The sequence below is a fragment of the Nicotiana tabacum genome, chromosome 12, assembly GCF_000715075.1.
Source record: "Nicotiana tabacum cultivar K326 chromosome 12, ASM71507v2, whole genome shotgun sequence".
In the NCBI taxonomy this organism is placed as follows: domain Eukaryota; kingdom Viridiplantae; phylum Streptophyta; class Magnoliopsida; order Solanales; family Solanaceae; genus Nicotiana; species Nicotiana tabacum.
The window spans coordinates 112,013,804-112,085,892 of record NC_134091.1 but is presented as its reverse complement, the minus strand read 5'-3'; the positions used below and the strand labels follow the sequence as shown (position 1 = coordinate 112,085,892).

At 39.5% G+C, this 72,089-nt stretch overlaps 2 protein-coding genes across 2 annotated transcripts; both read right to left on the bottom strand.

Moving 5' to 3' along the window:
• Positions 1-22,714: 22,714 nt before the first annotated feature.
• Positions 22,715-24,169, bottom strand: LOC142166935 (kirola-like). Its single transcript, XM_075226830.1, has 2 exons — positions 23,925-24,169; positions 22,715-23,201 (listed from the first exon to the last, which is right to left on the bottom strand). The coding sequence occupies exons 1-2, from the start codon at positions 24,109-24,111 to the stop codon at positions 22,948-22,950; spliced, it is 441 nt and encodes a 146-aa protein (XP_075082931.1). The 5' UTR covers positions 24,112-24,169; the 3' UTR covers positions 22,715-22,947.
• Positions 24,170-48,641: 24,472 nt separating this feature from the next.
• LOC142166934 (kirola-like) lies at positions 48,642-50,096 on the bottom strand. Its single transcript, XM_075226829.1, has 2 exons — positions 49,852-50,096; positions 48,642-49,128 (listed from the first exon to the last, which is right to left on the bottom strand). The coding sequence occupies exons 1-2, from the start codon at positions 50,036-50,038 to the stop codon at positions 48,875-48,877; spliced, it is 441 nt and encodes a 146-aa protein (XP_075082930.1). The 5' UTR covers positions 50,039-50,096; the 3' UTR covers positions 48,642-48,874.
• Positions 50,097-72,089: the final 21,993 nt, after the last annotated feature.

Sequence of the window (72,089 nt, the reverse complement as noted above, 5' to 3'; positions counted from 1 at the left end):
CTTGAACTGTATATAAACTGTTACGAAATCCTTCTTCTCTCTGAGTCTTCTAAATCTTCTAGGAAGTGCACGCTGGCATGATTTCTTTTCTATTAGTGTCATACCCTAATTTAGAACGAGGATCGGATCAGTTACAAGGCCGGATGGCCTTTTGGTTACCGGTATGTTGCACCCCCTCGGCTCGAGTTGTCCGCTCGGGTAAGCCAAGTCTAGAACAATACACCCAGGTTTTTAAAACATAGAATTACATAACCTCATGCCGGATCCCTAATAGGAACGTTTGCTTGCATCATGTGCATTTGACTTTGGGGACTCAACACAGGGGTTGGGTCCGTCTAGGACAGGTGTACCCAAATTAAAAGACCATCCTGATGCATCTTACGTGCTACGTGTGTATTTGTTTGTTCAGTTTGCATGTTGACCGGCTTCTAGAGTAGGGAAAGAAAATCAAGAAAAAACCAAGATGAAGATAGGAGAGAGAATTTACTCGAATCCTGAAAATCCCGGTATTTGAAAAATAAAGAAAAGAGAGAACGATCTCGAAACTCTGTCGAATTTTTAGAAGTTTGTCACAAATGAGTCTTAATTTTCAAAAAATGACATTTTTCCCCGGTCCTGAAAAACTGGACGAACTAAGCGGGTCTGATTCTCACCGGATGTGAGATACATAGGCAAACCTCATCGGTCCCGGCCCACAATTTTTAAAAAATCCAAAAATATTTTTCTTTTCTTCTTTCTTTAGAAAGGTCTTTCTTTGAGACCCATTTTTTCTTTAAAAACAAAATCCAAAAATATTTTTTTTTAATTTCTTCTAAAAATCCAAAAATATTGTTTTTAGAAGTCTTTCTTTCATAAATTTAAAATGAAAGTTCAAAAATCCAAAAATATTTCCTTTCTTCTTTAGAAGTTTTTCTTTTGCAATTCCAAAAAAAAAAACGAAATTCAAAAAAAATATTTTCTTTCTTCTTAGAAGTCTTTTTTTTCGAAATTCTCAAAAAGAAAAAAATCGAAATCCAAAAATATTTATTTTTCATTGTAAGTCTTTCATTCGAGTGAGTTTATTTACTTTATTCATGATCTTGCCGAACTACGCATACATGATTCTCGTCTTTCGAGGCGGGATATGTAGGCAGCTCACATAGGGTCCGGTCTTTCTAGTGAGTCTTAAGTTCTTGGCTTCGAGGGTCGTAGCCAAAATCTTTCATGTCTAGCCACGTTTGGCCACATCGGTCATTTTTGCAAATAGGGATATTTTCGCTAAAGTGGCTTGTTAACCCATGTCTTAGAGTCCTAACTCCACAACAAGATGTTCTCTCGGTTTAAGGTCCATTCTTGTTGAATTTGCATGATTAGCTATTTTTCGGCCACATAGGCCATTTTCGCAAAGTGGGATCTTTTTTTGCAAAGCAATTTTAGGGACCGCGATTCCTGAGAGTTTATGAGCCTTCGTGAGATGGTTTGGATCCACTTACCAGAGGTTGAGCATGACAGACACCCTAAGACCATCCCATTCAGGATTGTTGCCTTCAAAAGCTGTTTGAGGAGACTTTTTATATTTTTGAGTCTGTTTTCATGTTTTCTTTTACTTTCTTGTCTTGTCCAGTAGTATTGATTCTTGTAGGTGGTGTTAGATTCTGTCGTAGTCTAGCTGAGTTTGTCAAGTTTTTTTTTGTCATCGTACTTCCTATTTTGTATTTGAAAACCAAAAAAAAAAGTTATAAATGAAAAACTCCAAAAAGATTTTTTTTTTAGTTTATTTTGTCTGTTGCTTTTACAGAACTACGCTTGATCTAATTCTTATCGGATGTGAGATACGTAGGCAACCTTCATCGAGTTCGATCTCCTTAGTTAAAGAAAAGAAAAAAAAAGGGTTTTTCAAAATAAAGGTTGACTTGTGACAAGTTTGGATAATTCAAGTACTTTTAAGACTACACCCGTCTTCTTTCAACCCATCTTCAAATCAAAAGATAACATAGACGATGTTCCAGTTGATGCCAACAATCACTTCCGTTCATGCCCTGATCCTTTGAATACTTTAATGTTTTGATTAATTAAAAGGTCCAAAAAGCTGATTCAAAATGGAGGATACCAATGCCCTTTGGTCTCAATTGCCAACAATAACCTATGACCTTGTCCAAGGGATTCAAGAATAGTGCAGATCTCAATCCTTTCTCGTGCCAAAGGGATTTTTTTGTGGTTTTAATTTGGTCATTCTTTCAGATAGACCGGTTCAACAAGGGGTTTGGATCGTGTTTTGCTTGTCTTGTTCAACCCCTGTGTCCTTTTCACCTTTCTCTCTTAAATGAAATCTTTTACCCCTTCCCCATCGTTGTTGCATTTTCTCATTCTCATTCACTACAATTCACCATTTTCTACCCTAATTAATGTGACATGCGTCTTGACCAGTTGCAAGGTTTGGACATCAACACAAGCTTTCAGACAATGAGTCATAAGATAATGAAGTTCCAAGGGAAAAGATGACAATGAATTGCACATTCAGGAATAGACAAGTTTTTGATCTAATGATAAGCACCTCAGGGACTCAGTAGAAAAGAGAAAATTTGCAGTGGAATCTAAAGTAGTTTTAGCTCTATCCTTCGGATGTACGATAATCCTTCAGGATAATCTAGGTGAAATCATTTTAAAACATGTCTCGAGTTGGCATTTTTAGAGTTGAAATGACGAAAGGCTATTTTTCTGCTATCTAAACACTAATACCACTTGTTAGCCCTTTGAGCCTTAATATGTTTCTCTTTCAGTGGCAACCCTCTTTTGGAATCAAGTGCCTGTCAAGGTTTAGAATCGTTCCCGTTTGAATGTTAATATCCAAGAAAACAAAGAAGAAAAGGTAGAACGAAAAAGAAAAAGAAAAAAGAAGAAAAGAAAAAAAAAGAAGGAAAAAGAAAAAGAAAAAGAGAGAGAGATCCTCATACCATGTAGTTCTTTGAACTATGTTCGACCTGATTCTTGTCACCACAAGATACGTAGGCAGCCTTATGGTTCGGTCGCACCAAATAAAATATTTCATAATCCCATGAAGTCAAGAGTGGGGCAATCGTTTTTATAAATTTCATCTCAAAAAGAAAACAAAATTTTGAGCCTCTATGCGGTCCTTTCTTTTTCACCCTGTCCAAAAGCCTTCATTATGGTCCAAATAAAAGTCTTGGTCAGATAAATTCCTGAAAATGCCAAGTCAAGAATGTTGTGAGCTTATCAAGAGTTTTGTGGAAAATTAATACGACTGAAGGGGTGGTCAATTAGCCAAGCTAAGAATTGGAAGCGGCATTGAATGAGAGCAAAGAGAAAAATGAGAGAGACTTGTTGGTGAAAACCTTTTGAGGCACTACAAGTCAAAATGGTGAGATATGTATGCAACAAAATGTCTTTGATTAAAACATGCAATGTATGCGGCACATTTGGAGGAGCAAAGTAGACCAACTCTTCAATATCAGGTAAGGATTTGACGAGTCAACAAGTTTGTAAAGATGGACAAATCAAGTTATTGGTCTAAATGCATGTCACATTCCTTTGCCTTATTCATCAATTTAGATAAGCTCTCCTTCTTCTTAGTGGAATCTCATCATACACCACTTTCTTTGATTTTTACTTGTGCATTTATTCTTCTTCTTTTGCTCAAGACAAGCAAGAAAGCATTTTCAAATTTACCACAAATAGGTCCCAAATTAGGAAGGGAGGTGATCAGTTTGACAATCAATGTCAAAGAGACGCTCAATCCAGCAAACCAAGTGAAAGGAAAATAAGTTGTTTGGCAATATAACTGAAGAGAATGAATTAATTTTGGGAATCTGAGTGAAGTGACGGGAATATATTTGGTCGAATCCCATGGGCAAATCAGTTTGGATCTTCTTTGAAACCAATGCAAATCAACCCCGGCAAGCTAAGTCAAATAGCAATGCTTAAAAGTCAGCTTGCAAGTTTGTCACGAGTTAACCAATTGTTTTTAATTTAAAAAAAAAGGAAAAAAGAGAAAAAAAAATCATGTATTTGTTTTAATTGAAGCATAGGCTGTTTGAGAATCTCATTACCCCTAGACATTGTTCCTAGTTGAGAAGAACCATACCTCCTAGGCATTCCCCTAGTTGAGAAGAATCTTTAGCTTTCTTTAAGTTCAGTGGTCCTGCCTGAAAAATAGGGCCAGTTTTTATTCTAGTCAAGCTCAGTTTATATTTTCCTCAGGCTTAATTTCACATCTAGGAGTCACACTTCCTAGTTTGAGTTATTCAGTTTCTAGGAGATGCACTTCCTAGTTCAAGTTTTACCCCTAGAAAATGCACTTTCTAGTCTGGGTCTTTCAGGTCATTCTTTTAGGAGAAGCACTTCCTAAATTGAGATTTCACTGCTAGGAGACGCACTTCCTTGTTTGGATCATTCAAGCATCACCCCTAGGCGACGCACTTCCTAGTTTGGGCCATTCAAGTTTTATTTTTAACAGACGCATTTGCTAGTCAACATTTTCTTGGTTTTACTCACAGGAGACGCACATCCTAGTAGAGTCTTTAGTTCTAGTCTCATCATTGCATCCTTCATCGATAGCATAGGTGATTTACACTTCTGCTAATAACTCACAAATCTTCCTAGTGCAAACTAGGGCAGAAAATTTTGTTTGTTTTGTTTGTTTTGATTGCAGGCACCCATCTGGAGAACGAGGGGAAATATTTCAGAAATCAATTTTAGGTTCAAGTCAGAAGTACCAGGAGCCCACCTAAAGAACATGGTCAACTTTTAGTTTTCAAGTTACAAGTCAGTAGCAGGCACCCACCTGGAGAATGAGTGAATTTATTTTAAGTTCAAGTCAGTCGCAGGAGCCCACCTGGAGAACGAGGGAATTCATTTCAAGTTCAAGTCAGTAGCAGGCGCCCACCTGGAGAACGAGGGAATTCATTTTAAGTTTTAAGTCATCAGGCACCCACCTGGAGAACAAGGGAATTCATTTCAAGTTTTAAGTCATCAGGCCCACCTGGAGAACGAAGGAATTCATTTCAAGTTTTAAGTCATCAGGCGCCTACCTGGAGAACTAGGGAATTTATTTCAAGTTTTAAGTCAGCATCAGGCGCCCACCTAGAGAACGAGAGAATATATTTCAAGTTTTAAGTCATCAGGCGCCCACCTGGAGAACGAGGGAATTTAATTCAAGTTTTAAGTCATCAGGCGTCCACCAGGAGAACGAGGGAATTTATTTAAAGTTTTAAGTCATCAGGCTCCCACCCGGAGAACGAGGGAATTCATTTCAAATTTTAAGTCATCAGGCGCCCACCTGGAGAACGAGGGAATTCATTTTAAGTTGTAAGTCATCAGGCGCCCACCTGGAGAACGAGGGAATTGATTTCAAGTTTTAAGTCATCAAGCACCCACCTCGAGATCGAGGGAATTCATTTCAAGTTTTAAGTCATCAAGCGCCCACCTGGAGAACGAGAGAATTTATTTCAAGTTTAAAGTCAGCATCAGGCGCCCACCTGGAGAAAGAGGGAATTTGTTTTAAGTTTTAAGTCATCAGGCGCCAACTTGGAGAACGAGGGAATTTATTTTAAGTTTTAAGTCAGCATCAGGTGCCCACCTAGAGAACGAGGGAATTTAATTCAAGTTTTAAGTCATCAGGCGCCCATCTGGAGATCGAGGGAATTTATTTAAAGTTTTAAGTCATCAGGCGCCCACCTGGAGAACGAGGGAATTCATTTCAAGTTTTAAGTCATCAGGCGCCCACCTGGAGAACGAGGGAATTTATTTCAGTTTTAAGACAGCAGGCTTTATCCAAGATAAGGGTAGAGTTAGAAGTTGAAGATAACTAGAACTTTTCTACCAAGGAAGAGTAGCATTAGAACTCTAGTTATTTCTTATTCTATTAACTCTATATATTACAAGATATTCTCATTTTACAAAAACGCACAAACGCTGAAGTTAAACGTGAGTTGAGTGCAAAATAGTAAGGCATTTTGTAAACAATTCTTGTGTGATTCAAGTGTGTGAACCTGAAGCTACATGAACCAGATAGAAGAACCATTTCCAAGCGTTTGTCTTTTTTCAATTGTAGTAGGTGTTTTCAAGTTGTACATTTCAGCTTTATCTAGAAGCAATTGTATTAGATACTCTGAGTATTTAAGTTAGAGTTAACTTGAAGTTGTCGCAACAGTTAGAGGCTGGTTGCCACAACAGGATTAGGGGTAATCCTTAGGTTTATAAATAGTTTTGTAAATGCTGTTTTGGCTCAGTGATTTAGTGAAGTATTGGGAAAAATCCTACTGAGTAGTAGGTCGTGGATTTTTCACCTTTTGAGCCGGGTGTTTTCCACTGAAAAATACTTGTGTTCTTTACTTTTTGCATTATTTTTTCCGCAACAGTAGTATAAGGAATATATAGAAGAACTAGGTCCTTCGATAATCCAGTGCACGTGAAAATCATGCACCACACAAATCATCCCCTCTTGTGTGGTATTGAAGTATAAAATATCAGGAAAAGATATCGATTCACAAATATTATTTCAAAAGAGTGGATACTCGTTGTGCGTTAAATATAAATGAACCATTTGTGTTCAGCAGTCTCATTCTAATAGAAAACAAGCTACTTAATTTCTTGTATTTGTGACTAACTTCTTCACCGGTCAAATCACACCAGACAAATATTAAGATGAAAAGTTACCAAGATGTTTTGCATTGAGGCAAAGCCTACAAGTTTAGATAAATATCGCTTAGTTGCTTCTTCATTCTAATTAATTTTTAGAGACTGAAAAATCATGTTCTTCGCAGTTTCCACATGCTTTGTTATGATTCTCAGTAGATGTTACGGCCAAAATATTGTCTCGCTAATCTTATCGTGTGCGAGGTGGCATACTATCTATAATTTTTATTAATCTTTAATTCTTTCGACAGATCTTGCGACGATGCGTAGGTTATTTTAAAATATGAATCTATATTTATATTTTTATGTAATGTTACAGCATTAATTTGGGATCCAAATTCGAGATTCTCCTTGGCTGGTATCGGAAAGGATTTGGAATTGAGCACTCAAATTATATTCTCGGTAAAATTTGAAATATCAGGAATTGGATGAGTTAAAGGTGGGAGAGGTGGGAAGGGCCATGGACGTGGCAATATCGGAGGCCGGATTTCAGCTAAGGGGTTCAAAAAAGAAAAAGGTTAAAAAATTAAAAGGGACTATTGCTAGTGGGAGTTGAACCAACAACCATTTTGAACGAAGTGCACAAAATGAATTTTGCCTTATATATGTAAATGAAATTTTTCATCCCTGTCGGACGAATAGGTGATAATTCTGCAGTGACGTCATCCTTTATGCCTAATCCACCACTGACGCCTAGCGCTTGAGCACACATCTCAGCCACATTCACAAGCATCTCTAAAGACATGACTGTTTACCCGAAAAATCGGATAACGTTGAATTTATGTATGCTTCTAAGGGTAAGTAGATTCCCTTGACTTGAAGATAACAATACACGTATTTATGATGCAAAATAAAAAATGATGAACAAAGATACTTAGTGAGCTTACAAAGATAAACACAATGAATTCTTAATCCCAGGGAAGATGCCTTCTATTACAATCTATCTTCGACTTTTATAGCCTTACTAGTGGAGGACCCATGATGGTGTGTCTCCTCCTTAATTCCCGTCAAGATTCTCTCCTTTGGTGCGGTTGTAACAACTTTTTGTCTGTGAGTTCGATACTAACTCGAGCTCGGTGTCGGATCGGAACCTCGGCCTTGGTTTAGAGCTTGGTGATCACTTTCGGGAATCGATGTTCGGGAATCGATGTTCGGGACCTCGGTCGAATCGGACGCCCTGACGCTCGACGCCTCCATCTCGAAATTCGTTTGGGCTCTCCATGAAGATACCCCTTGACTGAGATGCCATCCTCAATCGATCTTCATGATCGAGGATCGATTTTAACCGTATACAGATAGCCCCCTCGTTTCTTGGAAAGAGGATGATGAGAAACGATGTGATGTCCCTAAGATTCGACCGAATCAATGATGACGTTTCTATCGACTTTGACTCTGATGTGCGTGATAGCTGTCCCATCAATTTGGTTTTATAGAGGCATTTAATGTGTGTCAGTCGGTGATCGGCCACCGCTAGAAACGAATCGCCATGCCTTATAAATAGTTTTCCCATATAATGTTTTCCATTTTTGCGCTTCCTCTTTTCCCAAATTCCCTTTGATTATTTTCTCTATTTCGTTGCTTTAGTGCCGCTTATACCAGAGTTTTGGTGTTGTCCCCTCTTTCACCTTCCTTTGCGACTTTTTCTTCTCATATCGAAGGCAAAAACATCAAAAATTGTACCTCACAAGGAGAAAGCTTCCTCCTCACGGCCGTGTGATAATAAGGCACCGACGGAGCCGTCCGTTCAAGATTATATTCCCGGCCCGTGTATTTTAAAAATTGATTTTAGGGTGGAGAACCCTTCGTCCGTTCCGGGTTGGTGTGAGCACATATCGATGTATACGTGCTTTATAACGGAGGTTCACCTCGAGGCCGTCAGAAAAGACTGTGGCTGGGGTTCTGAGGTTGTGTTACAAATCCCATCCTCCGATGAGAGTGTCACTACCTACGTGGAGGGATTTTTAAGTGTTTACACCTATCCCTTCACGTTGGGAGCTGTCGATCCTGTGATTTTTGATTTCTGCAAGAGATATCAGGTCACCCTCGGCCAAATTCATCCTTCCTTGTGGCGTATAGTCATCTTATTGCGATTCTTCTCTATCAAAGCCGGAGGGTTGGATTTTTCTCTAAACCACCTTATACGACTGTATCGGCCTCAGATTTATCATGGACTGATTACGCTACATCGTCGAGCATCGAAGGCTTTGATGTCGAGCATCGATGAAGATAAGGATCGAGGTTGGATGGGTCGATATATTCGAGTGAGGACTCGTGATCTTATCCCGGAGGAAAAGATGTCGTTTCCTGAAAAATGGAATTTCGACCGTAAGTGATTCATGTTTGCTTTTCGTGTCTTTTTCCATTTTTGTTAATATTATTTTCTGATGTCCAGCTGCACCTTGGATGCCACAAGCGGTGCTAATCTCGAGGATTGGGTTCGAAAGTTAGCCTTGACTTCATCCTATGCCGAGCGCGCTTGGCGTGATTTGGCAAAAGGTAGATGGGAGGCCAAGAATCATGGTGAGGTTTGGTTCCTGTTTCCCTCGAGGTATATTCTGCGTTCTTTTCGTTATCAATTTTTCCTTTGTATATAGGTGTAACTAGGGATGCCGTTTTGAGGCCTTCGAGCAGTGATGAAGGAAACAAGTCCATGGTCCTGGAACAGGGAAAAGAAAAGAAACGAAGGGCTTTCTCTCGGCCGGAGGACCCCAAGCCCAAAACTCGAAAGGTGAGGAGAAAATCATTGCCCTTTCAATCGACTCGGTCCAACGACTGAGGGAGGAAGAAGAAGAAGAAGATAGCTCCTCAGCTTTGGTAGTCTGACCTACGGAGGCAGTCGAGGTTGCTAGAGCTACTGAGGCGATGGCGGCCGTGCCCATCGAGGTTGGTTCCGAAGACCTAAGTCTCGATCGGAGTACTCCGAGTGATTTGCTCGGGGCAATGGCAATAGGTAATTTACCTTCTCTTCCATCTTTTTCTGAGGAGGCGTTGAAGGAGGCTCGAGAGCTGAAGACTCCCGATATTGGTGCTGGCTCAGGTGCAGCGGATCCTTTTAAGGATTGTTTTACTGGTGTTGATGACAGTTTCGATATCGGTGATGCTTCTCTTTTGTTAGAGGAGGCTCAGCGTATTATTACTCGGGTAATGATTCTGCCATACTTGGCTTCTTTGTTCTTTTCCATACTTCACAGTTCTGATATCGGTGATCCTTCTTTGTTTTACTGGTGTTGATGATAGTTTCTAACTGTGCAGGACATCGGTAGGTTTCGAGTTGATCTTAGCTAGTGTGAGGCCGAACTCCGAAAAGTTCTAGGTGAAAGAGATGACCTTCGGCTTCTTTGTAGCAAAAAGGACGAGGCTATAAAGGATCTTCAAGCGGATTTGGCTAAGGTTCGTGAAGAAAGGGTCGAGCTCGATCAGCAGGTAAGCCTCGTTCTGTTAAAGTACGGATTCGACTCGACTGTGGAAGTTAACCCTTTGTTGTCTCAGTTGCAGCAAAAGATCGAGAAGATCGGGCTACTTCGAGAGGAGGTCGATCAAATCCGAGCCGAATGCAACCAGTGGAAGGAGACCATTGACCTCCTGGCAGCGGAGAAAGAAACCATCTTAACAAAGTTATTATCAGCCGACGTTCAGCTTCGAAACGTCAAGCAAAAGGTGTCGGTTCAGGCTAAGAAAATCGATGAGCTTGAGACACGACTTGCTGAGGCTAAGGCGGAGGTTGAGTCGTCGAAGGTTTTGGCGGATAAGTCTATTGCTGTATGACGAGATGATGCTGAGGCCGCTCAGGTGGAGGCCCGGGAAGCGGCGAAGACTACCGATGCTCGAGCTCATTGGGTTGCCGAACTTGCTAAGTGTAGATCTCGGAGGGAGACCCTCGAGGAGATACACGCCAGAGGTTTCTACCTTACCGAAGAGGTAAGAAAGGCAAAAGAGCTTGAAGCGGAAGCTGAAGCCTTGGCTTCTGATGATGATAACGATGATGGTAGCAAAAGCGGGTCCGAGGATGTGGAAGACTCCGACCCAGAAGCTTAGAGTCTAATTCTCCATATCTGTAAATTAATTACGTAGGCAATTTTGTATATATATAACAAGGTCGATTTTGATCGATCAGATTTGGAGTGACGTTTTGCTTGTTGAGTTGATGATAATGTGGCGGTTAACGTAAACTCTGAGTAAACATAGCTTTTTCAATGTTTCAAACTCGATTGGGTCCTTGTTCGAACTCGGCAGCCCGTAGGCTTTAACATTTGAGTGTTTATTTCGAACTCGAGATAATGTGGTAGCCCGTAGGCTTAATATTTGAGTTTTTATTTCGAAATCGAGATAATGTGGTAGCCCGTAGGCTTAATATTCGAGTGATTATTTCGAACTCGATGTTGAAGTAGCCCGTAGGCTCAACGGTCGACTGAGTATTTCAAACTCGAGATAATGTGGCCCGTAGGCTCAATGGTCGAGTGAATGTTAATTCTGGTTGCATAATAAATCTCAAGTCATTGTACATATGTTTGGGGCAATCTATATGAGCATGGTTCATTTTGACCATTTTGGCTCTTACAATATTTCCTCTATTGTTGTGAGAAGACTTTGTTGCATCTGAACTCGATGTATTTGAGGGCCTAGTGCCCCCCTGGTATTCGAGGCCATTTGGGCTAAGGGTCAAAAGCCTCGGATACTGTTTTAAAAGTGCAGCACGATTGATGGTTGCCTCATTAAAAACCTTGCCGCAAAAACCCATTTGGGAAAAAACCGGTCTAAGGAAAAGAGAGTGCAACACGCCCTTTTGAGTAAACGAATACTTTTGTTCTTTGTTCGAACTTCTATTCAGGACAGTTGAATAAATATGGGAAGGTCGGACCTTAGCAGTAGTACCATTTTATATGTGATACATTCCAACTGCTAGATAGCTGTTTGCCGTTTATGATGCCGAGCCTATACGATCCTTTCCCAAAGTTCTCGAGCACCTGGTACGGTCCTTCCCAATTTGGTCCTAGTTTTCCTTCGTTTGGATTCCGAGTATTGATGGTGACTTTCCTTAACACCAAGTCCCCTGCCTTGAAGTGGTGAAGTTTAGTTCTTCGATTATAATACCTTTCGATTCGTTGCTTTTGTGCGGCCAACCGGATGAGGGCAGCTTCTCGTCTTTCATCCGATAATTCAAGGCTGGTGTTCATAGCCTCGTTATTTGATTCTTCCATCATGAATCGAAATCTGGGACTACGCTCTCCGACTTCGACTGGTATCAATGCCTCGGAGCCATATACTAAGGAGAATGGGGTCGCCCCTGTACTGGATTTCGATGTTGTTCGGTATGCCCAAAGGACTTCGGGTAGGATTTCTCTCAATTTTGCCTTAGCGTCATTCAATCTCTTCTTCATGTTTTGAAGAATAGTTTTGTTTTTTGATTCAGCTTGTCCGTTTCCGCTGGGGTGGTACGGGGTTGTTAGTATCCTTCTTATTTTGTGGTCTTCGAAGAATTTTGTGATTTTGTTGCCAATGAATTGCTTCCCATTATCACATACTATTTCGGATGGTATCCCGAATCGACATATGATATGATCCCACAAAAAGTCGATAACCTCTTTTTCTCTTACTTTTTCGAACGCCTGCGCTTCAACCCATTTAGAAAAATAGTCAGTCATAAACAAAATAAATTTGGCTTTACCTGGGGTCGATGGTAGGGGGCCGACGATGTCCATTCCCCATTTCATGAATGGCCATGGGGATAGGACCGAGTGAAGTTGTTCTCTGAGTTGATGGATCATTGGAGCAAACCTTTGACATTTATCGCATTTACGAACAAATTCTTTTGCGTCTTTGCCCATATCGATCCAATAATATCCTGCTCTGATCACTTTTCGAACTAACATGTCGGCACCGGAGTGATTGCCACAAGTGTCCTCGTGTACTTCCCGGAGGATGTAATTGGTATCTCCCGGACCTATGCATACCGCCATCGGTCCATCGAATGTTCTTCGATATAACGTTCCGTCCGCAGTCAAAGTAAATCGAGCAGCTTTAGTTCAAAGGGTCCTGGACTTTTTGTGGTCTGAAGGGAGCTTTCCGTTTTTTAAGTATTCAATATACTTGTTTCTGCAATCCCAGGTTAAGCTAGTAGAATTTATTTTGGCGTGCCCTTCTTCGATTACAGATCTTGAAAGTTGAAGGACAGTTTCGAGTTCAAATCATTCACCTCGACCGATGATCCCAAATTAGCAAACGCATCAGCCTCGTTATTCTGTTCTCGTGGAACATGTCGTAGACCCCATTGTTTGAAATGGTTCAAAGTGATAAGCAGTTTGTCCAAATACCTTTGCATTCTGCCTTCTCGGACTTCGAAGGTTTTGTTTACTTGACTCACCACCAGCAAAGAGTCGCAATTGGCCTCAATGACCTCTGCTCCCAAATTTCTAGCTAGCTCGAGACCTGTAATTATGGCTTCATACTCGGCCTCGTTGTTAGTTAACCTGATAGTTTTAATAGCTTGCCTAATAATGTTACCCGTGGGAGATTTTAAAACTATGCCTAGCCCGGACCCCTTTACGTTCGAAGCTCCGTCCGTAAAGAGGATCTATGCCCTCGTCGATAAATTTGATTTTAACAGTAGTTCTTTTTTGACTTCGGGTACGAGGGTCGGCGTGAAATCGGCCACGAAGTCCGCTAAAATTTGAGACTTGATGGTCATTCGAGGTCGATATTCGATATCATACCCGCTGAGTTCGATGGCCCATTTGGCCAATCGGCCCGATATTTCAGGCCTATGTAAATTATTATGAAGTGGGCAGGTGGTTAATACGCTTATGGGGTGGCATTGGCAGTACAGTCGTAATTTCCTAGAGGTGCTAATCAACGCAAGCACCAATTTTTCCAAGTGCGGATATCTAGTTTCCGCTTCCCCTAAGGTCTGACTTACGTAGTAAACAGGAAATTACGTACCTTCCTCTTCTCGAACCAGGACACTGCTTATGGTGACTTCTGATACTGCCAAGTACAGGTAAAGTTTTTCGTCGGTTTTTGGAGTGTGCAATAGTGTTGGGTTCGATAGATATCGTTTCAGTTCTTGTAACGCTAGTTGGCATTCCGGTGTCCAAGCGAAGTTGTTCTTCTTTTTGAATAGAGAGAAAATTTTGTGGCTTCGATCTGATGATCTCGAAATGAATCGGCCTAAGGCTGCTATTCTTCCTGTTAACCTTTGTACAGCTTTCACGCTGTTCATGATGGTGATGTCTTCAATGGCCTTGATTTTGTCTGGGTTAATCTCGATTCCCCGATTTGACACCATGAAGCCGAGGAACTTACCCGAGCCGACTCCGAAAGCACATTTTTCGGGGTTGAGCCTCATGTTGTATTTTCTCAGAATATCGAATGTTTCCTGCAAATGGGTCAAATGGTCCTCTGCGTGCAGGGACTTGACTAGCATGTCATCAATATAGACTTCCATTGATTTACCTATTTGTTCTTCGAACATTCTATTTACTAGGCGTTGATAAGTAGCTCCTGTATTTTTTAGCCCGAAGGGCATTACATTATAACAATATGTTCCATATCTGGTCACAAACGAAGTCTTTTCCTCGTCTTCCAGGTTCATCTGGATTTGATTATACCCGGAATAGGCATCGAGAAAAGTAAGGATCTCGTGGCCGGTCGTGGCATCGATCAAGTGATCGATGTTGGGCAGTGGATAAGAATCTTTGGGGCATGCTTTGTTCAAGTCCTTGTAGTCTATACACATTCTAAGTTTGTTTCCCTTTTTAGGCACTACGACCACATTGGACAACCATTCGGGGTATTTTACCTCTCTAATGGATCCTATTTTGAGCAGTTTAGTTACCTCATCTTTTATGAATGCGTGCTTCACCTCCGATTGGGGCCTTCTTTTTTGCTTCGCCGGTCTGAATCTAGGGGACACACTTAGTCGATGTGTTGTTATGTCCGGCGGGATTCCTATTATATCTAAATGGGACAAAGCAAAGCAATCGATGTTATCGATAAGAAATTGAATGATTTTCTTCCTGAGTTCGGGGCTCAAACCCCTTCCCAGGTATACCTTTCGTTCGGGCCAGTGTTCGATCAAAATGATTTGCTCCAATTCCTCAATAGTTGATTTGGTGGCATCGGAGTCATCGGGGGTCACGAAGGATCGAGGGATCCACTGATCATTATCTTCTTCGATGCTCTGCATACCTGGCTGGGTCGAGACCGATGTCTTTGGTTGCTATTTGGCATTCCGGTCTTTGGCTGTGCCTCCTTTTGAACCCGATCCTTTCACCGGCGAAGACGAAGATGTTGGTTTTGCTTCCTCGACGGAGAACATTTCCTTTGCGGCTGGTTGTTCTCCGTACACTATTTTGACACCTGTCAGTGTTGAGAATTTGAGGACCTGGTGTAGGGTCGAAGGTACAGCTCTCATGTTGTGGATCCACGGCCTTCCGAAAAGGGTGTTATATCTCATATCGCCTTCGATCACGTGAAACTTTGTTTCCTGAATTGTTCCGGCGACGTTTATTGGTAGGGTTATCTCGCCTTTGGTGGTTTCGCATGCCATATTGAATCCGTTTAAAACCAAAGTTGCGGATACGACCCAGTTTTGTAGGACGAGCTATTTTACGACCTTCGATCTGATGATATTGGCCGAGCTACCTGTATCAATTAACACACGCTTAATTTTAATTTTATTCATGAGTACGGATATTACCAGTGCATCGTTATGGGGTTGGATGATTCCCTCTGCATCTTCATCATTGAACGATAAAGTCCCTGAGGGAGTGTAATCATGAATTCGAGATCGCTTTTCCTTCACAATCGACGTTTTAGTGCGTTTGAGCATAGGTCCCTGAGGGGTATCGACGCCGTCGATGATCATGTTAATGATTTGATGTGGTTCTTCTTCTTTGTTTTGCTTGCCGAAGTCCTTGTTTTTAAAATGGTTCTTCGCCCTATCACTCAAAAATTCCCTAAGGTGCCCTTTGTTGAACAAGCGGGCTACTTCCTCTCTTAATTGTCTGCATTCTTCCGTTTTGTGACCATGGGTGCCATGATACTCGCATATTTGATTGGGACTCCTTTGGGCCAGATCGGTCTACATGGGTCGAGGCCATCTGGTATCTTTGATGCGTCCGATAGCCGATACGATGGCGGATGCATCGATGTTGAAGTTATATTCCGATAATCGAGGAACTTCTATAGGATCGGCATATTTATCAAAGCCTCTCTTGCTCATAAGTCCCCAAGAATTTTGCCCCCGATTATACCTGCGGTTATTCCGAACTATCTCATGTGCCGAACCGTGGTTCACCCAATCTGTGACGTACGACTGGTATCGGTCTCTGTTTGACCTTTGTTCTCTGTTGGTTTCCTTCAGAATTTTAGTGCTTGCGCGGTTCTGACGCGTGGGTTCATACGAAAATCCCAATTGATCATCTTCGACCCTGATTTTTGATTGATACTGATAATGTATATCCGCCCAAGTTATTGCAGGGTATTCGATCAAGCTTTTTTTCAGCCGACGTGATGCTGTCGAACTCAGTCCGTTCAACCCTTGGGTGAAAGCTTGTACGGCCCAGTCGTCTGTGACTGGTGGCAAATCCATGCGTTCCATTTGAAACCGGGTTACGAATTCCCTCAGTATTTTGTCACCCCTTTGTTTTACTTTGAATAGATCTGATTTCCTCGTTGCGACCTTTATGGCACCAGCATGTGCTTTTACGAACGAATCTGCTAACATCGCAAAAGAATCGATAGAATTTGGTGGCAAGTGATGATACAAGATCATTGCTCCTTTTGCGAGGGTCTCTCCGAACGTTTTCAACAATACGGACTCGATCTCATCGTCTTCCAAATCGTTGCCTTTGATGGCACATGTATAGGAGGTGAGATGTTCGTTAGGATCGGTCGTACCGTTATATTTGGGAATTACGGGCATATGGAACTTTTTTGGGATCGATTTCGGGGCCGCGCTCGATGGAAAAGGCTTTTGTATGAATTTCTTTGAATCCAGCCCTTTCATCATGGGCGGAGCCCCCGGGATCTGATCGATCGTAGCATCATATGTTTCAATTTTTTTGTCGTTGGCTTCGACTCGTTTTGTGAGTTCCTCGAGCAGTTTAGCAATTTCAGAAGCGGTTCCTGATTCTCGCTCGTTCGATTTCACTATGTCGGGCTCCGTTCTGGGGGTTACTTCTCGAAGAAGTGGATTGGAGTTTGGCTTACTTTGCATATGAGTTTGGCTCTGCAACTGAGCTATCGCTACTTGTTGGGCTTGTAGCATTTCAAAAATCATACGCAAGCTGACCCCGATTTTCCCCGTGCTGTGGGTATCTCGGGCTATGGGTCGAGCGCCACCCTGAACGCTTCTTTCCTGCTCGGAACGCTGATTCGTTTCTAGAGCTATTCGTGAATTGATATCTACTGGTACTTCGGCTCAAATTTCGGGTTCCTCGATCCGAGCTTCGTTGCCGTTGTTGGGTAGCCTTTCGGCCCCGGGCACCAAGTTGTTGGTTTCATTCTGAAGGCCGGCTTCGAGGTCAATTGGCAGAGCCATTGCTGGTATGAAGTTGTAAGCTGGAGTGTACTGTATATTTGTATCAAATAATCACTTGTTATCCTTAGCCCCACGGTGGGCGCCAAACTGTTTACCCGAAAAATCGGATAACGTTGAATTTATGTATGGTTCTAAGGGTAAGTAGATTCCTTTGACCTGAAGATAACAATAAACGTATTTATGATGCAAAATAGAAAATGATGAACAAAGATACTTAGTGAGCTTAGAAAGATAAACACAATGAATTCTTAATCCCAGGGAAGATGCCTTCTATTACAATCTATCTTGCCTTTTATAGCCAAGGATCGCTACTTTATCTATAGCAACATAATAGAATAATATTACTAGTGGAGGACCCATGATGGTGTGTCTCCTCCTTAATTCCCGTCAAGATTCTCTCCTTTGGTGCGGTTGTAACATCTTTTTGTCTGTGAGCTTGATATTGACTCGAGCTCGGTGTCGGATCGGAACCTCGACCTTGGTTTCGAGCTTGGTGATCACTTTCGGGCATCGATATTCGGGACCTGTATCGGTCGATGTTACCTCGGTCGATTCGGACGCCCCGACGCTCGACGCCTCCATCTCGAAATTCGTTCGGGCTCTCCATGAAGATACCCCTTGACTGAGATGCCATCCTCGATCGATCTTCATGATCGAGGATCGGTTTTAACCGTATACAATGACAATCAAGAAACCCTCGTGAAGGACCTTAGTAAACACTCGGAAATTGAAAATAGTGGTGCAGGTTAGTTCTTTGTTTCTTGAAAATTTTCAGGTTTAGTTTCAGCTCTTATTTGAGCTAGTTTCATATGCATTTTTACTAAAGTATAGCTAACAACTAAATTGCACAAGACACAATTTGACTGGCTAGTAATCAATACTGCAGTAGGAACCGTTTATAAATCTTAGTCCCTATATAACTACAAGATAAACCCAAAAAAAATGGCTGAAAAAGAATGAGAATAGCACACTAATAAATATATTGTCTCTGTTATAAGTAAATTTCACACTAGCAAAATCCATAATATCTTACATATGTTCACCATTGGAAATACATCCATAGAAGGAGAGTGCATATATAATATATTCTTCAAACACAATATTCTTTATTTCATACGCAGCTAGCTAGAACTAGCCAATATTGCCAAAGTGATTGATTTCTTCTGATGATCCACGGCTTCAATCACTTGCTTACAGATCTTATCTTTTCCATCTATAATCAATAAAGTTCAAAAATATCAGAGATGTTACTCCATGTCCAACTGTCCAATTCCACACATAAAGATATAAACATTCAGAATAACATATTTTATTCTCATTTCTTTTGGTTTTCCTTTGTTTTTCAATTACATTTTCTCCAAATATTATTTGAAGCTCGCCAAGATTGGACATGCTATATTTTTTCCTGAATAGAATTATCGTTAAAAATCTTAAAAGAATATTTGGCATTGTGGAAAATATTGAATTAGTAGGGAAAAGGCTTAAATTTAATTATATTGTGTTTGGTACGATGAAAGGAATTTTCCATGAGAAATGTTTTTTTAAAATATTTGGTAAATATTTTTTCAGTACTTGGTAATTGGTGAGTGAAAAATATTTTACATATATATATTATAATGAATGCTAGTAATAATATTAGCAAATAGAGTGGTAATAAGTTGTTGAGTATTATCAATAATATGTCGTAAGTGTTAGTTGGAGCAAGTAATATGAAGTCGAACATTAAGATAGTTATTAGAAAAGTGACTTTCGCCAACAAGATTTTTCCCTTTAGATATAAAACATTTTATGGTAACCAAAAACATCATCAAATAATGTTTTCACGAAAAATATTTTTTTGAATAAAGACTTCTTGACTTGCTAAATACACCCAAATGCGAAAATTGATACAAGTAAATAATATATATGTATAGAGAGAAGAAATATGAATTATATACCGTCGTTATATTTCCAGCTAACAATCAAACCAACTTTTACGTCTATCATTTTATAGTCTAGAAACTTGGCAACCACGAACTTCTTCAAGCATGCATCTTCAGTTTTGTACTTCTTCTCAAGTGCGTCCCATAATTCTTTCGAAGTATTCATCGCACTGTACACGTTGTACAAGTCATCCTCTAAAGAGCTTAAGATATAGCCTTTGCAAAGAAAATCCGCCTGCTTCCACGCCTCAACAATCATGAATTTCTCGTTGTCTGGCATGTCCGCAGCAGGCACTGGAGGTTCTTCACTAGTGAATTTCTGCATACCAAGTGCGGTAAGCCAGAAGAACACCCTTTGCTGCCATCCTTTGAAGTTGGCTCTGGAAAATTTCCTCGGTTTCTCTGCCGGTGGAACAGCAGTCCGGCTTGACGAGGCTATCGTCGTTGCCGCAATAGGCGCAGAAGAATTTCCGTTATCAATTGCCATTTCTCACTGTAAACAACAGAAGAGTTCAATTAATGGCAAAATCAGAACAGTAAACAATACTGTTATTAACAAAAATAGTATGTATAATAAATAAAACCGAAGTTTTTATATACTGTTTTACAGAAAAACGATGAAGTTTTTATGTTCTTCAAATCGTTTTATGAATTTCTATACTCTGATGAAGTTTTTTATATCTTCAAATCAGAATAGTAAAATTCAGAAGGAGTAGAAAATCACACGGGTTTTAATCTCCACAAACAAAATACAGAATATAATAAATTAATTTCCTTAAGAATGTTATAATTCTGTATTGCTGTAATAAACAATTAAACTTTCTGAAAAAACAAAACAGAAAGTTAGTAATACTTGTTTAACGAAATAGATTCTGAAAAACAAAACAGTATAGGAATAAATCGAGCTCACTGAATACACAGTGTGGCCTTAAGAAAATTATTTCCCTCAAGTACCCGAGGTGCTGGAGTATATCCTCCCAAGATAGAATGATTTAACTCACCTGAGTGTTGGTACCAAAACGCCAGTAAACAGCGAGCCACTCGAAGGCTGTAAAACACACTGGAATTTTTTGTGCAGAAGAAGAAGAAGAAGAAGCTCAGAAAATTTCGTAAGGAAGGATTCTGGGATTCAAACTCTATTTATAGAGTTGCTGGCATTGTTTCTGAAAAGGTTTGCAACCTTTCAAAAACAGTCATGGCTGTTGGAACAGGGTTATTTGAAATATTGCGGGAAAATATATTTAAAATAATGCGGGAAAGAAAATGGGGCCTGACCGAACCGGGTCGCGGGTCATGAGTTATTCCGGATTGAATTTTTTGTTAATTATTTAAATAATTAATTAAATAATTGAAAGGAATTTTGTCCAAAAAGATCCAAATCCGAAGCCGAGCGACGACGGCGCGAGGCTTGCCTTCTTCTTAAATCTTTAAGAGCTAGAAGAATAGCAATTATATATATACCCATCAAAAGTCTTTTCTTCCTCCGATATGGGACAATGTCCCTTTGGCAACGGAAACTCAAATATTTCATTTTCCCTCCATTTCTCATTCATCCTCTTTAACCTACACAAGCTTAAAATCCCAACATAAACCTGCTCAAACAATGAACTACGCTTTTGGGTGTGTCAAGAGAATTCAAAATATAATATATAGAATTGCAAAAACGGATTTTTCCTTATATATGTAAATGAAAATTTTCAGCCCTGTCGGACGAATACGTGATAATTCTGCAGCGATGTCATCCTTTATGCCTAATCCACCACTGACGCCTAGTGCTTGAGCACACATCTCAGCCACATTCACAAGCATCTCTAAAGACAGGACAATCAAGAAACTCTCATCAAGGACCTTCGATTGAGTCACAGTTATCACGGATTCTTGTAGAAAATGCGCATCTAATTTCGGAGATTGAAAATACTGGTGCGGGTTAGTTCTCTGTTGATATTGGCTTATGATATCAGTTGGTGTTTATGTGAGCTAGTTTCATATGCATTTTCACTAATGTATAGCTAACAACAAAATTGTACAAGACATGAATTGACCGGCTATTAATCAGTACTCTACTACGAAGTGTTTGTAAATCTTAGTCCCCATATAACTACTAGATAAACCCATAAAAAAGATGGCTGAAAAAGAATGAGAATAGCACACTGATAAATATATCGTCTTTGTTATAGGTAAATTTCAAACTTACATATGTTCACCATTGGAAATACATCCATAGAAGGAGAATGCATATATAATATATTCTTCACACAACATTCTTTATTTCACACGTAGCTAGCTAGAACTAGCCAATATTGCCAAATACTCTATCACACACAGAGATATGTGTGTATTAACATACATATATATGGCTACGAGCCATTGAATAGCATAGAGATTAGATTACTTGAGAAGGTGACCCTCTATGTCTTTGGTCAAATGTAGGACAAAACCCAAGAGAACGAGAGGATCTGGTGTGTCTTCAGTTTTCTTCTCGTACACAAATGTCCATGTAGTCCATTGGTGGTCATGGGATGTGGTAATAGTGAAGGAATTGTACAACTCTAATAGATCTCCTCCAATTACTTTCCAAGTGATTGATTTCTTCTGATGATCCACGGCTTCAATGACTTGCTTACAGATCTTATCTTTTCCATCTATAATCAATAAAGTTCAAAAATACAATAGAGGTTACTCCATGTTCAACTGTTCAATTCCTCATATAAAAGATATAAACATTCAGAATAACATATTTTCTTCTCATTTCTTTTGTTTTTCATTTTCATTTTCTCCAAATATTATTTGAAGCTCGCGAAGATTAGACGTGCTATATTTTTTCCTGAATAGAATTATCGTTAATAATTTTAAAAGAACATTTGGCATTGTGGAAAATTATTGAAAGAGTACTTGGTAATTGGTGGGTGAAAAATATTTTACATATATATTATATTGAATGCTAGTAATAATATTAGCAAATAGAGTGTTAAGAAGTTTTTGAGCATCATCAATAATATGTCTAAGTGTTAGATGGAGCAAAGTAAAATGAAGTTAAGCATCAAGATAGTTATAAGAAAAGTGACTTCCGTCAACAAGATTTTCCCCTTTAATTTTTCATACTATTAAGGACGAGGAGTTAAGTGTGAGCTACAACTTTAAAACCAATCTACCTAATACCTTACTCAAAGCAAAAAAACGAGAAGAAAAGTCGTTTATAAAAAAATATTGATCCTTAATAATTCTGTAAATGAAAACTTTCAGCCCTGTCGAAGGAATACGTAAAAATTCTGTGACATCATCCTTTATGCCTAATCCACCATTGACGCCTAGCGCTTGAGCACACATCTCAGCCACATTCACTAGCATCTCTAAAGAAAATACGCATCTCACTCCGGAGACTGAAAATAGTGGTGCAGGTTAGTTTTCTGTTTCTTGAAAATTTTCAGGTTTAGTTTCAGCTCTTATTTGAGCTAGTTTCATATGCATTTTCACTAAAATATAGCTAACAACTAAATTGTACGAGACACAATTTGAGTGGCTAGTTATCAATACTGTAGTAGATAAATATGGCTAAAAAATGGCTAAAAAAGAATGAGAATAGCACACTGATAAATATATCGTCTCTGTTACAAATAAATTTCACACTTGCAAAATCCATAATATCTTATATATATTCACCATCGGAAATACATTAATAGAAGGAGAGTGCATATATAATATATTATTCAAACACAACATTCTTTATTTCACACGCAGCTAGCTAGAACTAGCCAATATTACCAAATATTCATCACACACATAGAGATACGCATATATGTGTGGATTACATACATATATATGGCTATGAACCATTGAATAGCATAGATTAGATTACTTGAGAAGGTGACACTCTATATCTTTGGTCACATGTAGGACAAAACCCAAGAGAACGAGAGGCTCTGGGATTTCTTCAGTTTTCTTCTCGTAAACAAATGTCCATGTAGTCCATTGGTGGTCATGGGATGTGGTAATAGTGAAGGAATTGTACAACTCTAATAGATCTCCTCCAATTACTTTCCAAGTGATTGATTTCTTCTGATGATCCACGGCTTCAATCATTTGCTTACAGATCTTATCTTTTCCATCTATAATCAATAAAGTTCAAAAATACAAGAGAGGTTACTCCATGTTCAACTGTTCAATTCCTCATATAAAAGATATAAACATTTAGAATAACATATTTTCTTCTTATTTCTTTTGTGTTTCCTTTGTTTTTCGTTTTCATTTTCTCCAAATATTATTTGAAGCTCGCGAAGATTGGACGTCTAGTATATTTTTTCCTGAATAGAATTATCATTAAAAATCTTAAAATAACATTTGGCATTGTGGAAAATTATTGAATGAGTAGGGAAAAAAGCTTAATTTGATTATATTGTGTTTGGTACGATGAAAGGAATTTTCCTTGAGAAATATTTTTTAAAATATTTGCTAAATATTTTTTCATTACTTGGTAATTGGTGGGTGAAAAATAAGTATATATTATATTGAATTTTAGTAATAATATTAGCAAATAGAGTGTTAAGAAGTTTTTGAGCATCATCAATAATATGTCTAAGTGTTAGATGGAGCAAAGTAAAATGAAGTTAAGCATCAAGATAGTTATAAGAAAAGTGACTTCCGTCAACAAGATTTTTCCCTTTAATTTGACGTAAAATATTTTATGATAACCAAAAAATCATCAAATAATGTTTTCACGAAAAATATTTCTTTAAAGAAAGACTTCTTTACATACTAAATACACCTAAATGCGGAAGTTGATACAAGTAAATAATATATATGTATAGAGAGGAGAAATGCGAATTACATACCGTCGTTATATTTCCAGCTAACAACCGAACCAACTTTTACGGATTCACCTTCATCAATATCAAATTTGTGGATCTTACCGGGACTTATGTTGGATATATGATGAGTATTGGTGTGAAAAATGTCATGAATGGGGTGGCCTCCACACTTCACCTCTACTGAAGCAATCAACTTACCTTTCACACCCATATTTTCTTCTTCGGTATAGAAGAAAAGTTTTGAAAAGCAAGTGGTGAGAAAATGCAGAGAGGCTGTAGTCTTTATATAGATTATATTCTAGCTTTTACTATTAATATTATTAAATATATTATGTTCTAGTTAGCTGCATGAAAAGCTAGTATAAAACATGATCCATGACAACTCATGTTTTTTATTAGTGGAGATGGAAGATTAATGTCAGCTCATTACGTGTATAATAATTAGGTCTAATTTTAACCATTCGGAAAAGGTCTAATTTCCGCAAAAGTAAGAGCGGATTTGTCTTCCCTTAAAAAAGTAGCATATTCGTACCCTACCGTTATACAAATAGTTCTAATTTCCCTAATCCAACTAGTAGACCTATCGGTAGCAACGGACTTCATGGGGTGATGAATATGTGAAGCTGTGGTATATGTGTGTGAATGTATTTGTGTAAGAAGAATTGAAGAGTGAAGGGAGTAAGGGAAAAAGGGGTGGCTAATGAGTTAAAAAATGAGAGAGGAAGATAAAAATTAGTGTTGGATAGATAGGAGGGATTAACTAAATATATTAGGATTTTTTTATACAAAAAAATAGAAAAATAAATTTTTATTTTGGCTATTTTACTTGCGTTAGCCATAAAGTGTAAATTTGATCCATTTGTGCAGCGGCAAGGTATGAATAGGGCACTTTTGGTGGAAGGATAAATATGCTCTAAATTGAATACTTTACGGGTAAACTTAGACATTTTTCCTTTTAAAAATGTGGAAGAGAAAGTTTACAGCTTGCCATAAGGGATTCATTTTATAGTCAAGTTTGAGACTTTCAACTAAGAGATTCTTTATTCAAGTCTCACAAAAGTATGACTTAGTTTTACTATTATTGTTATTTAAAAGTTGTTATTTCTCTCTATATTCTTTTGTTCTTTTAGCTTAACTTCATAACAATATTATATATATTCAAAGTAGAAAAAGAGATGGAGATATGAATTATATCGAACACGCTGCAATATTCATGAGATAAGTCAAGCAGTTTAATTTTCATGTTATTAAGGATGAGGAGTTAGGTGGGAGGTAGAACTTTAAAACCAATCTACCTATTACTCAAAGCGGAAAACGAGAAGAAAACTCTGTTTATAAAAAATATTGATACTTAATAAGATACAATATTAAAAAATATTCTTATATCTATTTAAGGTGGAGAAAGAGATAGATACGTGATTTATAAGGGAAAAGGATGAATTGTCCATGAAACATTTTGTTCATGTTATTAATAATAAGCCTACCTAAAGGCCGAGAAAGAAAAGGAAACTCGAGAGGTACATCAGCTAAGTAAATCAGAAGTCTGAATATTAGACCCTAGATAATTATAGAAATCGTGACTTAGAACATTGCAGAATCACTCTTAATAGCATAAGTACAAGAGAGATAGTATAACGGTCATATTCTATGAAAACTCTACGATAACGACAGTTAGAAGAGTACCAGCCTTAGAGATAACAAAAGATAGAGATGACAGGCTAAATATGTGCATCCACTGTTGCGGGACTCCGAGATATTACTAGGGTAAGGGAGCATTATTTTTACCATTCGAGTAAAGAACACAGACGACATCAGCATTATAATCTAGAATACTGCAAAAATAAGAAGACGAGATTTCAGACGAGCGACATCATGTAATTGGTACTTCAAAGACGATTGTGGACTATAAAGTATAACATGGATGAATGACTCTCCAGATCGACTGTTTAGTTTAAAAGTGTCTCTTAGGACAAGCTATATTAAAAATAAAAATGTGCTAGCTTTTACAAAAGCACCACAATTTAAAAGATCAAGAATGTTAGTGAGCTAAAATGACAAGTCAAATATAAATTTTTACGAGATGGGGATAAGTCAGGAGGCTAGAATACGAGGTTGAGAAGTTAAAGTCTATCCTATTGTCACGACCCAAAAACCTAACATGTCGTAATGGCGCCTATCGTGGAACTAGGCAAGCTGACTCATTCTAAAACAAACTGATATTTTTATTTAAAGGATAATTTCAAGGCTATTTAGCGTAAAAATAATCTTCGTAAAGGAGTTCAAATCAAAACAAAAATACGGAAAAGAAAAGACCTACATCGGGGTGTCACTAGTCATGAGCATCTATTACAATCTGTCTAACAATATCAAGACTAACTCAACCTGAAAAAATAGCTAAATACAACTAAAGGAAGATAAGAGGCAGAAGAGCAGCGCTGCGATCGCCAGGCAGCTACCTTGCTATCCCCGAAAACAAATCTGCAACGGAAATAGTCAACAGCCGCTACCGTGTCCAAATACGCCTGAATTTGCACACAAGGTGCAGTGAGTAACGTGAGTACGCCAACTCAGTAAGTAACAACAAGAAATAAAGACTGAGCAGTAGTGACGAGCAATAAAGCATATAAAGTTCATATCATGAAATCTCAGTAAAATACAACATGTAAAATCAATGTTTGAATCAAATCATCTTGTTTAAACCTAGTTCCAATGAAATTTAAAGATATTTTTCAACAGTTTTCAAACAGAAGCTCAATGTAAAGGTGAGAAAAAAATGATGAAATCATAAACAGCCCCTCGGGCAAAACATCACTCATATACATCCCCTCGGGCAAACCTAACAGTCACTCATGCCTCTCGGGCATACCTCACAGTCACTCATGCAACTCGGGCATACCTCACAATCACTCGTGCTACTTGGGCATACCTCACAATCACTCATGCTTCCTAGTCACTCAGCACTCGGCAATCGCACTCAGTAGGTACCTGCGCTCACTGGGGGTGTGTACCGACTCCGGAGGGGCTCCTTCAGCCCAAGTGCTATATCATGCCAAATCATGGCATAAACCACTCAGGCCCTCGGCCTATATCAAACATGATGCGGTGTGCAGCCCGATCCCATAAATATCCTCACAAACTAGGCCCTCGGCCTCACTTAGTCATAAACCTCTCAAGCCACTCGGACATTTCAGTGAAAACAGGGTATTCAACCCAAAACAACATTTATGCATCAAAACCGATTAATAAAAACTGAGTTATGCAGTAAACAGGTATAACCATGACTGAGTATAGATTTTCAATAGAAAACAATGAAAGGATAGAAAGAAAAGGCCCCTAAGGGTCCACACAGCACTGGCACAAGGCCCAAAACATGGCATTCAGCCCAATTTACAGAAACTCTTTTTAAAACATATAAGTATCATATAGTTTCAACAAAATATGTAACTTTACAGTTGCTATGAGACGGACCAAGTCACAATCCCCAATGGTGCATGCCCACACGTCCGTCACCTAGCATGTGTGTCACCTCAAAATAGTAGAATGATACAAAATCTGGGGTTTCATACCCTCGGGACTAGATTTACGATCGTTACTTACCTCAAATCGGTCAAATCTCTACCCCACGATGCTCTTGCCTCTCGACTCGACCTCCAAATGCTCCGAATCTATTCACAATCAGTACAATACCATCAATATATGCTAATGGGATGAATTCCACAAGAAAAACTATCAAATTAGACCAAAATCCCGAAATCAGCTCAAACCCGGCTCCCGGACCCACGCCTCAAAATCCAACAAAATTTACAAAACTAGAAAGCTCATTCACTCACGAGTCCAACCATACTAGTTTCACTCAAATCCGACTTTGAATCAACATTCAAATCCCAAAAATTTATTTTATAAAGTTTCTACAATTTTTCCCAAATTTTCACCTCAAAGTACTAATCAGATGATGAAATCATTGATATATTCATGTATTTTAATAGAATTCGGGTTAGAATCACTTACCCCGATGAATTTCTTGAAAAACTCACAAAACATCGCCACAAACCGAGCTCCCTAGGTCCAAAATATGAAATAATACCCTAAACCCCGTTTATATAGTGCACCTCTCATCTCCCACTTCGCGGTCCGCGAAATTTTGGTGCGGTCCGCGAAATTTTTGGGACTGTACTGCCAGGCTTTAGTCTTTTGGCCATAACTTTCTCTACAGATGTCCAAATAATAGCTGCTTTACTTTTCTGGAAACTAGACACGAAATGCTACAACTACGTTTTTGAATCATCTCAAAATTCCTTGTAGATCAAAAGATATAAACTTCTGAAGTCGGCCCAGCAGATCTGCACAACTTCCCAGCGTGGTCCGCGAAATTTTGCCGCGGTTCGCAAAATTCCAAGAGCGGCCGCGAAATTCTGCTGCGGTCTGCGAAATTTAAAGCACTAGAACCATACCTGAGTTCCGGAAATGCCCGGACTCGCTCAAAACTCACCCCGAAACATACCCAAAACTCACCCGAGGCCCCCGGGACCTCAACCAAACATACCGACCAATCCTAAAAGATCATACGAACTTAGTCGAATCTTCGAATCACTCAAAACAAAATCAAAACACCAAATTACCCTCGGATTCAAGCCTAAGAACTTCTAAACTTCCAAATTCGATAACCGATGTCGAAACTAACAAAACCACGTCCAAATGACCTCAAATTTTGCACACACGTCACAAATGACACTACAAACCTACTCCAACTTTTGGAATTCCATTCCGACCCTGATATCAAATTTTTCACTACCGACCAAAAATCGCCAAATTTCCAATTTCGCCAATTCAAGCCATATTCTACCACGGACCTCCAAATTAAATTCCGGACGTGCTTCTAAGTCCAAAATCACCTAACGAAGCTAATGGAACCATCAGAATTAAATTCTGAGATCAAATGCTAAAAAGTCAAACTTGGTCAACTCTCCTAATTTAAAGCTTAAACAATAAAATTCTTTCTTCCAATTCGATTCTGAAATACCTGCAAACTAAAACCGACGATTAACACAAGTCAAAGTACATCATACGGGGCTACTCATGCCCTCAAACAATCGAGCGAAGTGCAAATATTCAAAACGACCGGCCAGGTCGTTACACCCTCCCCCACTTAAACATACGTTCGTACTCGAACGTGCCCAGAGTTATTCCAAAAGCTATAAAATCGCTGTGTAACTTTCCCATGCACATACCCGGGGGTGATCCCACTTCACCATATCCCATACAGGTCCGATAGCACAGCATAGCTGAAATTTCTCAATTCAACCTAGCCCACAAGCCTTCGAATCAAATTTCCAACATCCGAAATTTCCTATAAGATCAGAAGTTCGCATCTACATACCGTATAAGTCTGAACAAGCTGTACCAAAAGCCGTAACCATAACTCAAATACTCAAATTCAAATACCGCATAGCTCGAATGCTCGAAGCAAAGTTTTCTAATCACATTATCGGCTCAAATCAACCCAGTACCAGTTATAAACCTCATATCAGACAAAACCACATTCTAAAACCTTCGTACACTGCCGATGATGAAAGAAACATACCGAATTCCTAACCATTCATTAGACCAACAGATCATGAAACTCCCGTTCCTTCTACAAGAACTATAGCCAATTTCAAAGCCGACTTTCGATATTATCCTCCCAATTATACTACAATCAAATCCGATAGCATCCATTCTAGGCCCAATGACCTCGTCTCATCCAACACGACCACTCTAGTAACATGACATATCAATACAATCTAAATCCACAACCCGTGCAATCCGTGCACAAAATAGCAACATTCCAAATGTACCCAATCGTAACAATGACCCAAACAGGAGAACCGTTCTGCAAGCTCGACGGGTACCACCTTGACGCAATGCTAAGAACCCATCACACACCGCATCATAACATACGAATCTTACACAAAGGATCATATTTCCACATAACTCTGCTGCAATACACGACCCTATCCAAATACTGGTCCATATGAAACACCTCAAGACACCCTGCTAAAATCAATTACCATGCGCAATTCGACATCAAGCACCCAAAGTGCTTTACCATAACCACGGAGAAGCAAACGACACCATTCCACACAAAACCCGAAAGAACATGACCAATACGCCATCAACCAAGCAATATCCAATACTATTCTCGCTCAAATTCCGCTATAAGGCCACAATAGAACCGCACCATATGTGCATGTAACCAACGAATCATAACTCCTCGTAGCATAGAAGAGTAACTCACAGATCATTTCAGAATACGAATAAGCTTCACATCAACTGAATGGCACATCCTTCAACAATAGCAGTATGGAGCCAACCAATCCGGCTCGGTGTAGAATACACATCCTAATTGGGCCTACCAGTGGGCCCCAAATCAACTATTGTCAGCCACCAATAGATAAATAACCTCTGAAAGTCCACAATGACTGAATCATAACATATCCTATCATCTTGCTAGTTCCGGCCACAACTTCACAGTCCACAACCATGAAACAATCTGCTCCTAAGAACTCCCAATCTTCAATTCCATAGAACACACGAATCACCATATTTGATTCCACCTCCACCGCCCGAATGCCTAACACCTCTCTCATACACAATCATCCCACGAGAAATACTTTAAACATTCTTCCGTACCACCTGGCAAAAATTTGAATATGAGAAGTCGATCAACCGGGAGAGTGCCGCAATACCAGCGAAGTACCCATAAATCAAAACACAATGCTCCTTTTGAAATGTACACTCTCATCAAGCCATACCAAATAGTAATATCATTTATCTAGTCATTTGAAATCGTCCATGCTGCCTAAGAATTTATGTCCTTCCCTTCAAAACTGAACTGTGACCTTGTGCATGTAAATCTTATTCCCGCACAATACACAACATCTATTATGCCATCATGTGACAAGCATAAGAATTCTATTATCAACTCTGACTCACTAGAAAATCACATACCTTATTAGTCAGAAACCTCTTTTTTGCTTATTTCTAGGAGGAAATCATAACACACAACACGTTCCGTACACCAGTAAAAAATATCCAATTCAAACCATGGTAGAAACCATCATGAACATTTTGAAATCCATTTGCACATATCCAAGCTATCTGAACTGAATCCTCTAACTCCACCAAGCCACACAGGTTGCCAAATCTGAGAGCATTGACACGAAACACTTGTAGATACTAGCCACGTCATAAGTACCGAAAGAACCGATCATACCCATTACTGTGCTAACCCAACCTACTACCAAGCCGTCCTATTTCTCGAAGTCCTTTCCAAATTGACTTCAAATTGCTACTTTTTCCTTGTTAGAACACTACTATCCTTAACTAAAACTTGCCCCACGAACTCTAGCATAGAATCACACTACCCTAAGGCATATAAGCCGTTGAATTCCCTTTTTATGTATCCCAAAGGTTCCACAACCAAAAATGCTTACTCCGAAGAGACATTATGTGAACCTTAAACTGTTTCCTTCACCTTCTTGATACTGAAATGCATAATTCACAATGATATAAAATGCCACGAGTCTCGACACCGTTCAATGCAACATCCAGTTTTCTAGCCATATATATATAAATCTTGAATCCATTAGAACCATTCTTGAGAGTCATCCACTCTACTCAAATCTCGAATTAACCGACCAAACGGACCGAAATGACCTGTGCCCCATTAGCACACCAACACCCAAGGGAAATAAAGAGTAACCCACACTCCTACGCAACCGAGAAAATTCCCGCTCCATGTACACTACATTCTTCATGAATAACCACTCAATTATTTTATGGCCATTCTATAACCATAGAGTGTAATACAACTTGCGTCCAGAAATTCCTTTACCCGAGTCATCCTCGATCTTGATCTCGACCTCTGTAAGTCATAACTGATTCAGCAGTATGCCCCGAACCGAAACTAATATGACACATAACCGTGCAATCAACTCGTCGATAGCAGACTCCCCCACTTAGCCTTAAGCTGTAATTATATAAAATAAGAATCCCGCAAGGATTTCTCCTTCTCAATTACCAAGATCTCACACCGTTAACCCGCCAAACTTCTTGAAGTCTTTTATTAAGCTTTTCATGAACATTCTAAATCGCCAACCACAATCACACACGCGGCCTCCTACCGGGTAGCAAGTAATATTCCTCGCAAAAGCTTCATCAACATCATGCCACTGCTAGCTGCACAGAGGAGATAACCCACTTGTGGAATTCCTTACTGACATCTCCCAATAATACTGCACTGAGTGCAACGACCATGAAATCCATAAATTCTCCTGAGTTTATGCTCACCCACCATTTGTATAAGTCTGCACTTTCCCTATTGACATCAACTGTACGTTCAACAATACCTTCCGAACTCAAGTCATATTACAACTGACATGATAATCAAATCTTTACGCCTCTCTTCATTTCAAACACACTCCTTTCTGCCATATTTAATCTTCCTTTGTACAGTAACCATCACTCCAAATAGAGTCTGTAGGCCAAATCACATACTAACACGATTCCAAACTATTCTACACTTTCTCAAGGCGCACGACTACCCTACAAGTGAATTCATATGCTAATCTGTCACTCTTACTTCGGTTAAATCATCTCATTTAAGAAACTTCTCAACCTCTACTTCTCCTACTTGACCCGCTAGTACTTCAACCACCGCAAAATATTTCCCGTCATGTCTTCCCTCATACTTTGCTGCATCAACTCGAAATGCATCTCTGTCATACCAGAACCAATAGAATGTTACCGACTCTAAGTCTCTTCGAAAATTATCTTTCTCGAGCTATCAATATCAAAATACCCATTCGCAACTACCATTACTACACAACCACTTACTCTCCTTGAGTCCAAACTCATTGACAGACATGAGAATTTAATTTTCCCCAAAATATAACAACGTGAAAGATCCTTCAAAATATTCACACTCGAGATCATACGTCACATCAAAACGAAAATCAAGCACCCAATGGCCTTCCTTTACATTTCAAGAAAACACTTCTCGTCACATTCAAATTGTCTTAACACATCCCGCAGTTACATCATACTCATCACAAAGCCATTCCACCGCTCATCGAGCCACAAATTCCACTCGTAGGGGCATTACCGAACATATGAGTCCAAATGTACAGGTTACAATTGAAGCTACCGAGCCAAAGCTGTAGTCTAAACCTGGCCTCAAGTCCTCCAGACTGGCCCATCACCAAAACACATAACACATCTCAAACATCATTTGTAGAATCACAAGCTGGAAATGTACAACTGATACCGAGCGCTCATGTGCACATACGAATGCGTGGAAGGAATTCAAGGAGTTATGTTCCAAGCTGAATCAATTCTGCACGATAGAATACAAGAAAGTGAAATTTTTCCTAAGGGTTTTGCAGCCTCTTGAAAATAAGTATGGACGTCACCGTACCGATCCGCAAGACTATACTAACCCACTCATGACTCGGGAGACCTATGTAACCTAGGCTCTGATACCAATCTGTCACGACCCAAAAACCTAACCTGTCATGATGGCGCCTATCGTGAAACTAGGCAAGCCGACTCATTCCAAAACAAACTGATATTTTCATTTAAAGGATAATTTCAAGGCTATTTAGCGTTAAAAAACACTTTTGTAAAGGAGTACAAATCAAAATAGAAATGCGGAAAAAGAAAAGCCCGACATCGGGGTGTCACTAGTCATGAGCATCTACTGCAAACTGTCTAACAACATCAAGACTAACTCAGCCTAGAAAATAGCTAAATACAACTAAAGGAAGATAAGAGGGAGAAAAGCTGGGCTGCGATCGCCAGGCAGCTACCTTGCTATCCCCGGAAAGAAATCTGCAACCAAAATAGTCAACAGCCGCTACCATGTCCAAATATGCCTGAATCCGTACACAAGGTGCAGGGAGTAATGTGAGTATGCCAACTCAGCAAGTAACAACAATAAATAAAGACTGAGCAGTAGTGACGAGCAATAAAGTATATAAAGTTCATATCATGAAACCTCAGTAAAATACAACATGCAAAATCAGTGTTTGAATCAAATTATCTTGTTTAAACTTAGTTACAGTGAAATCATTTAAAGATATTTTTGAACAGTTTTCAAAAAGAGGCTCAATGCAAAGCTGAGCAAAAATGATGAAATCATAAACAACCCCTCAGGCAAAACATCAGTCATATACAGCCCCTCGGGCAAACCTCACAGTCACTCATACCTCTCGGGCATACCTCACAGTCACTCATGCCACTCGGGCATACCTCACAATCACTCGTGCCACTCGGGCATACCTCACAATCACTCATGCCTCCCAGTCACTCAGCACTAGGCACTCACACTCAGTAGGTACCTGCGCTCACTGGGGGTGTGTACGGACTCCGGAGGGGCTCCTTCAGCCCAAGCGTTATATCAAGCCAAATCATGGCATAAATCACCCAGGCCCATAGCCTATGTCAAACATGCTGCGGCGTGCAGCCCGATCCCATAAATATCCTCACAAATTAGGCCCTCGGCCTCACTCAGTCATAAACCTCTCAAGCCACTCGGGGATTTCAGTGAAAACAAGGTATTCAACCCAAAACAACATTTATGCATCAAAACCGAGTAATAAAAACTGAGTTATGTAGTAAACAGGTATAACCATGACTGAGTATAGATTTTCAATCAAAAACAGTAAAAGGATAGTAAGAAAAGGCCCCTAAGGTTCCACACAGCACTGGCACAAGGCCCAAAACATGGCATTCAGCCCAATTTACAGAAACTCTTTCTAAAATATATAAGTATCATATAGTTTCAACAAAATATGCAACTTTACATTTGCTATGGGACGGACCAAGTCACAATTCTCAACAGTGCACGCCAACACGCCCGTCACCTAGCATGTGCATCACATAAAAATAGTAGAATGCGACAAAATCCGGGGTTTCATACCCTCAGGACTAGATTTACGATCGTTACTTACCTCAAACCGGTCAAATCTCTACCCCACGATGATATTGCCTCTCGACTCTGCCTCCAAATGCTCAGAATCTATTCACAATCAGTACAATACACTTAATATACGCTAATGAGATGAATTCCACAAGAAAAACTATTAAATTAAACCAAAATCCCGAAATCGGCTCAAACCCGGCCCTCGGGCCCACATCTCGAAATCTAACAAAATTTACAAAACTAGAAAGCCCTTTCACTCACGAGTCCAACCATACTATTTTTAATCAAATCCGACTTCGAATCGACATTCAAATCCCAAAAATTCATTTTATGAAGTTTCTACAATTTTTCCCAAATTTCCACCTCAAAGTACTAATCATATGATGAAATCATTGATATATTCATGTATTTTAACTAAATTCGGGTTAGAATCACTTACCCCGATAAATTGTTTGAAAATCCCACAGAGAATCGCCACAAACCGAGCTCCCTAGGTCCAATATGTGAAATAATACCCTATCCCGTTTATATAGTGCACCTCCGATCTCCCACTTCGCGGTCCGCGAACTTTTGGTGCGGTCCGCGAAATTCATGGGACTGTACTGCCAGACTTTAGTATTATGGCCATAACTTTCTCTACAAATGATGATTTCTTTACCTTTCTGGAAACTAGACACGATGGGTTACAATTGTCTTTTTTGAATCATTTCAAACTTCCTTGTAGATCAAAAGATATAGGCTTCCGAAGTCGGACCATCGGATCTGCAGAACTTCCAAGAGTGGTCCGCGAAATTCTGCTGTGGTCCGCGAAATTACAAGCGCGGCCATGAAATTCTGCTGCGGTTCGCAAAATTTCAAGCACCAGAACCATACCTGAGTTCCGCAAATGCCCGGACTCGCTCAAAACTCACCCGAAACTCACCCGACGCCCCCGAGACCTCAACCAAACATACCAACTAATCCTAAAATATCATACGAACTTAGTCAAACCTTCGAATCACTAAAAACAACATCAAAACACCAAATTACCCTCGGATTCAAGCCTAAAAACTTCTAAACTTCCAAATTCGACAACCGATGTTGAATCCAACCAAACCACGTCCGAATGACCTCAAATTTTGCACACACATCATAAATGACACTACAAACCTACTCCAACTTTCGGAATTTCATTCCGACCCCGATATAAAATTTTCACTACCGACCAAAAATCGCCAAATTTTCAATTTCGCCAATTCAAACCAAATTCTACCGCGGACCTCCAAATTATATTCCGGACACGCTCCCAAGTCCAAAATCACCTAACAAAGCTAATGGAATCATCAAAATTCAATTCCAAGATCAAATGCTAAAAAGTCAAACTTGGTCAACTCTCCCAATTTAAAGCTTCAACAATGAAATTCTTTCTTCCAATTCGATTCCGAAATACCTGTAAACCAAAACCGACGATTCACACAAGTCAAAGTACATCATACGGGGCTATTCATACCCTCAAACAACCAAGCGAAGGGCAAATGTTCAAAATAACCGGTCGGGTCGTTACACCTATGCCACTCACTCCTCAAGCGGAGAAGAAATATATGAACATCTCTATACAAGGTGTGACAAAAAGGTTGATTGGAAATGTTACAAGTACCAGGCTGATAACTAAGCTTATGAAAAGTAAAACGAGAACTATGAGATTCAAGGTGAGGATTGTATTTGGTTCTATGAGCATCAAAATAAAAAACATACGATGGCCAAGGTCGTAGAATAAAATTTCCTAAAGTACAAATGAATGAAAAGTCTAGATGACTGGGGATTCCTAAAGATGCTTCTTATGAAGGGCGTCATGTGATCTGGTAAGAAGGGTCGGCAAGCTTAGCCCAAGATATATGGGGTGTTACAGAGATATTCGACGGATAGGCAAATTTACTTATGAGCTAGAATTGCCTTCAGAGTAAGAGTTAGTCCATTATCCATGCTACGGAAGTGCATGGGATACCCTTCTCGGGTTGTCCCAGTAGATGACGTTCATATTATAGAGGATCTATCCGACGAGGAGATTCCAATGACTATTTTAGATCGATAGATCCGTAAGTTGAGGACCAAAAAGGTGCCTCCGTGAAGGTATTATGGAGAAATAACAACGTCGAAGAAATGACGTAGGAAGCTGCAGGGGAGATGATTTATTAATACCTACACCTTTTTCAAAATGAAGATATTGCTCGAGATGGGATATTACAACACAACCCGGTTCAAACCAGTAGGTCATGAAGTGAACTCTTATTTTTGACTTGCAGTAGTTATGATTGACCGCCGTGCGAGACTAAGTGTTGCTATTTATAAATATTGTCCCTATGTAGCATGTATACTATGTTTTTTGGCTGCATGCAAATTAGTTTTACTCCAGTATATAGAGGAGACTCTAGCGGAATTTTTGTAAGTCTCTAAGAGTTAATATTCAAGGACGAATATTCCTAAGGAGGGAGGATGTTACAACCCATACTTCTATGTTAGAATTCATATAAAGTAAGTCAATATAGGCCGGAGAGTTTAAGGACCTTTACAAAATAATGATGATTTAAAATAGGTGTTAAGGAAGTATTCTGAGGGTTGGAGGCTAAACGAATCAAAGATGCTATAACCCGTACTTTTGGGACAAAACTCGGAATGCTTAATATGCTAAGTATTTCATTCACGAAGTGTTGAAGTTATGTGTTAACACCATGGATCTGCGTTAAAATATCCACCAGATCCACATCGTCATCAGTTATTCCCACCAACGCCTCCAACTTCTGAAGCCTTTCAACAAGTTCTGCATTTCCTGCCATGATAATTCCAAGATCTTCCCGACGTCGTTCTGTACTTGAATCATATTAGTATTCGTATGTTAAGTTTTGATGTCAAACAAGATGTAAAATAAAAGTCGGCAAAAGTTATTGCAGGTTACGTTCATAATTTTATTGAAATTTAGGTATAATGTCACTGAGCTTTTCTCCCAATAAACTTGGAGTTACGGGGTGCTCCACCCAACAAATTTCAGATCTACGAGTCTAGTTTCCAACGCATTAAAGAATTTATCAGTGCAACATCGGAGTATAGAGATATTCATATTTTCGCGAGACTGCGCAGATTGAGAAGATGACAAGTAGGTGCGTCACTTACTTGCTTGAATGAAAGGGCCAAATAAATCCCCAAAAAAGGGCTAGTTGGGGTCGGCCAAAGGGACATTTTAAGGGTTGATTTTCTTAATTCATTCCACTCATTGTAGAGCCTATAATCATAGAATAAACCCCTGCAAACATCTTCCATAAATTCCACACAAAAAGCCTAAGTGATTTTCTCTTCTTTTCAAGTTCTAGTTGGAGGAAAACCTTAGAATTGAAGGACGGAAGTAGGAACTGAGATCTTCACCAAATAAGGTAATTATTCTGCCCTCTTTTATCCCCTTTTTTCTGCTGAAAAGGTAGACATTTAGTTCCATAATAGTAAGAAATCATGAGACGATAATCAGAAGCAGTGAGTTCGAGTTATTCAACTTGTAGTAGATTGTTTTGGACTATTATGTGGGTTGTTTTGTGTTGCTATTGGGTTGTCTCTTTTGCTACTATTTTTATGGACTTTGGGAGGAGAAAGAATGTGTAGAAATACCACATAATAGCGGAGTTGTGGGCTGGTCATTCATCATTACATGTTCGAGTTGATTGACAGTAGTATGGTTGTCGTTTTGTGTATGAAGTGATTGGGGTGTTTTGGGATGTTTTGTGCTATTTGTGATGGATATGAGGTTAGAAAATGATTATATATATGTATGGTGTTGTTATTATTGTGTTCTTGTTATTGTTGATGTTATCTCGAATTGGGATGAAGTTAAGGTTATATAGGAGATGTTGTCCGTTTTAATATAAAATAAGTTTGTCGTTCGTTGTGAGATAATTATACCTTTTATAGCTTAACGATAGCATTATTATTATTGTAAATCAATGAGACGAGTTCAACATAGTTATTGGACAAATTGTGATAATGTATGTTAAGGCTAAACCTTTCCTTTAATTTGGCATGATTGCGTAACAAAACGTGTTTGATAACGAGACATAAAGAGAAGTTCGTAATCACTGAATTTATGTACATTATCCTAGTCTCAGTATTCTCCCTTATTGAGACTTTATATTCAGTTAAGTATTGTCTTCTTTCAGTCAAGAGAGTAGAAGGTCTATATATATATATATAATATTATAGTATTTTCACCACCATCACCACGAAGCAATAATCGATGGGTAGGTCCCTATTGGGTAACCTCTGACAAATAGTAAGTTATATACCGACCCTACTGTGGCCGAGCACCTCTGAGCGAGGTCAGAATAGTCGAGTAGTAATTTAGATACAGAGTCTAGTATGGCTGAGCTCCTACGAGCGAGCCTAACACAGCCGAGAAGTTACACATACAGATTCTTATAAGGATAGATAGCTATTTTACTTACTATATTGAGAGAGTTGAGTTAGTATCAGCAGGTAAGCATATCTTCAGATCATCTTTGACTCTCAGGTACTTTCAGTTACTATATTTCGTACTGACGTCCCTTTTTCCGGGGGACGCTATGTTAAATACCTGCAGATTCTGATAGACAACCGGATAGACCTTTCCAGTAGATAGATCCATACATTAGCTTGCTTGGTAAGATCCACTCCCTCGGAGTTAACATCTCTAGACTTTGGAGTACATTTTGTATATACAAACTTGATGGGTAGGTCGGGACCCTGTCCTGACCATGATACAACTCTGTTATCTCTAGAGTCTTGTAGACGAGTCCTGTATTTTTTGTATGTTAGTATTGTGGGCTTGGAAACCCTGTGTATATTTTTCATTTTGGTATTCCTGGTTGTAGATGTTCATGGCAGCCTCGTTGGCCTGCACAGTTATGTATATGAACTTTTGAGCATGTTTACATGTAATGGCCCGACCTGTCGTTTTGAGATTTAACGTTCCATTCGGTGGTTTGAGACTTTGGGTAGCTTCATATTATGTATTATGACTTGCATATATGGTTGGTTTCTGTAACAACTCAGCCGGTCGATTTGACTTTTGTAGCCTCGTTTCCCCCATTTACTATTTACCCTATGCTCAATTGTTGTTATGTGACTTGTCGGGGTGGCTAGTTCGGTTCCGGGGATGTTTCAGAATGAATTGGGACACTTAGTCCCAAGGTTAAAAGCCTAAGTTGAAACAGTTGATCGGATGTTGACTTGTGGGTAAATGGATCCATAATAGAGTTTTGATAGTTTCGATAGCTCCGTTGAGTAATTTTGGAATTAGGAGTGTGTTCGGATAGTGATTTTGAGGTCCGTAGGTGATGTTTGCTTGAAACGGCGAACATTGGAAAATAGAAGTTTGGAGGGTTGAGATGTTTGACCGAAAGTTGACTTTTTGGTTACCAGGTTCGGATTTTGATTCCGGAAGTGGAAATAGGTCCATTGTGTCATTTATGAATTGTGTACAAAATTTGAGACCAATGGGAGTTGATTTGATAGGTTTCGGCATCGAATGTAGAACTTAGAAGTTCATAAGTTCATTAGGCTTGAATTGGGGTGCGATTCGTATTTTTGATGTTGTTTGATGTGATTTGAGACCTCAACTAAGTTTGTATCTGTCACGACCGCAATTTCCCTCTGTAGGGTGTCGTGATGGCACCTAGTCTCTAAGACTAGGTAAGACTAACAAACATGCGAAATATAACTGAAATAACAATTAAACTCTCAAATATTCAACATCTATATAGAATAAACTTCGCCGCTCAACATATACAATTTCTCCAAAACCTGGTGATATCGAGTCACAAGCTCTACAACGGTATCATAATCATCCTTATACAATTGTAACAAATAAAAGGAGGAAAGCATAGAAATAGATAGAAGGTGACTACGAGGCCTACGAATGTCGGCAGGTGTACCTTTAAGTCTCCAAGTACGAACTCAGCTCACTAATGTCTGGACTGGTAGGAGGTACCTGGATCTGCACAAAAGATATACAGAAGCGTAGCATGAGTACACCACAATGGTAGTCACTAAGTGTCAAGCCTAACCTTGGTAGAGTAGTGGCGGGATCAGGTCAAGGCCCTACTGGAATAAATAAGAAAAGAAACTGTACAAGTGTATGGCAGTGTAGCAATGAAAGCAATGAAATTGAAACAACAATGATATATCAAGGTTAGCTACACGGAACTAAAGCAAATAATGCAACACGGAGAAAACATGGAATGATATGCTAAGGAAACAAACAACCAAAGACAAGTGCAGCAATAAGGAAATATCAAAAAGAGTCACTACCGAGGTATCGCCTCATAGTCTCGAATCACAATTATAAATCACAATCTTTCCTTATACCACCGCGGGATCCTTGCATTTAGTTTTGAAAATTATTTTTTCCGAAATAGCATCGAGTGTTTTAGCCCACCTTATACGACTCCATGCGTATCAATATCACAACGTATCACAAGTCATACCTCAAGTGCCCAATATCACAACTTGCCAAAGAAACCAACAATAATAGTATTTTAACAATAAAGAGCCCATGACTCAACAACAATGTACACAAGAATATCAACTATAACAACCGGTAGTGAACAACTTAACAAGAATAGTATTTCACAACTTAACACCTTGCCTCAACGCAAATCACGGCCTTTATAACTCAATTTCAAGTTCAACAACAAAATATTCCAAGAATAACACTTCAAGTAAAGAGTTCAACGGTTAAATAATAAATACAGAATAAAGGAAACAAGAACTTCAACTAAACATGTAGAGCAATTAGCAAGTAAGAAATAAGACAAGTAGAACATGTGAACATAGACTAGAAATGATGACTATAATATGTTAAGGGAACTCAATTAAGGCATGAAAGGAATCTACACAGCTAAAACCGGTAATTTCTTCATTTAGCCCGTGCACACACTCATCACCTTGCGTACACAACTTTCACACATCACAGTGAGCACAAATAAAACCAATCCTAAGGGGTAATTCCCCTATACAAAGTTAGGCAAGACACTTACCTCAAATCACGTTAACTCAATCCACTAGTAGGTTTTTCCCTCAATTATCCAACTCCGAACGGCTCGAATCTAGACAAAACAACTTTATACTATAAATATAAACTATAGGAAACTATTTCAAACTATAAGATTATGATCTTTGCAAAGAAATAAAAAGTCAACTCAAAAAGTCAACCCGGGCCCGCGCCTCGGAACTCGACCAAAATTATAAAATTCGAATACCCATTCGATAACGAGTCTAACAATATAAGATTTACTTAAATTCGACCTCAAATCGCTATTCAAATCCCCAAATTTTAGCCTAAGAAGTTTCACAAAGTTTTCCCAAATTTTCAACTCCAAAACACTAATTTAATGATGAAAACAACAATAAATTTTCTAATTTAACCAAAATCGAGTTAGAAATTCTTATCCCAATGTTTTCCTTGAAAATCTCCTGAAAAAGCACATCACACCGAGCTCTCTATGTCCAAAAATGGATTATGAAACAAACCCCCAAAATTTCCTATTTTCTGCTTAGTAAATCTACTTCTGCGAGCCTTTCATCGCATTTACGACGCCGCACCTGCAGAAATACCATTTCAGGTGCGGGCTCCACCTAGGCTCAGGAGATTCTACTTTTGCGTACATACTCGCGCACCTGCGAATGCGCTCCTGCAGAAAACTCTCCGCTTTTGCGACGACCGGCCAAGCTTGCCCCTTCCGCATCTGCGACCACTTCTCTGTTTCTGCATACTCGCAGATGCGGAAACAACGTCGCTCCTGCGATCCCAGGCCTGGGCAGCCCATTTCTCTTTTGCGCTCCATCACTCGTATTTGCGAGTCCGCACTTGCGACCAATCCCTCCGCAGGTGCGATGACACAAGATGGTTGAAAACTTCAGCAATTCCACAAGTCCAAATATTGATCCGGATTCAATCCGATTCACATCCAGGGCTCCTAGGACCCCGTCCGAATATACCAACAAGTTCCAAAACACATGACGGACTACTTAAGGCCAAAAATCATATAAACAACATTGATCCAACAAATCGCAACCCCGATTCAAGCCCATGAAACTATGAACTTCTGAATTCTGAAACCAATGCTGATTCATGCCAAAACAACTCCAACTGATTTCAAATTTTTTACACAAGTAATAAATGACATTACGGTCCTATTTCAACTTCCGAAATCAGGATCCGACATTGAAATCAATAAAGTCAACTCCCGGTCAAATTTTCCAACTTTCTAAACCTTCAACCTTCTAACTTTTGCCAATTCATGCCAAAATGACCTACGGACCTCTAAATCAAACTCCGGACACGCTTCTAAGTCTAAAATCACCACAAGGAGCTATTGGAACCGTCAAAGCCCTATTCCGGAGTCGTCTACATAAAAATCAAACTACGGTCAACCTTTTCAATTAAATGCTCCAAACTAAGGACTATATGTCCCATTTACCTCCGAAACTCACCCGAAACCAAAACCAAACACCCCTGGCAAGTCACGTAACCATAATACAACATAGAGGAGGCAATAAATAGAGGAGCGGGGCAAAAATACTCAAAATGACCGACAGGATCATTACATCCTTCCCCTCTTAAAACAAACGTCCATCCTCGAATAAGTATAGAGACATACCTGAAGTGGTGAAAATATGACGATAACGGCTACCCATATCACGCTCGGTCTCCTAAGTCGCCTCCTCAACTGGCTGACCCCTCCACTGAACTTTCATGAAGCAATGTTCTTCGACCTCAACTTTTGAACTTGCATGTCCAAAATGGCCACCGGCTCCTCAACATAAGACAAATCTTTGTCCAACTAGACTAAGCTAAAATCCAACACATGAGATGGATCACCGTGATACTTCTGGAGCATAGAAACATGGAATACTGGATGAACTACAGTTAGACTAGGTAGTAGTGCCAGCCTGTAGGCCACTTCACCAATCCTCTCAAGAATCTCAAAAGGTTTGATATACCTAGGGCTCAACTTGCCCTTCTTTCGAACCTCAAAACACCCTTCATGGGTGAAACCCGGAGCAAGTCCCGCTCCCTAACCATGAATGCAACGCCGTGAACCTTCCGTTCTGCATAACTCTTCTGTCTAGATTGGGCTGTGCTAAGCTGATCTTGAATCTATTCAAGCTTTTCCAAAGCATCCTGAACCAAGTCTGTACCCAATAGCCTAGCCTCACCCGGCTTAAACCAACCTATTGGAGACCGACATTGCCTCCCATACAAAGCCTCATACGAAGCCATCTGAATGCTCGACTGGTAGTGGTTGTTGTAGCAAACTCCGCAAGTGGCAAGAACTGATCCCAAGAACCCCCAAACTCTATGACACACGCATGAAGCATATCCACCAGTATCTGAATAGTGCATTCGGACTGTCCGTCCGTCTGAGGGTGAAATGTTGTACTGAACTCAACCCATATGCCTAAATCACGATGTACAGCTCTCGAGAATCAAGATGTAAACTATGTACCCCGGTCAGAGATGATGGATTCGGCATGCCATGAAGTTGGACAAACTCGCAAATATAAACCTGAGCCAGTTACTCCGAAGAATAAGTAGTCACTACTGGAATTAAATGAGCCGACTTGGTCAACCTACCCACAATCACTTATACTATATTGAACTTCCTCTGAGTCTGTGGGAGCCCAACAACAAAATCCATAATAACCCGCTCCCATTTCCACTCTGGAATCTCTAGCCTCTAAAAAAATCCACCTGGCCGTTGGTGCTCATATTTCACCTACTGACAGTTTAGGCACGAGCGACATATTCCACTATGTCCTTCTCCATTCTCATCCACCAATAGTGTTGTCTCAAGTCCTGATATATCTTGGCGGCACCCGGATGAATGGAGTACCACGAACTGTGGGCCTTCTGAAGAATCAACTCACATAAACTATCTACATTGGGCACACATAGCCTGCCATGCATCCGTAACACACCGTTATCCCCAATAGTGACCTTCTTGGAGTCGTTATGTTGAACCGTGTCCTAGAGGACAAGAAAATAGGGGATGGCATACTGATGCTCTATCATACAATCATATAGAGAAAACCGAGAAATCACACAAGCCAAAAGGTCTGACTTCCTCGTCTCGACATTGATGGCACCGGCATGGGCCTTTATGAAAGCATCTGCGAGCATAGCAAACAAATCAATAGAATTCGGAGGCAAGTTGTGATACCATATCATCGCTTCTTTGGACAAGGTTTCCCCAAATTTCTTCAACAACACCGACTCGATCTCGTCATCTTCCAGGTCATTCCCCTTGATTGCACATGTATATGAGGTTACCTGCTCGTTTGGATTTGTGGTCCCATTATACTTGGGAATGTCAGGCATTCGGAACATCTTCGAGATCGGCTTCGGTGCCGCACTCGGGGCAAAAGGCTTCTGAACGAATTTGTTTGAATCTGGCCCCTTTAGTATTGGAGGTGCTCTTGGGATCTGATCGACCCTGAAATTATAAGTTTTCACCTTATTGTCGTTGGCCTCTATATTTTTCTCACAAGACTCCACCCGCTTTGTCAATGATTCGAGCATCTTTATCACCTCGGAAGTTTCTCCGGGCTCGAATTCATCCGGTTCCACGACAATTTGTTTATCCCTTCGAGTGTTTTCCCTAATTTTCTCGGGCTCGATCCTATTAGGGACCTAACTTTGGGTCTGCAACTGTGCTATTATCGCCGCTTGCTGAGCTTGCAACATTTTGAAAATCAATCGCAAGATAACCCCATCAGCATTCCCTTCGGGTGCTTTTTGAGCCGATGGCCAGGGTGCCCCGTGACTGGTTGATGTTGATGGCAACTTCTGAGTTAGAGTTGACCGATTCAATGATTGGAACACTATAGGATCAGTACGAGGTACATCATTGCTCGGTAACACATTATTATTTTTACCGTGGTGGCCTGACTCAGCGTTAACGTTCAAGTGAGCAGATTGAGAATTTGACATTTTAAATAAACCCGAAATCAAACATCAAAGAGCAAGTGTAAAATAGGGTGTGTTACGGAAATTCATATTAAATTACCACTATTATCCTTTGTACCACGATGGCGCCAAACTGTGTACCCTTAAAAATAAGTAACAATTAAATTTATACACGATTTAAAGGACACGTGATTTATATTAATACGAATGATATAAGAACAACAAAGAATTAAATTAAAGAGAGAATAAACGATCAAATCAATTGCAATGAAACAATCAAGCCTGGTTTTAAGTTGAACACTGAAAACTGGCTCTGATCGAACCCTCAATATGAGCTCGGTTGCAATTAAGGAAGAGAATAACTGAAGAACATTTTGAATAATAGCTAGAAGACAAAAATAAACTTTTATTGCTTTGATATGCGTGTCAGTCGTAGTTTAGAATGAAAAATTCTCCCCCTTATATAGTAGGGGAATTGCAATCCTAGTACAAGTCTAAATAAAGTAAAAATCTTTCTTTCTCGGTAAATGTCGATCTGCAGTTGATATCGGACGAGATTTGTACCGCAATATCCGATTGAGGGAGAACATTACGGTTTTCTAGTCGTCATGCTCAATCATTTCTCTTTTTTCCTGGTCTCAAAACCTTACTTTGTCTGGATCCATTATTTAACCGTGCTCGATCCTAGATGCACCGTTCTTTCCCCCGAGCTCCGAAACGAGGGACCCTTCGGCTTCGTTCGAGGTTGCGTCAGATCAAGTTTCCTTCTTGTTTCTTTATTGGGGAATCGAGGTTAACATTATCACCGATTTTACCCGTACACACATCGATCCTGAAGTTTGGGTGTCTTCTTCCACAATATTCTGGCAACATTTGATTAATTTTTATGTGTTTGCTGAGCTTATGCTATTTGAATATGTGTTCCATGCGTAAAGCTGATGTTCCACTTATGGAATTCCAAATCTAAGGACCCCAAAAAAATGAAAGATTCACTCATACGTAGAATTTAGAATCAAGACATTCCTTACTAATAATTCACTGCGAGAACATGACATTCTCTATACAAATCTCTTTATATACCCCAACTTTAAGCATACAGATCTTTAAGATCAAGTATATTAGAAATAAACAACCAAATATACAGATGGAATCTTCATATATCAACATTATAAATAGAATGCTTCTTAAGTGGGTTGGTTGACATTGAGATGAATTTTTGCTCCTTTATTTTCCAGCCTCATAATTTAACGTTGGGGCGCCTTTTCTCCTCGTGATCCATTATAGCTTTACCAGTTTGTGGGACAAAGATGCATGAGGTTGCCACGTGATCAATTTGCCATAAAAGTTACTCTTTTATGGTACTATTGCTTTGTTATTTATATTATAGCCAGTTAACTTTTTTGATACTGCTCTAGTTGTTATAAGAAAAGCTAGATGAATTCAGTGTGATCTTTTTCTTCCCTGTTGTGCATAAGATTTAGATCTTGAGTCGCAATAATGCAGCCAGTGGAGTTCAAAATAATTCAGACTCTAAGGAGTATTATGTCGTATTAGAGGACATTTATGAGTTGTCCTATGTAGGAAATACGAAAGTTTACCTCTTCAATATCATTGGTGGGATGTGTCTCACTTAGAAAAAGACATCGATTCACAAATATTATTTCAAAAGAGTGGATACTCGTGCGTTGAATATAAATGAACCATTTGTGTTCAACAGTCTCATTCTAATAGGAAACAAGTTACTTAATTTCTTGTATTTGTGATTAACTTCTTCACTGGTCATGGACAAATATTAAGATGAAAAGTTACCAAGTTGTTTTGCATTGAGGCAAAGCCTACAATTTTAGATAAATATCTCTTAGTTGCTTCTTCGTTCTAATTAATTCTTAGAGACTGAAAAATCATGTTCTTCGCAGTCTCCACCAGCTCTGTTATGATTCTCAGAAAATGTTACAGCCAAAATAATGTCTCGGTAATCTTATCTTGCTTCACTATAACCACTAAATCTGCATTTATCGTGTAGGAGGTGGCATACTATCTATAATTTTCATTAATCTTTAATTCTTTCGATAGTTCTTGCGATCATGAGCAGGTTATTCTAAAATGTGAATCTATATTTATATTTTTATGTAATGTTACAACATTAATTTGGGATCCAAATTCGAGATTCTCCTTGGCTGTAGCGGAAAGGATTTGGAATTGAGCATTCATCTATACTCTCGGTAAAATTTGAAATGACAGAATTTGGATGAGTTAAAGGTGGGAGAGGTGGGAAGGGCCATGGACGTGGCAATGTGGGAGGCAGGATTCCCGCAAAAGGGTTCAAAAAAGAAAAAAATTAAAAAATTAAAAGGGATTATTGCCCATGGGAGTTGAACCAACAAGGTTTTGAACCAAGTGCACAAAACGAATTTTGCCTATGTAAATGAAAACTTTCAGCCCTGTCGAAGGAATACGTAAAAATTCTGTGACATCATCCTTTATGCCTAATCCACCATTGACGCCTAGCGCTTGAGCACACATCTCAGCCACATTCACTAGCATCTCTAAAGAAAATACGCATCTCACTCCGGAGACTGAAAATAGTGGTGCAGGTTAGTTTTCTGTTTCTTGAAAATTTTCAGGTTTAGTTTCAGCTCTTATTTGAGCTAGTTTCATATGCATTTTCACTAAAATATAGCTAACAACTAAATTGTACGAGACACAATTTGAGTGGCTAGTTATCAATACTGTAGTAGATAAATATGGCTAAAAAATGGCTAAAAAAGAATGAGAATAGCACACTGATAAATATATCGTCTCTGTTACAAATAAATTTCACACTTGCAAAATCCATAATATCTTATATATATTCACCATCGGAAATACATTAATAGAAGGAGAGTGCATATATAATATATTATTCAAACACAACATTCTTTATTTCACACGCAGCTAGCTAGAACTAGCCAATATTACCAAATATTCATCACACACATAGAGATACGCATATATGTGTGGATTACATACATATATATGGCTATGAACCATTGAATAGCATAGATTAGATTACTTGAGAAGGTGACACTCTATATCTTTGGTCACATGTAGGACAAAACCCAAGAGAACGAGAGGCTCTGGGATTTCTTCAGTTTTCTTCTCGTAAACAAATGTCCATGTAGTCCATTGGTGGTCATGGGATGTGGTAATAGTGAAGGAATTGTACAACTCTAATAGATCTCCTCCAATTACTTTCCAAGTGATTGATTTCTTCTGATGATCCACGGCTTCAATCATTTGCTTACAGATCTTATCTTTTCCATCTATAATCAATAAAGTTCAAAAATACAAGAGAGGTTACTCCATGTTCAACTGTTCAATTCCTCATATAAAAGATATAAACATTTAGAATAACATATTTTCTTCTTATTTCTTTTGTGTTTCCTTTGTTTTTCGTTTTCATTTTCTCCAAATATTATTTGAAGCTCGCGAAGATTGGACGTCTAGTATATTTTTTCCTGAATAGAATTATCATTAAAAATCTTAAAATAACATTTGGCATTGTGGAAAATTATTGAATGAGTAGGGAAAAAAGCTTAATTTGATTATATTGTGTTTGGTACGATGAAAGGAATTTTCCTTGAGAAATATTTTTTAAAATATTTGCTAAATATTTTTTCATTACTTGGTAATTGGTGGGTGAAAAATAAGTATATATTATATTGAATTTTAGTAATAATATTAGCAAATAGAGTGTTAAGAAGTTTTTGAGCATCATCAATAATATGTCTAAGTGTTAGATGGAGCAAAGTAAAATGAAGTTAAGCATCAAGATAGTTATAAGAAAAGTGACTTCCGTCAACAAGATTTTTCCCTTTAATTTGACGTAAAATATTTTATGATAACCAAAAAATCATCAAATAATGTTTTCACGAAAAATATTTCTTTAAAGAAAGACTTCTTTACATACTAAATACACCTAAATGCGGAAGTTGATACAAGTAAATAATATATATGTATAGAGAGGAGAAATGCGAATTACATACCGTCGTTATATTTCCAGCTAACAACCGAACCAACTTTTACGGATTCACCTTCATCAATATCAAATTTGTGGATCTTACCGGGACTTATGTTGGATATATGATGAGTATTGGTGTGAAAAATGTCATGAATGGGGTGGCCTCCACACTTCACCTCTACTGAAGCAATCAACTTACCTTTCACACCCATATTTTCTTCTTCGGTATAGAAGAAAAGTTTTGAAAAGCAAGTGGTGAGAAAATGCAGAGAGGCTGTAGTCTTTATATAGATTATATTCTAGCTTTTACTATTAATATTATTAAATATATTATGTTCTAGTTAGCTGCATGAAAAGCTAGTATAAAACATGATCCATGACAACTCATGTTTTTTATTAGTGGAGATGGAAGATTAATGTCAGCTCATTACGTGTATAATAATTAGGTCTAATTTTAACCATTCGGAAAAGGTCTAATTTCCGCAAAAGTAAGAGCGGATTTGTCTTCCCTTAAAAAAGTAGCATATTCGTACCCTACCGTTATACAAATAGTTCTAATTTCCCTAATCCAACTAGTAGACCTATCGGTAGCAACGGACTTCATGGGGTGATGAATATGTGAAGCTGTGGTATATGTGTGTGAATGTATTTGTGTAAGAAGAATTGAAGAGTGAAGGGAGTAAGGGAAAAAGGGGTGGCTAATGAGTTAAAAAATGAGAGAGGAAGATAAAAATTAGTGTTGGATAGATAGGAGGGATTAACTAAATATATTAGGATTTTTTTATACAAAAAAATAGAAAAATAAATTTTTATTTTGGCTATTTTACTTGCGTTAGCCATAAAGTGTAAATTTGATCCATTTGTGCAGCGGCAAGGTATGAATAGGGCACTTTTGGTGGAAGGATAAATATGCTCTAAATTGAATACTTTACGGGTAAACTTAGACATTTTTCCTTTTAAAAATGTGGAAGAGAAAGTTTACAGCTTGCCATAAGGGATTCATTTTATAGTCAAGTTTGAGACTTTCAACTAAGAGATTCTTTATTCAAGTCTCACAAAAGTATGACTTAGTTTTACTATTATTGTTATTTAAAAGTTGTTATTTCTCTCTATATTCTTTTGTTCTTTTAGCTTAACTTCATAACAATATTATATATATTCAAGGTAGAAAAAGAGATGGAGATATGAATTATATGGAACACGCTGCAATATTCATGAGATAAGTCAAGCAGTTTAATTTTCATGTTATTAAGGATGAGGAGTTAGGTGGGAGGTAGAACTTTAAAACCAATCTACCTATTACTCAAAGCGGAAAACGAGAAGAAAACTCTGTTTATAAAAAATATTGATACTTAATAAGATACAATATTAAAAAATATTCTTATATCTATTTAAGGTGGAGAAAGAGATAGATACGTGATTTATAAGGGAAAAGGATGAATTGTCCATGAAACATTTTGTTCATGTTATTAATGGTAGTAATTGGTGAGGAACAAATATGATATAGATGACCAATCAAGCTACTTAACTTACTCCCAGCAAAAATAAAGCACTGGTTAAAAAAAAATTGATTACTTAATTATATTAGATTAAGAGGAAAGAAAAAAACAGTCTTATACATTTTTCCTGGTTTCTCCCGGTGTCTAGTACCCATATTGGAGCCCGACTAAATTCGGATTCGCGCCGGGAAGTCCCACATTGGGGGTAAAGTGCTCCCTAACAAAGGCGACTCAATATCCAGGGACTCGAACCCAATACCTCTAATTAAGGATGAAGGAGTACTTAACACTCCACCACAATTCTTGTTGGTAAGAGTATTATACATTGATTGCTTAATTATTATATCTAAAGAAAAGATAGGAACAGTCATATATTTTCAAGGTGGCAGACAACATAGAGACGTGAGTTATTTAGAAAACAAGTAGCAAATTGGAAGGTATTTTTTTTTCTTTTCCTTTCTTTCTTTTTTCCTCAAAGATGAACCAGTCTACATACCTTACACCAAGAGAAGGGGGAAAAAAAGAAGGGCACTGCAAAATGTTGATACTACGTGTGGATTATGAGGGTCAAAACACTTGATTTTTTATGTGAATTTAGTATAGATTCTTTATTTTTTTTAAAACAAATTACATATTTATAAATTACAGTAACAGTACTACATAGCTAATGATTCAAAATATTTAAAAAGATTAAGAAAATTATAATCAAAGAAAACAAAAATGGTATAACTCCACAAAAAATAATACCCTCCATAAAATGCAACGGAGGAAGTAATAAGATTTAAGCGACATCGTATTATAGGAACAAATTAACTATTGATGAAGATGGTTAAGGTGGAAATATCGTGAGCAGACAAAGAAAATCTCATGGACAGCGAGATGTAAAAAGCAAATCTTTTGTCATTATTCATTTAAATTTCTTGGCCAACTTCTAATATCTTAAGGTGTCGTATATCTATTTGTTTATATTTTATTTTCCCTAATATCTATCCGACTATGCCTACCGTGAGACTGAGAGGATTAAAATATGTTGTATTACAGACACAAAATACCTCGTTAAACTAAATATTTATAGAATGGAAGTTTTACTTCTATACTGTTTACCCTAAAAATTGAGTAATAATTAAACTTATATTGTGGTTTTAAGGATACGTGATTTAAACCAGCACCAATTGATAAACAACGAATTAAATAGATAAATTAGACGATAAAATAAATCAAACCGGTCTGCAAACAACGCCTCGACCTCGATTCAAGATAGTCTCGAGGTTGGTTAATAAGAACAGTAGAGGATGGGACAAACAACGATGAATAGTAAGTAAAACAAAGAAGGCAATGTGTATGTATATTCTTATCAATGAATAATTATTCTCCCTTTTACAAGTAAATGGGATCCTTCTTTATATAATAGAGGAATCATAAATAAGGTACAACTCTAATAATGGAAATAGATCCCATGATTGGCGCTAATAACCGCGTTGATTTGATCTGTTCCGAGATTTTCGCCGTGATCTTCGACCCATTACTGACATCTCGCCATTCTGTTATTACGCCTTACTCGAAGTCAGTCATGCTTGATCTCGATAGTTGCTGGTCTCGATCTCAATGAAAAGTTCGATCTCCAGGCTTGATATTCTATCTTCGAGCTCGAGCCCGGTCTATTATGAGGTTACCCTCGAGGCAACTCCCCTACCACCGAAATCGGGTATGCCCGATTTCGACCGTATACAGATAGTCCCCTCGTTTTTTGGAGTGTAACGAGAAGAAACGAATTCGAGACTTCGATTTAATACCTCAATCAATTATGACGTCAACATCGTGACGTAAGCGATAGAAGCGATTGAAGCATCGTGTCCGCACAGTTCCCAAGGTTATTAATTAACGCTAGTTGATGGTCAGCCACTAGTGCTTTCAAACCGTCAAAGTGGCTACTATAAATAGACCACCTTCATAATCTTCTCAAACTTTACTTTCAAACTTCTTCTAATCTTCAAAAGCTCTTCTACCTTCTTCAAGTTCATCAACTTTGCAGGTTTCCGTTTGCCAATCTCTTTTTAAAACACAAATTCCGCCTTCTTCTTCCTTAAACCTCATATAGCAATGGCAAAAACATCAAAGACCCTTCCTCTAGAAGAAAAGGCCTCCTCATCGCAGCCGGCCGGTGACAAAACACCGGTGGAGCCACGTATCGAAGAGTGTATCCCTGAGCCATGTGAACTTACTTCCGACTTTAAAGTCGAAAAACCCTCTTCGGTTCTTGGCCGATGCGAGCCCATGTCTAGATACATCTGTTCGATATCTGAAGGCGATCTCGAGCAGGTGAAAAGGGACTGCCACTGGGAGAATAAAGAGGTGGTGATTCCTACCCCCGAAGAGGACATCACCACTCATGTGAAAGGGTTCTTAAGTGTGTATGCTTACCCTTTCACACTGGGTTCCGTCGATCCCGTCATAATTGACTTCTGCCACCAATACCGAGTAACCCTAGGCCTGATCTACCCCTATTTTTGGCGTATTGTCATTTTGCTCAGATTCTTCTCGAACAAGATCGAGGGGATGTCTTTCACCCTCGATCATCTCATTAGGCTATACAGCCCCCGTCTTTATCAGGGCAAACTGATAAGGCTTCAGCGCCGGGCCACGAAGGTGTTATTCTCGAGCACAGACGAGGACAAGGACCGAGGATGGATGTGCCGGTTTGTCCGGGTCAGGACCTCCGATTTAATCCCCGCCGAGAATATGTCATTCCCCAAAGAATGGAACATGAAGCGTAAGTAGAACTTCACCGATAACGTTTGATTACTTGTTATGTTTCCTTTACCTCTTCTCATCTATATTCTTCTTTATGGTGTAGTTTCCCGCTGGTTTCCTGGTGCAGTCCCGGACCTTGCAGGTTGGGTTCGACAACTGGTCTCAACCTCTTCTTATGCTGAGCACTCGTGGCATGATTTGGCCAAGGGTCGATGGGAGGCCAAAAATCATGGTAAGTTCCCATGTCCGTGTTTGATGCTTTCCTGTAAAATACTTCCTTTTAACTTGATTTCTTCTCATACAGGCCTTGGAAGCCTATCAAAGACAAGAAAAGGAGAAAGGCCTCGCCACCAGATACCCCAAAGCCTAAGAAAAGCAGGGCTCGAAAGTCGAAGACTGATCTCGCCGTTCTGCCTGCCGATGTAGTCCAAACGCTACGAGATGAAGACGAGGAGGGAGAAGATGTCGACTGCCTGTTGGTGGCTCGGAAGAGGGAGGGCATCGAAGTTTTGAGAACTACTGAGCCGGTGACGGTCGAGGAAGTTCAGCCGTAGACTGAGGTGATCTCGAAGGAAGGTCCGAGCAAAGTCCCCGAGTCATCGGGTATTGAGGATGCCTCCTGCCGTGATAAGCAACCGGTGGGTGTGCTCCAATGGTCTAGTTCTGAGGCCCTTCAAAGAGAAGAGAATGCCCCAAGTGACTCGCTTGGGGTAATTAACATTGATGATTCGCCGCCCGGCCCCACGTTCTCTGAGGGGAAGTTTCGGGATGCCAAGTCCATGGGGACACCCGATGTGAGGACGGCCCCATAAGTGGAAGATATATTTCGCGGCTTCTTTGCGGGGGTCGATGATGTTTCCGACCTGGACACATCATTCATTTTTTATGAGGCTCGGCGGCTTCTGAACCAAGTGAGTTTTACTTGTGGTCGATGATGTTACCATGCTTGGGTTTGTTCTTATTTCTCTAAGTCTGATTTCCTTTCTTTCTGCACAGGCTACGGTGCTCCATCGAGAAGCGTCCTCCAAATACTGGGCTGAGCTGGCCCGATGTGAGGCTGATCTCAAAAAGCTTATGGAGGAGAGAGACACCCTCAAACTCCTCTACGTGCAAAAAGAAGAGGAGATCATGAGTATTCGAGCCGAGCTGGCAAGAGGTCATCAAGATCAAACCGAGCTCATTGAGCAGGTAATGTAAATTTTTGGGAGCTTGTTATGTATTAACTTGATATTGGCGACTAACACTTTGATCCTGCAGGTTCAGCAGAAGGCCGAATTGGTTGAGCAGCTTCGTGAGGAGGCCAAGATGAAAGAGGCAGAGACTTTGGGGTGGAAGCATATCATGGACCGTCTCGCCTCGGAGAAAGATGATGTTCGGGCCCAACTATCTTCGATTGAGCGTCAACTCCAAAGTGTGAAGGGGGAGAACTTGGCCCGAGCCCAGAAGGTTGAAGAACTCGAGACTCGACTGGCTGCTGAGCTTGCAAGGGCTACATCCGAGGCAAAGGTGCTCGTGGCCTCCTACCGAGCCGACGCTGAAGCCGCTAACACTCGGGCAAAGGAAATTTCTGACGCTACTGAGGTTAGATTGTCTCGTGTTGCCGATCATGCTAGGCGCCAGTCTCGAAAAGAGACTCTTGAGGAGATACATGCTCGTGGCTTCGACCTCACAACTGATATCAAGAGTGCGAAGGTTTTGGAGGACGAGGCCGTAGCTTTGCTTTCCGATGATGAAGACTCTGCGAGTGGATATGAGAGCGACGGAGATGAAGATGAAGCTCCCGAAATGCAGCTCCCGATGTGGACTAGGCACTTAGGATTCTTTTTTTGTATAAGACCCTGTGTGGTCTTTGTAAGTACTTTGAATATATGAAAGATTCCTTTTCTTTTTGTTTCGTCTCCAATTTCTGATTTATGATAAATTCTATTTTGCCTTTGCCTTGTGAAAACTTTGTTGCAACCGGGTTGTTGTAGCCTCTATAATCGAGTGAGCAATAGCTAGAATTCAGAGTAGAACAAACCCTTAGGTTTTTTAGTTAAATGGGAGCGAGTCCGCGAGCTCAACAATATGTTGAGGATTTTGATTTCGGATGGCTTGATCGAAGTCGTAATTGTACTGTTTTTATATCCGAGTTTGAGTAAGTTTCGAACTCAGACACCTTAAGGTTTTATATCAAATAATTATGAATCCTTGAGCTATATTCAAGTCAGTTTTCTTTGAGCTTGGAATAGTGGAACCCTTAGGTCCGAATTGAGTGAGAACAAAATCTCGAACTCTAAGTGTAATGGCCCTTAGGCTCTTTAGATTGGGCCGATATGGCCTCTAAAAGATGGCTATTTTTTCCCTTTTTTGGCTTAGAAAATTTAGTAAAAACTTTCTTTATGCCTTAACATGTATTCTTTACCCATTGGGTTTTTTGAGGGTTCGATGTCGATTGAAACTCCTTTGCTTTTTGTGCCTTAGTACGTTTGTGTTAAGATAATTTGATACCTCTTAAGGTATTTCGAGGGCTGATTTTATCGAAGCCCTTTTGATTACTTGTCGTGGGTAGCCTTTTTTAACTAATTTTTCAAAGAATTCGAAGGCCTATTTTTATTGCGGGATTCGGACGTCTTCGAGCCGCCTTAATTTGGCCGTAGCCTTTGGGTATGCCTCTTGGGATTATTTCCCAATAACACTTCGAACTTGTTCGAAGTGTTAGTCCCCGAGAATGATGGCCTTGGCCTATAGATCGAGAGGTGCCTCTTTAAGGTCTTATGAATTTGAGTTTAGATTACTTGAATATGTCGATTATCGACGGAAGTCCCCGAGTGTACGAGGTATATTTGCACTTGGCCCTTGAGCCATTTCTCATAAAATCATAAGTATGGAGCTTGTATAGTAGAAAATTTTCTTTGAGACATAAGATGTTTGATATAGAAAGAATGCTTCTTTGTATAATTTATACATGCATACATGTTTTGCCATCGGGGCTCGACTAACATATACGGACACGGTTCATTCGACCGTTTGGCCCATTATAAAGTCTCTCTATCGAAACCCTTTGACACGAAGTATTTTCCTCGAAAGTGTAACATCCGAGGGGTGATGCCATCCAGTATTCGAGGTTGATTGTAAAGAAACCTTGGAAACTGTTTAATTGTCCTCAGGTAGCACATAATTGTTGCCTCGTTAAAAACCTCGCCGAAAAAACCCTCTTGGGATAAAAACCGATCTAAGGGAAAAAGAGTGCAATGCGTGCTTTAAAACCTAAGGTCTCGATGTCTTCGATCAAACACCTGCAGTGAGTTAGTGTCGAATATATAAATGAAAAAAGGATAAAGTCATACCTTAGCAATAATACCATTTGAGAAGCGATATATTCCAATTATTTGGCAGTTGTTCGCCGTCCATCATGCCGAGATTATAAGAAACCTTTCCGACGATGTCGAGGACTTAGTAGGGTCCCTCCCAATTTGGGCCGATCTTCCCCTCATTGGGATCCCGAGTGTTGATGGTGACTCTTCTCAGGACTAAGTCCCCGACTCTGAAGTGGCGAAGTTTGGTTCTTCTATTGTAGTATCTTTCGATTCGTTGCTTTTGTACGACCATTCGAACGAGTGCGGCTTCTCGTTTTTCATTTAATAATTTGAGGCTAGTATTCATAGCCTTGTGATTTGACTTTTTTGTTGTATGTCGAAAGCTGGCACTGGGTTCCCCGACTTCGACTGGAATCAAGGCTTCGGAGCCATATACTAAGGAGAATGGGGTTTCCCCCGTACTGGACTTTGATGTTGTTCGATATGCCCAAAGGACTTCGGGTAGAATTTTTCTCTATTTCCCCTTAGCGTCGTTCAACCTTTTCTTTAGGTTTTGAATGATAGTCTTGTTTGTCGATTCGGCCTGTCCATTCCGACTAGGATGATACGGCGTTGATAATATCCTTTTTATTTTGTGGTCTTCGAGGAATTTCATCACTTTGCGGCCGATAAATTATTTTCCATTGTCGCACACTATTTTGGCGGGTATCCCAAATCGACATACGATGTGATCCCAAATGAAGTCTATAATCTCTTTCTCTCTCATTTTCTCGAATGCCTGCACTTCAACCCATCTAGAGAAATAGCCAGTCATAAATAAAATGAACTTAGCTTTACCTGGGGCCGATGGCAGAGGGCCGACGATATCCATTCCCTATTTCATGAATGGTCATGGGGATAGGACGGAATGAAGTTGTTCTCCGGGCTGATGGATCATCGGTGCAAACCTTTGACATTTAACACATTTTCGAACAAAAACCCTAGTGTATTTTTCCATGCTATCCTAGTAGTATCCTGCTCTAATGATTTTTGTGAATCAGTAATTCGACGCCAGAGTGGTTCCCACAAGTGCCTTCATGGACCTCTCATAGAACATAATCGGTGTTTTCCGATCCTAAGCATACCGCCAATGGTCAATCGAATGTCCTTATGTATAATGTCCCATCTTCAGCCAATGTGAATTGAGCAGCTTTGGTTCGTAGGGCCCTCGACTCTCTAGGGTCCAATGGGAGCTTTCCGTTCTTCAAGTATTCAATATATTTATTCCTCCAATCCCAGGTTAAGCTTGTAGAATTTATCTCAGCATGACCTTCCTCGATCACGGATCTCGAGAGTTGAATGACAGTCCCCGAGCTGATCTCATCTTCCTCGACCGATGACCCCAAATTTGCAAGTGCATCGGCCTCATTGTTTTGTTCTCGAGGTACATGCTGCAAAGTCCATTCCTTGAAATGGTGCAAAGTTACCTGCAGTTTGTCCAAATACCTTTGCATTCTATCCTCTCGAACTTTGAAGGTTTTGTTTACTTGGTTCACCACCAGTAAAGAGTCAAACTTGGCTTCAATGACTTCTGCTCCCAAGATTTTAGCTAGCTTGAGACCTGCAATCATGGCCTCGTACTCGGCCTCATTGTTAGTCAACCTAGAAGTTTTGATAGATAGCCTAATAGTGTTACCCATGGGCGGCTTCAAAACAATTCCTAGCCCGGACCCCTTCACATTCGAAGCACCGTCTGTGAAGAGGTTCCATACCCCCGATGATGTATTCGATTTTAACAAGAGTTCCTTTTCAACTTCGGGTATGAGGGTTGGCGTGAAATCGGCCACGAAGTCTACTAAAATTTGAGACTTGATGGCCGTCCGGGGTTGATATTCGATATCGTACCCACTGAGTTCGACGGCCCATTTGGCCAATCGGCTCGATAGTTCAGCCTTGTGCAAAATATTACGAAGTGGGTAAGTGGTTAATACGCATATAGGGTGGTATTGAAAGTATGGTCTTAACTTTCTAAAGGTGCTTATCAGTGCAAGTACCAATTTTTCTAAGTGTGGATATCTAGTCTCTGTTTCTCCTAAGGTTCGACTTACATAATAAACGAAAAATTGCGTACCTTGCTCTTCCCGAACTAGGACACCACTTACCGCGATTTCCGATACTTCCAAGTACAAGTAAAGTCTCTCATCTGCCTTTGTAGTGTGAAGCAGTGGTGGGCTTGACAGGTATCGCTTCAATTCATCTAATGCATGTCGGTATTCCGGGGTCTAGGCGAAATCGTTCTTCTTTTTGAGTAGAAAGAAAAATCTGTGGCTTCGATCCGACGACCTCGAAATGAATCGGCCTAAGGCATCTATCTGTCCAGTTAGCCTCTACACGGCTTTTACACTGTCCACGACGGTGATGTCTTTGATGGACTTAATTTTATCAGGGTTGATATCGATCCCCCGATTCGAAACCATGAAGCCAAGGAACTTACCCGAACCGACCCCGAAAGCACATTTCTCGGGGTTGAGCTTCATGTTATATTTCCTTAAAATCTCGAACGTTTCCTGCAAATGAGCCAAAGGGTCCTCTGTGCGCAGGGACTTAACTAGCATGTCATCAATATAAACTTTCATTGATTTACCTATTTGTTCTTTGAACATTTTATTAACTAGGTGTTGTTAAGTAGCTCCTGCATTTTTTAGCCCGAAGGGCATTACAATATAATAATATGTTCCATACTTGGTGATAAATGAAGTCTTTTCCATGTCCTTCGGGTTCATTTGGATTTGATTGTACCCGGAATAGGCATCGAGAAAAGCAAGGATCTCGTGGCCGGCCACGGCATCGATTATGCCAACGATGTTAGGCAGTGGAAAAGAATATTTGGGGCACGCCTTGTTTAAATCCTTATAATCTACACACATTTTAAGTTTGTTCCCTTTTTTAGGGACTACAACTACATTGGCTAACCATTCGGAATATTTCACCTCCCGAATGGACCCTATTTTGAGACGTTTAGTTACCTCGTCCTTTATGAATGCGTGCTTGACCTCGTATTGGGGTCTTCTCTTCTGCTTCACCAGTTTAAACTTAGGGTCCAGGCTTAGTCGATGCGTCGTTATCTCCGGTGGGATCCCTGTCATGTCTAAATGAGACCGAGCAAAACAATCTATGTTCTCAATAAGAAATTGAATAAGCTTTTTCCTGAGTTCGGGGGTTAATCTCGTTCCTAGGTATACCTTTCGCTCGGGCAGGTACTCGATCAATATAACCTGTTCTAGCTCTTCGACCGTTGATTTGGTGGAGTCAGAATCTTCGGGAACAATAAAAGTTCGAGGGGTCAGAAAATTCTCCTCTTCTTCTTCTTCTATCTCCTGCTTCCTCGATTCGGTCGAGGCTGGTGGCTGTGATTGCTATTTCCTGTTTATCTTTGATGGTTGACCTTTCTGAGGGTGATAGTGTCGATATCGGTGTTACCTCATCAACCGTAAACATTTCCTTTGCAGCATGCTGCTCCCCGTATACTGTTTTTACACCGTCCGACGTCGGAAATTTCATCATTTGGTGGAGAGTCGAAGGGACTGCCCTCATATTGTGGATCCAAGGCCTTCCGAGCAGGGCATTGTACCTCATGTCGCCCTCGATTACGTGGAACTTGGTATCTTAAATGGTTCCAGCCACGTTCACCGGTAGAATAATCTTCCCTATAGTTGCTTCACTGGCCATATAGAAGCCGTTTAAGACCCGATATGCGGGCACAATTTGATTTTGTAGGCCGAGCTGCTCCACGACCCTCGATCGGATGAAATTTGCCGAGCTACCTGGATACACTAAAACACGCTTAACTTGAACTTTATTTAATAAGATAGAAATTACCAGAGCGTCGTTGTAGGGCTGAGAAATGCCTTCTGCTTCTTCGTTGTTGAATGATAAAGTGCCTTCGGGCACATAATCTCGGGTTCGTTTTTCCCTAGTGATTGATACCTTAGTGCGTTTGAATATGGGTCCCTGTGGAATGTCGACCCCACCGATGATCATATGAATGACATGTTGGGGTTCCTCATGTTTATTTTTCCTGTTGGCGTCCCTTTCTCTAAAATGATTCTTGGCTGGATCGCTGAGGAACTCTCGAAGGTGGCCCTCATTTAATAGTCGGGCTACCTCCTTCCTTAATTTCCTGCAATCCTCGATTTTGTGACCATGCGTTCCATGATACTTGCATATCAAATTTGGGTTTCTTTGGGAAGGGTCGGTTTGTACGGGTCTGGGCCACCTAGTATCTCTGATCCTTCCTATTGCTGATACAATGCCCGATGCATCGATGCTAAAGTTATATTCCGATAACCGACATACCTCTGTGGGATCGGCATACTTGTCAAACCTACTTTTTCTCATAAGTCCCCGAGAATTTTGTCCTCGATCACTTCTTCGATCGTTCTGGGCAGGATTGCATCCTGAATCATTGTTCCTTCGATCTACGGTATATGGTTGATATCGGTCTATGTTCGACCTTGGCTCCATGTCGATGTCCCTTTAGTTTTTAACTGCTGACCTATTTGGATGTACTGAACCGGAAAGGGCTCCTAATTGGTCGTCCTCGACCCTGATCTTTGATTGATATCGATTGTGCACATCTGCCCAAGTTACAGCTGGATACTCAATCAAATTTTATTTCAACTGATGCGATGCTATCTAACTCCGCTCGTTCAACCCTTGGGTGAAATCTTGAACGGCCCAATCATCTGTGACCGGTGGCAACTCCATGCGTTCCATTTGAAATTGGGACACGAACTCCCTCAGCATTTCATTATCCCTTTGTCTTACCTTGAAAAGGTCTGATTTCCTCGGTGTGACCTTTATGGCCCCGTCATGTGCCTTTATGAAAGAATCTGCTAACATGGCAAATGAGTCGATAGAATTTGGTGGCAGTTTGTGATACCAAATCATTGTTCCCTTCGAAAGGGTCTCTCAGAATAGTTTCAACAGCACGGACTCTTCTTCTAAATTGTTACACTTGATGGCGCATGTATATGAAGTAACATGCTCGTTGGGATCGGTGGTCCCATTATATTTGGGTATATCTGGAATACGAAACTTCTTTGGAATAGGTTTCGGAGCCGCACTTGGAGGAAACAGCTTTTGTATAAACTTTTTCGAATCCATCCCTTTCAAGATTGGTGGTGCCCCCGGTATTTGATCAACTCGAAAGTTGTATGTTTCCATTTTTTTATCGTTGGCTTTGATTTTCTTCTCCCCTGATTCAATTCTTTTGGTGAGCTCCTCGAGCATTTTCATTACCGCAGGATCAGTCCTTGATTCGTTACTATTCGACCTTTCCGGTACTGGCTCGGTACGGCAAGTAATTTCTGGCTCGACCTTATTCGCAACTCTATGTTGATTTTGTAACTGAGCAATAGCGACTTGCTGAGCCTGAAGCATCTCGAATATCACTTGGAGACTGACTCCTTCGTCTCCTCTACCCTGTGTTCCTTGGCCACTAGATCGGCCTTCCATGAGTATACTCCCATCGAGATTTGTGCCTAGGTCCGCATTTAGAGCAACGTGCAAACTGACATCGACTGGGTTGGAAACTGGTGCTCCCCCGAGATTAGCCTGTGGCATCTCGACTCCTGGAGCAATCACATTTTCGTTTTCACCGTGGAATCCGAGGCCATTATCACAGTGTGTCGATGCGTTTTGTGAGTTTGACATATTTTAACCTGAAAGCAAAGATACTTGACAAGAACAAGCGTAAAATAGTGTGTTTTACCAGAATCAGTACTGAACAATCATTATTATCCTTAGCCCCACGGTGGGCGCCAAACTATTTACCCTAAAAATTGAGTAACAATTAAACTTATATTGTGGTTTTAAGGATATGTAATTTAAACCAGTACCAATTGATAAACAACGAATTAAATAGATAAATTGGACAATAAAATAAATCAAACCGGTATGCAAACAATGCCTCGACCTCGATTTGAGATAATCTTAAGGTTGGTTAATAAGAACAGTAGAGGATGGGACTAACAGCGATGAATAGTAAGTAAAACAAAGAAGGCAGCGTGTGTGTATATTCTTATCAATGAATAATTATTCTCCCTTTTACAAGTGAATGGGGTCCTTCTTTATATAATAGAGGAATCCTAAATAAGGTACAACTCTAATAATGGAAATAGATCCCACGATTGGCGCTAATAACCGCTTTGATTTGATTTGTTCCGGGATTTTCGCCGTGATCTTCGACCCATTACTGACATCTCTCCATTCTGTTATTACGCCTTACTCGAAGTCAGTCATGCTTGATCTCGATAGTTGCTGGTCTCGATCTCAATGAAAACTTATGTAATGATCCGGCCGGTCGTTTCAAGAGTTATAACCTCGTTTCCCCCATTCCTACTTCTTTTTGGTGTTATTCAGCTATATTATGTTATATCGGGTTAGTGGGTTCGAGTCCGGAAGGAACTCGGAGTGAAATGAGATACTTAGTCTCATAATTGAAAAAATAATTGAGTTAGAAAAGTGGACCGGATATGAACCTATGTGTAAACGACCTCGGATTTGAATTTTTGAAGATTCTAATAGCTCTGTATGGTGATTTTGGGCTTAGGAGCATGTCCGAAATATTAATTGGAAGTCTGTAGAGGAATTAGGCTTGAAATGCCAAAATTTTTATTTTTGAGAAGTTTGATCGAGGGTTGACTTTTTGAAATCGAAGTCGGAATCCAATTCTGAAAATTGGAATACCTCTGTTATGTTATTTAGGACTTGTGTACAAAATTTGAGGTCAATCGGACGTGATCTGATAGGTTCCTGAGTTGTTTGTAGAAATTAAAAATTTCAAAGTTCATTAGGCTTGAATTGGGGTGTAATTCATGGTTTTAGCGTTGTTTGAGGTGATTTGAGGATTCGACTAAGTTTGTATGATGTTTTAGGACTTGTTGGTATATTTGGTTGAGGTCCCGAGGGCCTCGGGTGAGTTTCGGATGGTTAACGGATCAAAAATTGAACTAGAACAGCTGCTGCAATTTCCTTTGGTTGGAAATTGCTTCTGCCCATAAATCGAGCCCAGATCGAGCTCAAGGTCGAGGGCCACGATCAAAGCCCAGATCGAGCTCAGGGTCGAGGGCCACGATCGAAGCCATGATCGAGCCCAGAGTCGAGGGCCACTATCGAAGCCATGATCGAGCCCAGGGTCGAGGGTCACGGTCGAAGGCCGGGTCGAAGACATAATCGAGGGCCAGGATTGATTACCAGGATCGAGGGGTAGGACCGAGGACCATGATCGAGGACCTCGATCGAAAGCCAAGATCGAAGGCCAAGATCGAGGCAGAACCGAGGATGTCTGGGCAGAATTATAAAAATAAGGACTTCGTCCCATTTTCCATTTTTGACAAATTGGAGCTTGAGGAGAGGCAATTTTTGATATTCTTTCAAGAAAAACTTGAGGTAGGTCCCTTGTGATCATTTCTACTCCATAATATTGAATTATCATCGAATAATCCGACTAGATTACATTATTTTGAGGTGTAAATCGGAGATTGGAACTTAGAAATTTAAAAATAAGATTTGCAGATTTGAGGGTCGAGTTGAGGTCGAATTTTGGTAAAATTGGTATGGGTAGACTCGTGGTTGAATGGGCTTTCGGATTTTGTAAATTTTGTCAGGTTCCGAGATGTGGACCCCACGGGCGATTTTTGAGCTAATTTTCGGATTTTTATGGAAAAATCATTATTATCTTGTGGAATTAATTCCAATGAATTTTATTGACTGAAATGAATTATTTGTGACTAGATTCGAGGCATTCGGAGGCCGATTTGCGAGGCAAAGGCATAGAAGAGTAAAAAGTTTCACGTTTTGAGGTAAGTAACGATTGTAAATCTAGTCCTGAGGGTATGAAACCCCGAATTTTGTATCATTCTACTATTTTTAGTGATGCATATGCTAGGTGACGGGCATGTGGGCATGCACTGTTGGGGATTTGTGACTTCATCCGCCCTGTAGCAACTGTAAAGTTGCATACTTTGTTGAAACCATTTATACTTATATGTTTTAGAAAGTTTTTTTTTAATTGGGCTGAATGTCATGTTTGGGCCTTGCGCCAATGCTTTTGGACCCTTAGGGGCTGTTTCTTACCATCCTCTCATTGTTTTCGATTGAAAATCTATACTCAGTCATGTTTATACTTGTTTACCGCATAACTTAGTTTTATGACTCTATTTTGATGCATATAAATGTTTTGGGCCGGATGCCCTATTTTACTGAAATGCCTGAGTGGCCTGATTTGTGAGGATGACTGTGGATCGGAGCTGCCACCTGCAGCATACTTTATGACTGAGTGAGGCCGAGGGCCTGATTTGTGAGGATGAGTGTGGATCAGGGCTGCCCGCCTGCAGCATACTTTATTATTATCACACATGAGTTGTCCGTGCAGATTATAGCGCTTGGGCTGAAGGAGCCCCTCTGGAGTCTGTACACACCCCCAGTGAGCGCAGGTACCTACTGAGTGCGAGTACCGAGTGCTGAGTGACTAGAAGGCAAGAGTGATTGTGAGGTATGCCCAAGTGGTAAGAGTGATTGTGAGATATGCCCGAGTGGCAAGAGTGATTGTGAGGTATGCCCGAGCGGCACGAGTGACTCTGAGGTTTGCCCGAGTGGCTGTATATGAGTGATGTTTTGCCCGAGGGTTTGTTTATAATTTCATCATTTTTGCTCACATTTGCATTGAGCCTTTATTTGAAACTTTGTTGGAAAAAAATGTCTTTAAATAATTTTTACTGGAACTGGGTTTAAACAAGATGTTTGATTCAAATCCTGGTTTTTTTAAGAGCATGTGGTATTTTACTGAGATTTCCTGATATGAATGTTATATGCTTTATTGCTCATCACTACTGCTCAGTCTTTATTTATTGTTGTTACTTACTGAGTTGGCGTACTCACGTTATTCCCTGCACCTTGTGTGCAGATCCAGGTGTAGCTGGACACGGTAGCGGTTATTGAGTGTTCTGGTTGCAGATTTTCTTGGAGATAGCAAGGTAGCTGTTTGGCGATCGCAGCCCCTGCTCTTCTCCCTCTTATCTTCCTCTAGTTGTATCTAGTTATTTTTCGGGCTGAGTTAGCCTTGATATTGTTAGATAGATTGTAGTATATGCTCATGACTAGTGACACCCCGATATCGAGCTTTTCTTTTTCGCACTTCTATTTTTCTTTGATTTGAACTCTTTAAATAGAGATTTTATGTTAAATAACCTTGAAATTATCTTTGAAATGAAAATATCGTTTTGTTTTGGAAATGAGTCGGCTTGCCTAGTTTCACGATAGGCGCCATCACGACAGGGGTTAGTTTTGGGTCGTGACAACTTCGATCTCCAGGCTTGATGTTTTATTTTCGAGCTCGAACTCGAGCCCGATCTATTATGAGGTTACCATCGAGGCAACTCCCCTGCCACCGAAATCGGGAATGCCCGATTTTGACCCTATACAATTACATTATGAATCTAATTACTACTACTATTTAAGAGGTTCTCATTGAATTATATATCTTATATGAAATTATACACAAAGAAATATATTAGGGTTCACTCTTCCCCATTTTTTCTCTCTCTTCTTCCTCCTCCAAATTTATACCTCTTCCCACAAACTATTTAAACGCTTCAATAATATGACAATAAAGTTGTTTGAAATTGTAGATATTAAATTAGTGCAATTATAGACGCTTCAATAATGTACTCATATTTGGCAAGACTCTAATTCATGATACCGTTTTCAAGATTTGAAGCATATGAATCTTGTTTTAATCTTCACGGCATAAACAAAGTCAATGAGATTAGTTAAGAGCTTAAACTCCATTGATAATCATTAAAAAGTTTTATATTAGAAAATTGAGTTTTGCGGCTTTATTATGTGTTTGGATTGGGTAGTGTTGTAAATGATTGGAAATATCCTTTGGAGTATATCTCAAGTTTGGAGAAGTTTGATGAAGTTCGAGTTGGTTTGGTTGAAATTTCATATTGAAACTCGAAAAGAATAGACATAAATAAATTGTATGTATTTCGTTTGTTGGGTGAATAAATAACATACAAAATACATACAACTAACTAATCTTATACAAGTTGTATGCAAGTTATCCGTAAATTGTATGTGTTTGACCGACTTCTCTACAATAAAAAGTTATATAAAGTGGTATATAAGTTGTATGTATTGACCAAATTATGTATAGCAAAAGTTGTTGTCACGACCCAATTTCCCCTCCGTTGGGTATCATGATGGAACCTAGTCTTAGGGACTAGGTAAGCGTAACATTTATTGAATAACAACAATAATAAATAATTGGTGTGTTTGGAATAACGGGAAATATTTTTTGTTCAAAATATTTTCTTGGAAAATAAGTAGTAATCTTATTCAGTTTTTGGTATTTGGTACGCGTAAACTTCCAAACACATAAACCTCCGAACTCGTAACTTTGGAAGTTGTAAAATTTCGAACAAGTAAACTGAAAAATGAAAAACCTAAAACTGAAAATATATATAAAAATATTTTTTTTCGAGGGGGGAGGGGGCAGGGGCGGGGGGTGCAGAAAAATAAAAAAATAGAAATTTAAAATTACAAAACAAAAAGTAAAAAAAAATTATGCGGGGGTGGGGAATGGGGTTTGGCGGGGTGGGTGTGGATGGTGCAGAAAAACAAAAAAATAAAATTTTGAAATTACAAAAAAAAAAAAAAATTACCGGGGGGGGGGATTAGTAGGGTGGGTGGTGACGAAAAAAATTGAAATTTGAAAAAATAAAAGCCTTTTCTGAGAGAGGGGGTGGGGTTAGCTGGGTGGGTGTGGGGTGGGTTGGTGAGGGTGGGGAAGGTTAAGAAGGAGTTTTGGAAAATATTTTCCCTTCTCTTGATAAGGAAAATATTTTCCTCCAGTTTGAGGAAAATTAGTTCATAAGGAAAATATTTTTCAAAATATTTAAACCAACCAAACATGGTAAAATTGAAAAATATTTTTCGGAAAATATTTTCCTTCATACCAAACACACCCAACATCTAACAACTTTTGAAATAGAAATCTCTATAAAATTTACGATTCTCAAAACCGGTAGTACAAATCATAAGCTCTACAGAGATTGTTACAAATTTCTAAATACAATTGTTTGGAAATAGGTAAAACAGTGTGAATACAAAATAGGAAGGTGACTTCGAAACCTGCGAACGCAGCAGCAGGTTTACCTTGAGTCTCCACAACAACAATCCGCACAGCTAGTTAATGATCAACTGACTTCGAAATACCTAGATCTGCACAAAAATATGCAGAGATTTAGTATGAGTACACCACGGCGGTACCCAGCAAGTATTAAGACTAACCTCAGTGGAGTAGTGACGAGGTACAATCAAGACACCTACTAGACTAAATAACCTGAACAAGTATAAGTATAGAAACAACAGAGTATGATATCTACATAAAGACTATGCGAAGTGGCAATTAATACAGTAATTGCAATAAGGAAGGAAAACAACAACTATCAGCGGAATACCATAATAATGACACAGAAGGATGAATGTAAACACAACCAAAATCCGAAATCACAAATACAGCAAGAACAAATAATAACTCAGCAACAACGACCGCTTTCACATCAGGTTTTAGTCAATAAACTCCACGAGGTACCAAACTTTGGACAAATTACAACTCACGGGTCATTCTCACATAGAAGGCAAGTAAGCAAGGGTGTGCATTTATACTCAACAATATAAAGAAAAATCTCGTATCCGATAAGAGTGCTTAACCACGTATATGCTTGTGCAAGTGTCCTAACATAGTTCATACCAGCTAGTGAGCATAAGGAAAAGAACGGACAACACGTAGAATATTTTCTCATAACTTTCACAAGATAAAGTTCACACAAGTAAGTGTACCACTACACAAATATCAACAACAACAATTCCCCCAGGCCATCACAAATCAATCCCTGACATAGCCCACCTTGTCTCGTCACGTGTGCAATAGTAAAGTAAATGTCCGCCTTGTCTCGCCACACGTGCGTAATAATGTTCCCACCTTGTCTCGCCATATGCGCAACCCACATATATACCTCCCGCCTTGTCACGCCGCATGTGCAAATATTAATAGTAACAATAGCACGGCAAAAACCTCGTGCAACCCCATAGCAAAGAGATGTCAACAAAGGGCACTCCCGAGATACCGTCTCGTAGTCCCAAAAGTAAATGCTCAGCAGGGGATCTCCTGAGGTACTGCCTCGTAGTCCCAAAAGTAAATATGCAAGACAGGGGAATCTCCCGAGTTACTGCCTCGTAATCCCAAAGTAAATATGCAAGAACAACAAGTACAACAACAACAATAACACTAATACAAGGTTACGACAAATAAATCAACTCAGAAATTCCAGAACTCAAAGGAACGGAGGAACTAATTCACAAGGAGTAGCCACAATAGAGAATGCTAGTCATAATAAGAACAGCTCAACAAAGGAGAAAATAATATGTAACAACGATCCCACAAAGTACAGTTCAACAACGAGGGAGATATCACGAGTCATTAATTCCAGTAAGGATAAATCAACTAAGATATAGGTTATCTAAACTTCTTTTAATATTGGGCAAGTACGAAAGAGACACAACAACTTCAATTAAGAATAAGCAGTATAAAGAAAATCATAGCCTTAGTTAAGGATGAACAAATACAGAAGAAATAATTATAACTTCAAATGAAGATAAGCAGTTAGAGAAAAGACAACATGGCGATAGAAGAGATAACAATTTCAGTTACGGTACATATGACTCAAATAAGCAACAAGGGTGGATCATGAAACAATTAATTCTAATTAAAGCAGGTAGAAATGAAACTAGTAATTAAAAAACGTAATCATAACGAGAACAATTTCATACTCAGCGAATACAAGGACCTAAGAACCCTAAAAGGCCAACTTTCCACAAATAAGTCCGAGCACGTACTCGTCACCTCGCGTACACGGACTATAATTAGCATAGAAGACTCAAATCCTAAGGGGTGGTTCCCCCACACGAAGTTAGGCAAGATACTTACCTCAAAGAAGACAGACTGATACTCTAAAATGAACTTCTTGGATGAAATAACCTCCGAGCGGCTCAAAACTAACCAAAAATAACTTCAAAGCACAATAAAACTCATAAGAAATAATTCCGGATCATAAAACCTCAATCTTTATCAAAATCTAAAAATCGACCCAAAAGTCGACCCCTGGGCCCACACCTCGGAAGCCGACAAATTTTTACAAAACTCGAACACCCATTCCGATACAAGTTCAACCATACTAAAATCATCAAATTCCGATACCATTTCGTCCCTCAAATCATGATTTTTCATTTTGAAACTTTTCATCAAAAACCACTATTTTCCTCAACTCAAAACATAAATTAAATGATAAAAATAAAAATAAAATCATGAAATATATTAAATTCTAGATGAAGAACACTTACCCAATCGATTTGCTTGAAAAACCCTCAAAGAAGCTCCCAAAATCGAGGTCTAAAACTTAAAATATGGTAAAAATGGTTAAACCCTCGATTATAAACCTTCTGTCTAGGCGTGACCGCACCTACTACATAATTAGCCGCTTCTGCGCAACCGCATGTGCGCACGTCCAAACCGCACCTGCGCTTTCTCTCGCTTCTGCGCCCTAGAATCTGCTTCTGCGGAGCCGCTGATGCGCACAAATTCTCCGCATTTGCGGAGGCTGCCAAGTCTAGCTCCTATCGCACCTGCGCCTTCATCTTCGCACTTGTAACCATCGCACTTGCGCCCAAGATCCGCAGGTGCGATTACACCAGAACTCAAACCTTTTCACAACCACGAAAACTATCCGAAACTCGTCTGAAACACACCTTGGGCCCTCGGGACCCTGTCCAAGTATACAACCAAGTTCCATAACCTAACACGGACTCGCTTGAGGTCTCAAATCACATCAAACAATGACAAAATTATGAATCACACCATGAATCGAACTTATGAACTTTCAAATATTCCAACTTCTAAAACCCGCGCCAAAACCTATCAAATCAACCTGGAATGACGTCAAATTTTGCACGCAAGTCATATTCAACATTACGGACCTACTCCAATTTCCGGAATCGTAATCCGGCCGCTATATCAAAAAGTTCACTTTCGGTCAAAATCTCCAAAAATTTGACTTTCGCCATTTCAAGCATAAATGAGCTACAGACCTCCAAAACACAATCCGGACACGCTCCTAAGTCCAAAATTACCCAACTGAGCTAACGGAACCGACAGAACTCCATTCCGGAGTCATCTTCATATAGTTCCGACCACGGTCGAAATCCTAAGACTTAAGTTTTCAAAACATGCATCCTTCCTCCGATTTGACTCTGAATCATCCGCTAATTGAATTTAATCATGCATGCAAATCAATACACATAATACGAAGCTGCTCAGGACCTTATGCCACCGATCGGGACTTAAATTCTTAAAACGATCGGCTGGGTCATTACAGTTATATATAAAGTGTATATAAATTATATATTTTGACAGAATTTGTATATATTTGATATAAAAAAACTTTAGCTACTTTTTGTATCTATAGAAAAAATGATATGAACGCAGAAGCAAAATAACAAGAACACAGATAAAAGGATAGAAAGATAGAGATTTAGTAGAGAACCAACTAAGAAAATTGAAAGAACATTTGAAATGAACAAATACCCAATCAAATTAAGACTTAATTGAC

Bases quoted from the DNA above. Each gene is read 5' to 3' on its own strand.
- LOC142166935 (XM_075226830.1), bottom strand. From the start codon at position 24,111: ATGGGTGTGAAAGGTAAGTTGATTGCTTCAGTAGAGGTGAAGTGTGGA. The intron at 23,202-23,924 runs GTATGTAATTCG...TATTGATTATAG, and splicing joins TAGCTGGAAATATAACGACG to ATGGAAAAGATAAGATCTGT.
- LOC142166934 (XM_075226829.1), bottom strand. From the start codon at position 50,038: ATGGGTGTGAAAGGTAAGTTGATTGCTTCAGTAGAGGTGAAGTGTGGA. The intron at 49,129-49,851 runs GTATGTAATTCG...TATTGATTATAG, and splicing joins TAGCTGGAAATATAACGACG to ATGGAAAAGATAAGATCTGT.